Source organism: Meles meles, chromosome 1, assembly GCF_922984935.1.
Source record: "Meles meles chromosome 1, mMelMel3.1 paternal haplotype, whole genome shotgun sequence".
Lineage (NCBI taxonomy): Eukaryota > Metazoa > Chordata > Mammalia > Carnivora > Mustelidae > Meles > Meles meles.
Window position 1 is genome coordinate 82,437,870 of NC_060066.1, and position 71,181 is coordinate 82,509,050.

Here is a 71,181-nt window from a genome sequence, read left to right on the forward strand (position 1 = left end):
ATTCCAGGGAAATCAAGAGATGGTCGAAACGCCTGAGAGATGAGGGTAAACAATGGAAGAGAGAGGACATCTAGTCTGATCGCCATGGATCTCTCTGAGAGGACATCCTCCCACTTGATCCTCCTGTGTCGAAGGGTGGCAAATGCAGGGGGAGACACCTGGCAGTGTGGTCCAAGTCGGCTGAGAGCACTCGACCCAGCCCCACAGAGCCTCCTAGAAGGCAGAGAAAGAGCCCAGATGTTCCCTGGGGCCCCTAGAGAAGGCCCCTAGAGAATGAGATGAGTTGAAAGCCTGGGACCTGGTCGTTGGACTTCTAGACTGGAGGGGAGATGGCCTGTGGAAGGGCCACTGCCCGCAACCCCTGTTGGACCAGACCCCTCCTGTCTGCTTTGGGAGCCTGGGGGTGAATATGAGAATGAATTCATGTAGAAGAGATGGTGTTCTAATGCTTGGTTTCAACTTCTTGAAATCCTTTCAACTTCTTGAAATCGTTGACATTCCTTTTCTCCTTGTCCCCAGGACCACCATGAATGGGAAGGGGCCTTCAAAGAAGCAAGATGAGAACATCTCTTACAAGGCTGTCCAGTGTCAATATCCAACCACTGCAGTCACTTCTACCCCCTTGGCAGCCCCACTGCTTCCATCAGGACACAGATCCGTTCCTGTACAGGTTTTTGAGCAAACGTAAGTTTGGATTTCTCTCAGAGAAATGCCAAGAGTGCAATGACTGGGGTCCTAGGGTGGTTGCAAGTCTAGTTTTCAGAGAAACTGTGTGGAGGGTTGGGTCTCTCTACTGTGCACCCGAAAAGCACATTCTACTGCTTGTTCCCTGGAATTTAAATCCAGGCCTTGAAAAAGAAAAGGAACTGTGAACTGTTTTCAAGAGGGAGCTCTATCATCTTCCATTCCCAACAGCGATGCAGGAGCGATCCAGTCGTTCCACATCCTGCCTTGCATTGGGGAGTGGGGTCTCTCTCTCCCTCTCGGGTGCATTTGGTTTGCATCATGCTGATAGGTGTGCAGTGAGAGCTCATTGGAGTTTGAATTTGAATTGCCCCGATGGTAACTTTTTATGGGATTTCCATCTGTATACTCTTTGGTAAAGTGTTTCGGTCTTTTGCCCATTTTTTTTGTTTTTGTTCTTTTCAGACTGGATGGCTTGCTTCTTTGGGGGTCAACTTTTGAGGTTCTCTCCTTCCGACAGGAGTCCTTTATCAGGTATGTGGTTTGCACCTATTTTCTCCCAGTTTGTAGCTTCCCTTTTGGGTCTTCTTCACAAGGTGTTTCACACATTACAGACTTCCAATTCTGATTGTTGGATCATGTCTAATGAATCAACTCTTCTTGAACGGAACATGATTTGATGTCCAGTCGGAGGATTCTTTCCCTAGCTGTCCATTCTGGACATTTTTTTCCCTAGAAGATTTATCATTTTACATAGAAGGCGGTGATTAATTTTGAGTTAATTTAACAAATTTTTTTTCTTTTTGAGAGAGTGAGCATGCGCATGAGTGGGGCGTGGGGTGGAGGGAGAAGCGAAAAGAGCGTCCTTAAGCAGACTCCCCAGTGAGCTTGGAGCCTGATTTTGTCCCGGGACCCTGAGAGCATGACAAGAGCCGAAATTAAGAGCTGGCTGCCTCAGCGACTGAGTCACCCAGGCGCCACGAGTTCAGTTTTGTACAGAGGATGAGCCTTCGATTGTGGTCCTCGTCCTCCTCGTCCTCCACCTCCACCTCCTCCTCCTCTCTGCCCCTCCCTCTTCTTCTTCTCCTTCTTCTTCTTTGTCTCTGGAAGTCCACTTGCTCTAGCACCATTTCTTCAAAACGCTGTCACTCCTCCATTGAATTGCTTTTCCCCTTTGTGAGAATCCCATTGACATGTTGGTGGTTGGTCTCTTTCTGGGTTTGATCCTGTTCCACTTATCTATCTTTATACTGTTCCATTTGTCTATCCCTTCACCAACACCACACATTTTTGATTAATATAGCTGTAGATCTTGAAACTGGGTGGAAGGATTCCTTTGGTTTTCTTCTTTAGTTTTATTTTCTCATCTTTTTCTAGGTTCTGACGTGGAGAGCTTATTGTTTTGAGACAGAGAGAGAGAGAGAGAGAGAGACAGGGAAGGGGTACAGAGAGATAGAGAGAGAGAGAGAGAGAGAGAGAGATTATTAAACAGCCTCCATGCCCAGCACCAGCACAATGCAGGTTCAGTCTCACAACCTCGAGTTTAATCATGACCCGAGTCAAAATCAAGAGTTGGACTAACTGACTGAGCCTCCCAGATGCTCCTCCTCCTTTCTAACATAGGCAGTGATTGCTCTACATGGTGCTGTCCATTGATTGTGCTGTGTCCCACACATTTTCATATGTTGTATGTTCATTTTCCTTCACTTCAAGGCATTGAGATTTGATCTTTGATCTTTGATCATCTAGAAGGTTACTTTCTCAGTGTTTGGATATTTGTTCGTTTTCTCCTTTGGATACCTAGTTTGCTTTTTAAATATATTTTTTTTAATGTTGAAATTGTACTTCCGAGAAATTGATCGATAGGGTTGTCTTTGTTTCAGGTGTACAATAGAGCGATTCCCCTCCCCTACCCCACCTGCTGTCAGCTCCGGTTGCAGGCACTGATGTGCCTTGGAGACTCAGGTGCACCTCCCCCACCCCTCCTGCCTTCAGCTCCTGTTGCCAGGCACTGGTTTGCGTTGGAGACGGAACCCTCGTAGGGGTTCCAAGCACTTCCTAGTGGCCCAGAAGACACTGGTGATCGGAGACCAAGCCACAAGGCTCTTTGGAGCCAGCTGGGGGCCATCCAAATGCCTCCCCACACAGTTCTGGAGCCGCTGTGGGCTGTCCTGGAGCAGCTGTGGGCTGCTGGGTTGGTGATAGACGAACGTTGGCCACATGTGCCACGAGTCTCTGGGTTTCGCTGGGAGATCCTGGTGTGCACTGCAGTGGTGGTGTTCCTGGGAAAGAGTGCACTCAGCTTCCGAAGAAGAAAGTGGCAGTGTGCCCAGAACGAGGAAGTCTCTGGAAAAGGCATGGAGAAGACCGAACCGGACGCACAAGCCCGTGGAGCTGTCGCATCATCCGAGCCGAAGGCCAGTCCTCTCCCGTTCCAGCTTCTTGCTCTGGCTGCCCTGAATCAAGATGCCGGGTATTGGTCAGTGGGAAACACCACGCAACTGCTGAAGGGAGTTCGGGAAAGGCTGTTGAAGAGCCCTCACCAGCTGCCTCCTGAAAATCCCATCTGTGGAGCAGCCCGGGAAGATGGAGAAGCCCTGGTGAGGAAAACACCAGAAGGCTTCAAGGACAGCCGTGATCTGCAGGCAAGTGCAGACCCGCTGGTTCAGGAGATTGGCCGCTGTGGACAGAGAGTGCAGGACGAGGCAGGGCAGGCAGGCAGGCCAGAGCTTCCTGAAGGAGGAGTGCGGCGGCAGGCCAGCGCTGAGGGCCAGAGCCAACAGCACACCCTCAGCCAGATCCTCCTGAAGGGGATGCATGTGCTAGAGCTGCTTGGAGATCATCTGGAAGGTGGGGGCTCAAGGAGGCAGGTGGAGATGGCTCCTCCTCCCCTGACCACGTGCCCTCAGGCGGGAGCCCCGTGAACCAATTCAAGCCGTCCAGGGCACTGAAGAAGGCACGTCAGAGGAATGAAGAGCTCCCAAGAAACCCAACAAGCCACCAAGCTGAGCAAGGACCTGTTCACCTTCGGAACACCCTCCTGGACGGTGAGATTCCGAAGTTGCGCCTGAAGCTTGAGCCAGAGCCGAAGCTGTGCGAAGAGCACCTCAGACACCTGGAGAGGAAGATGATGGAGGAGAAGGCACGCTGCCTGCAAGTGAAGAACGAGCTTGCCAAGGTGCGCAGGAAGGCGGATGCTGCCCACTGGCACTTGGGCCTCTATAGGAACATGGCCGCCGACCTGCACCGAGAATGGCAGCAAATCGCCTCCTTGCATGAGCGGGAGCGCCTCCTGGTGGAGAAGAGGAGTGAGGAGAGCCAGAAGGCTGTCCTGTGGGCAGAGAGGGAGTTCCAAAGGCTCCAGGCCCAAAACCATTGCCTCAGGCAGAAGCTGGCCAACTCTGGGCCCAAGGTCCAGCCTGTCTCCGGGGGGCCTCCTGCTCCTGCTCCTGCTGTTCCGGGCACAGCCTCCAAATACCCTCAAGGGCCAAAGGCTCCCCTGAAACCCAGGAAGCCCAAGAAGGGAGCAAGGGTGCACTGGCCAGACTCCAAGTTCTCGGGTCCCCTGCAGGTCTGATTCCCTTGCCCAGCAGCCACCAACACTCACAACCAGAGCACAGAAGCTCCTGTGCTGACCCCTTCAGCCATACCCATGGCTCCTTTGACTTGAGATCCACCCCATCCTTTAGCCTGATGCTCCATATTCCCTGGAGCCGTATGAGTGTGAGAGAATATTTTTCAGTGTTCAGCGTAACACAAATAAAAATAAAAATATCCAATGGCTGAGACTACTGCTACTGAGAATGGATTTGATTAAGGGATTCTATGCCAAGCAAGGGACGGTTTGAAGTGTCTTGTATCGATCCCTTAATCGTCCCAATAACCCAGTGTGTCATGTCTGACTGAGGTTCAGACAGGGGAAACAACTTGCCCCAAGATCACACAGCTAGTGAATTTCAGAGCTCCTGTTCCAAACCAGGGTTGTCTAATGATCACCTGCTGTGCCAATAACTTCTACCACAATGCCTACTACTGTTCTTCTTCTTCTTCTTCTTCTTCTTCTTCTTCTTCTTCTTCTTCTTCTTCTTCTTCTTCTTCTTCTTCGGAGAGACAGAAAGGGTGACGGCGCACACATACACACACACACTCACAAAGGAACGCACACACATGCAGGCGGGGGAGGGGCCGAGTTAGAGAGATTCCTCGTCAGGCTTGGGACTCAAGTGCTGAACCAGACGCTGGTCTGGATTTCCCAGATCACGTGATCAGCCCTGAACCGAAATCAGGAGCCAGACACTGAACTGACAGGCACCCTTGGGCAAGGACCTTCTAGGCAAGCTGCTGAAGGATCCCAGAAGGGCTTGGTAAAATGTTCCCCTCGTTCACGTCCTAGGATGTGATGATTCTATGCAAAGATAATAGTGCATATAATATAATCTAACATAATATATAATAATATAAGGATGCAGAGATTATAGTGGTGGCTAGCTGAGGTCAAGTCCCAGCCAAGTAGGGAGGGCAGCCTTTAAGGGTCTCCAACGATTCCCATCTTGGGTACACATCGTTTTGTGTTCCATAGTCTACCTCTTGCTTCGAGTCAGAACTACTGACTCCCTTGTAAAGGACAGAATGTGGCCAAAGTGATAGGATGTCCCTTCGGAGGTGAGTTTACAAAGAGACTGGTCTCCTCTTGGGCTTGCCCGCCCTCCGTCCCTCCCTCCCTCATCTGTTCCCAGGGAAGCCAGCTGCTCCTTGGGAGCTTTATGCTGGAGAGGCCCATGGGGCAAGGAATGACTATTTCTTGCTTCCAGCAATGGAGGGCCTCTGGCTGCTCACAGCCAGCTGAGTGAGCTCAAAAGCAGACTTACCCCCAACAAGCCCGCAGATGACTGAAGATCCAGAGGCCCTCTGGACTGCAGCCTTGTGAGAGATCCTGAGCCACAGGGACCTGGCTAGTTGCACCTGGATGGCTGGCCCACAGAAACCATATCAGGTTATGAATGTTGTTTTAGGCCCATTGGTTCGGGGAAAACCTTCAAGAAAGACAGGAGTGGGAAGCCAAATGTTGGGCTTCTGACCCACCCCTCTCTCCTGGGGTTGAAATTCCAGGGAAATCAAGAGATGGTCGAAACGCCTGAGAGATGAGGGTAAACAATGGAAGAGAGAGGACATCTAGTCTGATCGCCATGGATCTCTCTGAGAGGACATCCTCCCACTTGATCCTCCTGTGTCGAAGGGTGGCAAATGCAGGGGGAGACACCTGGCAGTGTGGTCCAAGTCGGCTGAGAGCACTCGACCCAGCCCCACAGAGCCTCCTAGAAGGCAGAGAAAGAGCCCAGATGTTCCCTGGGGCCCCTAGAGAAGGCCCCTAGAGAATGAGATGAGTTGAAAGCCTGGGACCTGGTCGTTGGACTTCTAGACTGGAGGGGAGATGGCCTGTGGAAGGGCCACTGCCCGCAACCCCTGTTGGACCAGACCCCTCCTGTCTGCTTTGGGAGCCTGGGGGTGAATATGAGAATGAATTCATGTAGAAGAGATGGTGTTCTAATGCTTGGTTTCAACTTCTTGAAATCCTTTCAACTTCTTGAAATCGTTGACATTCCTTTTCTCCTTGTCCCCAGGACCACCATGAATGGGAAGGGGCCTTCAAAGAAGCAAGATGAGAACATCTCTTACAAGGCTGTCCAGTGTCAATATCCAACCACTGCAGTCACTTCTACCCCCTTGGCAGCCCCACTGCTTCCATCAGGACACAGATCCGTTCCTGTACAGGTTTTTGAGCAAACGTAAGTTTGGATTTCTCTCAGAGAAATGCCAAGAGTGCAATGACTGGGGTCCTAGGGTGGTTGCAAGTCTAGTTTTCAGAGAAACTGTGTGGAGGGTTGGGTCTCTCTACTGTGCACCCGAAAAGCACATTCTACTGCTTGTTCCCTGGAATTTAAATCCAGGCCTTGAAAAAGAAAAGGAACTGTGAACTGTTTTCAAGAGGGAGCTCTATCATCTTCCATTCCCAACAGCGATGCAGGAGCGATCCAGTCGTTCCACATCCTGCCTTGCATTGGGGAGTGGGGTCTCTCTCTCCCTCTCGGGTGCATTTGGTTTGCATCATGCTGATAGGTGTGCAGTGAGAGCTCATTGGAGTTTGAATTTGAATTGCCCCGATGGTAACTTTTTATGGGATTTCCATCTGTATACTCTTTGGTAAAGTGTTTCGGTCTTTTGCCCATTTTTTTTGTTTTTGTTCTTTTCAGACTGGATGGCTTGCTTCTTTGGGGGTCAACTTTTGAGGTTCTCTCCTTCCGACAGGAGTCCTTTATCAGGTATGTGGTTTGCACCTATTTTCTCCCAGTTTGTAGCTTCCCTTTTGGGTCTTCTTCACAAGGTGTTTCACACATTACAGACTTCCAATTCTGATTGTTGGATCATGTCTAATGAATCAACTCTTCTTGAACGGAACATGATTTGATGTCCAGTCGGAGGATTCTTTCCCTAGCTGTCCATTCTGGACATTTTTTTCCCTAGAAGATTTATCATTTTACATAGAAGGCGGTGATTAATTTTGAGTTAATTTAACAAATTTTTTTTCTTTTTGAGAGAGTGAGCATGCGCATGAGTGGGGCGTGGGGTGGAGGGAGAAGCGAAAAGAGCGTCCTTAAGCAGACTCCCCAGTGAGCTTGGAGCCTGATTTTGTCCCGGGACCCTGAGAGCATGACAAGAGCCGAAATTAAGAGCTGGCTGCCTCAGCGACTGAGTCACCCAGGCGCCACGAGTTCAGTTTTGTACAGAGGATGAGCCTTCGATTGTGGTCCTCGTCCTCCTCGTCCTCCACCTCCACCTCCTCCTCCTCTCTGCCCCTCCCTCTTCTTCTTCTCCTTCTTCTTCTTTGTCTCTGGAAGTCCACTTGCTCTAGCACCATTTCTTCAAAACGCTGTCACTCCTCCATTGAATTGCTTTTCCCCTTTGTCAGAATCCCATTGACATGTTGGTGGTTGGTCTCTTTCTGGGTTTGATCCTGTTCCACTTATCTATCTTTATACTGTTCCATTTGTCTATCCCTTCACCAACACCACACATTTTTGATTAATATAGCTGTAGATCTTGAAACTGGGTGGAAGGATTCCTTTGGTTTTCTTCTTTAGTTTTATTTTCTCATCTTTTTCTAGGTTCTGACGTGGAGAGCTTATTGTTTTGAGACAGAGAGAGAGAGAGAGAGAGAGACAGGGAAGGGGTACAGAGAGATAGAGAGAGAGAGAGAGAGAGAGAGAGATTATTAAACAGCCTCCATGCCCAGCACCAGCACAATGCAGGTTCAGTCTCACAACCTCGAGTTTAATCATGACCCGAGTCAAAATCAAGAGTTGGACTAACTGACTGAGCCTCCCAGATGCTCCTCCTCCTTTCTAACATAGGCAGTGATTGCTCTACATGGTGCTGTCCATTGATTGTGCTGTGTCCCACACATTTTCATATGTTGTATGTTCATTTTCCTTCACTTCAAGGCATTGAGATTTGATCTTTGATCTTTGATCATCTAGAAGGTTACTTTCTCAGTGTTTGGATATTTGTTCGTTTTCTCCTTTGGATACCTAGTTTGCTTTTTAAATATATTTTTTTTAATGTTGAAATTGTACTTCCGAGAAATTGATCGATAGGGTTGTCTTTGTTTCAGGTGTACAATAGAGCGATTCCCCTCCCCTACCCCACCTGCTGTCAGCTCCGGTTGCAGGCACTGATGTGCCTTGGAGACTCAGGTGCACCTCCCCCACCCCTCCTCCCTTCAGCTCCTGTTGCCAGGCACTGGTTTGCGTTGGAGACGGAACCCTCGTAGGGGTTCCAAGCACTTCCTAGTGGCCCAGAAGACACTGGTGATCGGAGACCAAGCCACAAGGCTCTTTGGAGCCAGCTGGGGGCCATCCAAATGCCTCCCCACACAGTTCTGGAGCCGCTGTGGGCTGTCCTGGAGCAGCTGTGGGCTGCTGGGTTGGTGATAGACGAACGTTGGCCACATGTGCCACGAGTCTCTGGGTTTCGCTGGGAGATCCTGGTGTGCACTGCAGTGGTGGTGTTCCTGGGAAAGAGTGCACTCAGCTTCCGAAGAAGAAAGTGGCAGTGTGCCCAGAACGAGGAAGTCTCTGGAAACGGCATGGAGAAGACCGAACCGGACGCACAAGCCCGTGGAGCTGTCGCATCATCCGAGCCGAAGGCCAGTCCTCTCCCGTTCCAGCTTCTTGCTCTGGCTGCCCTGAATCAAGATGCCGGGTATTGGTCAGTGGGAAACACCACGCAACTGCTGAAGGGAGTTCGGGAAAGGCTGTTGAAGAGCCCTCACCAGCTGCCTCCTGAAAATCCCATCTGTGGAGCAGCCCGGGAAGATGGAGAAGCCCTGGTGAGGAAAACACCAGAAGGCTTCAAGGACAGCCGTGATCTGCAGGCAAGTGCAGACCCGCTGGTTCAGGAGATTGGCCGCTGTGGACAGAGAGTGCAGGACGAGGCAGGGCAGGCAGGCAGGCCAGAGCTTCCTGAAGGAGGAGTGCGGCGGCAGGCCAGCGCTGAGGGCCAGAGCCAACAGCACACCCTCAGCCAGATCCTCCTGAAGGGGATGCATGTGCTAGAGCTGCTTGGAGATCATCTGGAAGGTGGGGGCTCAAGGAGGCAGGTGGAGATGGCTCCTCCTCCCCTGACCACGTGCCCTCAGGCGGGAGCCCCGTGAACCAATTAAAGCCGTCCAGGGCACTGAAGAAGGCACGTCAGAGGAATGAAGAGCTCCCAAGAAACCCAACAAGCCACCAAGCTGAGCAAGGACCTGTTCACCTTCGGAACACCCTCCTGGACGGTGAGATTCCGAAGTTGCGCCTGAAGCTTGAGCCAGAGCCGAAGCTGTGCGAAGAGCACCTCAGACACCTGGAGAGGAAGATGATGGAGGAGAAGGCACGCTGCCTGCAAGTGAAGAACGAGCTTGCCAAGGTGCGCAGGAAGGCGGATGCTGCCCACTGGCACTTGGGCCTCTATAGGAACATGGCCGCCGACCTGCACCGAGAATGGCAGCAAATCGCCTCCTTGCATGAGCGGGAGCGCCTCCTGGTGGAGAAGAGGAGTGAGGAGAGCCAGAAGGCTGTCCTGTGGGCAGAGAGGGAGTTCCAAAGGCTCCAGGCCCAAAACCATTGCCTCAGGCAGAAGCTGGCCAACTCTGGGCCCAAGGTCCAGCCTGTCTCCGGGGGGCCTCCTGCTCCTGCTCCTGCTGTTCCGGGCACAGCCTCCAAATACCCTCAAGGGCCAAAGGCTCCCCTGAAACCCAGGAAGCCCAAGAAGGGAGCAAGGGTGCACTGGCCAGACTCCAAGTTCTCGGGTCCCCTGCAGGTCTGATTCCCTTGCCCAGCAGCCACCAACACTCACAACCAGAGCACAGAAGCTCCTGTGCTGACCCCTTCAGCCATACCCATGGCTCCTTTGACTTGAGATCCACCCCATCCTTTAGCCTGATGCTCCATATTCCCTGGAGCCGTATGAGTGTGAGAGAATATTTTTCAGTGTTCAGCGTAACACAAATAAAAATAAAAATATCCAATGGCTGAGACTACTGCTACTGAGAATGGATTTGATTAAGGGATTCTATGCCAAGCAAGGGACGGTTTGAAGTGTCTTGTATCGATCCCTTAATCGTCCCAATAACCCAGTGTGTCATGTCTGACTGAGGTTCAGACAGGGGAAACAACTTGCCCCAAGATCACACAGCTAGTGAATTTCAGAGCTCCTGTTCCAAACCAGGGTTGTCTAATGATCACCTGCTGTGCCAATAACTTCTACCACAATGCCTACTACTGTTCTTCTTCTTCTTCTTCTTCTTCTTCTTCTTCTTCTTCTTCTTCTTCTTCTTCTTCTTCTTCTTCTTCTTCTTCGGAGAGACAGAAAGGGTGACGGCGCACACATACACACACACACTCACAAAGGAACGCACACACATGCAGGCGGGGGAGGGGCCGAGTTAGAGAGATTCCTCGTCAGGCTTTGGACACAAGTGCTGAACCAGACGCTGGTCTGGATTTCCCAGATCACGTGATCAGCCCTGAACCGAAATCAGGAGCCAGACACTGAACTGACAGGCACCCTTGGGCAAGGAACTTCTAGGCAAGCTGCTGAAGGATCCCAGAAGGGCTTGGTAAAATGTTCCCCTCGTTCACGTCCTAGGATGTGATGATTCTATGCAAAGATAATAGTGCATATAATATAATCTAACATAATATATAATAATATAAGGATGCAGAGATTATAGTGGTGGCTAGCTGAGGTCAAGTCCCGGCCAAGTAGGGAGGGCAGCCTTTAAGGGTCTCCAACGATTCCCATCTTGGGTACACATCGTTTTGTGTTCCATAGTCTACCTCTTGCTTCGAGTCAGAACTACTGACTCCCTTGTAAAGGACAGAATGTGGCCAAAGTGATAGGATGTCCCTTCGGAGGTGAGTTTACAAAGAGACTGGTCTCCTCTTGGGCTTGCCCGCCCTCCGTCCCTCCCTCCCTCATCTGTTCCCAGGGAAGCCAGCTGCTCCTTGGGAGCTTTATGCTGGAGAGGCCCATGGGGCAAGGAATGACTATTTCTTGCTTCCAGCAGTGGAGGGCCTCTGGCTGCTCACAGCCAGCTGAGTGAGCTCAAAAGCAGACTTACCCCCAACAAGCCCGCAGATGACTGAAGATCCAGAGGCCCTCTGGACTGCAGCCTTGTGAGAGATCCTGAGCCACAGGGACCTGGCTAGTTGCACCTGGATGGCTGGCCCACAGAAACCATATCAGGTTATGAATGTTGTTTTAGGCCCATTGGTTCGGGGAAAACCTTCAAGAAAGACAGGAGTGGGAAGCCAAATGTTGGGCTTCTGACCCACCCCCCCTCTCCTGGGGTTGAAATTCCAGGGAAATCAAGAGATGGTAGAAACGCCTGAGAGATGAGGGTAAACAATGGAAGAGAGAGGACATCTAGTCTGATCGCCATGGATCTCTCTGAGAGGACATCCTCCCACTTGATCCTCCTGTGTCGAAGGGTGGCAAATGCAGGGGGAGACACCTGGCAGTGTGGTCCAAGTCGGCTGAGAGCACTCGACCCAGCCCCACAGAGCCTCCTAGAAGGCAGAGAAAGAGCCCAGATGTTCCCTGGGGCCCCTAGAGAAGGCCCCGAGAGAATGAGATGAGTTGAAAGCCTGGGACCTGGTCGTTGGACTTCTAGACTGGAGGGGAGATGGCCTGTGGAAGGGCCACTGCCCGCAACCCCTGTTGGACCAGACCCCTCCTGTCTGCTTTGGGAGCCTGGGGGTGAATATGAGAATGAATTCATGTAGAAGAGATGGTGTTCTAATGCTTGGTTTCAACTTCTTGAAATCCTTTCAACTTCTTGAAATCGTTGACATTCCTTTTCTCCTTGTCCCCAGGACCACCATGAATGGGAAGGGGCCTTCAAAGAAGCAAGATGAGAACATCTCTTACAAGGCTGTCCAGTGTCAATATCCAACCACTGCAGTCACTTGTACCCCCTTGGCAGCCCCACTGCTTCCATCAGGACACAGATCCGTTCCTGTACAGGTTTTTGAGCAAACGTAAGTTTGGATTTCTCTCAGAGAAATGCCAAGAGTGCAATGACTGGGGTCCTAGGGTGGTTGCAAGTCTAGTTTTCAGAGAAACTGTGTGGAGGGTTGGGTCACTCTACTGTGCACCCGAAAAGCATATTCTACTGCTTGTTCCCTGGAATTTAAATCCAGGCCTTGAAAAAGAAAAGGAACTGTGAACTGTTTTCAAGAGGGAGCTCTATCATCTTCCATTCCCAACAGCGATGCAGGAGCGATCCAGTCGTTCCACATCCTGCCTTGCATGGGGAGTGGGGTCTCTCTCTCCCTCTCGGGTGCATTTGGTTTGCATCATGCTGATAGGTGTGCAGTGAGAGCTCATTGGAGTTTGAATTTGAATTGCCCCGATGGTAACTTTTTATGGGATTTCCATCTGTATACTCTTTGGTAAAGTGTTTCGGTCTTTTGCCCATTTTTTTTGTTTTTGTTCTTTTCAGACTGGATGGCTTGCTTCTTTGGGGGTCCACTTTTGAGGTTCTCTCCTTCCGACAGGAGTCCTTTATCAGGTATGTGGTTTGCACCTGTTTTCTCCCAGTTTGTAGCTTCCCTTTTGGGTCTTCTTCACAAGGTGTTTCACACATTACAGACTTCCAATTCTGATTGTTGGATCATGTCTAATGAATCAACTCTTCTTGTACGGAACATGATTTGATGTCCAGTCGGAGGATTCTTTACCTAGCTGTCCATTCTGGACATTTTTTTCCCTAGAAGATTTATCATTTTACATAGAAGGCGGTGATTAATTTTGAGTTAATTTAACAAATTTTTTTTTCTTTTTGAGAGAGTGAGCATGCGCATGAGTGGGGCGTGGGGTGGAGGGAGAAGCGAAAAGAGCGTCCTTAAGCAGACTCCCCAGTGAGCTTGGAGCCTGATTTTGTCCCGGGACCCTGAGAGCATGACAAGAGCCGAAATTAAGAGCTGGCTGCCTCAGCGACTGAGTCACCCAGGCGCCACGAGTTCAGTTTTGTACAGAGGATGAGCCTTCGATTGTGGTCCTCGTCCTCCTCGTCCTCCACCTCCACCTCCTCCTCCTCTCTGCCCCTCCCTCTTCTTCTTCTCCTTCTTCTTCTTTGTCTCTGGAAGTCCACTTGCTCTAGCACCATTTCTTCAAAACGCTGTCACTCCTCCATTGAATTGCTTTTCCCCTTTGTCAGAATCCCATTGACATGTTGGTGGTTGGTCTCTTTCTGGGTTTGATCCTGTTCCACTTATCTATCTTTATACTGTTCCATTTGTCTATCCCTTCACCAACACCACACATTTTTGATTACTATAGCTGTAGATCTTGAAACTGGGTGGAAGGATTCCTTTGGTTTTCTTCTTTAGTTTTATTTTCTCATCTTTTTCTAGGTTCTGACGTGGAGAGCTTATTGTTTTGAGACAGAGAGAGAGAGAGAGAGAGAGAGAGACAGGGAAGGGGTACAGAGAGAGAGAGAGAGAGAGAGAGAGAGAGAGAGAGATTATTAAACAGCCTCCATGCCCAGCACCAGCACAATGCAGGTTCAGTCTCACAACCTCGAGTTTCATCATGACCCGAGTCAAAATCAAGAGTTGGACTAACTGACTGAGCCTCCCAGATGCTCCTCCTCCTTTCTAACATAGGCAGTGATTGCTCTACATGGTGCTGTCCATTGATTGTGCTGTGTCCCACACATTTTCATATGTTGTATGTTCATTTTCCTTCACTTCAAGGCATTGAGATTTGATCTTTGATCTTTGATCATCTAGAAGGTTACTTTCTCAGTGTTTGGATATTTGTTCGTTTTCTCCTTTGGATACCTAGTTTGCTTTTTAAATATATTTTTTTTAATGTTGAAATTGTACTTCCGAGAAATTGATCGATAGGGTTGTCTTTGTTTCAGGTGTACAATAGAGCGATTCCCCTCCCCTACCCCACCTGCTGTCAGCTCCGGTTGCAGGCACTGATGTGCCTTGGAGACTCAGGTGCACCTCTCCCACCCCTCCTCCCTTCAGCTCCTGTTGCCAGGCACTGGTTTGCGTTGGAGACGGAACCCTCGTAGGGGTTCCAAGCACTTCCTAGTGGCCCAGAAGACACTGGTGATCGGAGACCAAGCCACAAGGCTCTTTGGAGCCAGCTGGGGGCCATCCAAATGCCTCCCCACACAGTTCTGGAGCCGCTGTGGGCTGTCCTGGAGCAGCTGTGGGCTGCTGGGTTGGTGATAGACGAACGTTGGCCACATGTGCCACGAGTCTCTGGGTTTCGCTGGGAGATCCTGGTGTGCACTGCAGTGGTGGTGTTCCTGGGAAAGAGTGCACTCAGCTTCCGAAGAAGAAAGTGGCAGTGTGCCCAGAACGAGGAAGTCTCTGGAAAAGGCATGGAGAAGACCGAACCGGACGCACAAGCCCGTGGAGATGTCGCATCATCCGAGCCGAAGGCCAGTCCTCTCCCGTTCCAGCTTCTTGCTCTGGCTGCCCTGAATCAAGATGCCGGGTATTGGTCAGTGGGAAACACCACGCAACTGCTGAAGGGAGTTCGGGAAAGGCTGTTGAAGAGCCCTCACCAGCTGCCTCCTGAAAATCCCATCTGTGGAGCAGCCCGGGAAGATGGAGAAGCCCTGGTGAGGAAAACACCAGAAGGCTTCAAGGACAGCCGTGATCTGCAGGCAAGTGCAGACCCGCTGGTTCAGGAGATTGGCAGCTGTGGACAGAGAGTGCAGGACGAGGCAGGGCAGGCAGGCAGGCCAGAGCTTCCTGAAGGAGGAGTGCGGCGGCAGGCCAGCGCTGAGGGCCAGAGCCAACAGCACACCCTCAGCCAGATCCTCCTGAAGGGGATGCATGTGCTAGAGCTGCTTGGAGATCATCTGGAAGGTGGGGGCTCAAGGAGGCAGGTGGAGACTGGCTCCTCCTCCCCTGACCACGTGCCCTCAGGCGGGAGCCCCGTGAACCAATTAAAGCCGTCCAGGGCACTGAAGAAGGCACGTCAGAGGAATGAAGAGCTCCCAAGAAACCCAACAAGCCACCAAGCTGAGCAAGGACCTGTTCACCTTCGGAACACCCTCCTGGACGGTGAGATTCCGAAGTTGCGCCTGAAGCTTGAGGCAGAGCCGAAGCTGTGCGAAGAGCACCTCAGACACCTGGAGAGGAAGATGATGGAGGAGAAGGCACGCTGCCTGCAAGTGAAGAACGAGCTTGCCAAGGTGCGCAGGAAGGCGGATGCTGCCCACTGGCACTTGGGCCTCTATAGGAACATGGCCGCCGACCTGCACTGAGAATGGCAGCAAATCGCCTCCTTGCATGAGCGGGAGCGCCTCCTGGTGGAGAAGAGGAGTGAGGAGAGCCAGAAGGCTGTCCTGTGGGCAGAGAGGGAGTTCCAAAGGCTCCAGGCCCAAAACCATTGCCTCAGGCAGAAGCTGGCCAACTCTGGGCCCAAGGTCCAGCCTGTCTCCGGGGGGCCTCTGCTCCTGCTCCTGCTGTTCCGGGCACAGCCTCCAAATACCCTCAAGGGCCAAAGGCTCCCCTGAAACCCAGGAAGCCCAAGAAGGGAGCAAGGGTGCACTGGCCAGACTCCAAGTTCTCGGGTCCCCTGCAGGTCTGATTCCCTTGCCCAGCAGCCACCAACACTCACAACCAGAGCACAGAAGCTCCTGTGCTGACCCCTTCAGCCATACCCATGGCTCCTTTGACTTGAGATCCACCCCATCCTTTAGCCTGATGCTCCATATTCCCTGGAGCCGTATGAGTGTGAGAGAATATTTTTCAGTGTTCAGCGTAACACAAATAAAAATAAAAATATCCAATGGCTGAGACTACTGCTACTGAGAATGGATTTGATTAAGGGATTCTATGCCAAGCAAGGGACGGTTTGAAGTGTCTTGTATCGATCCCTTAATCGTCCCAATAACCCAGTGTGTCATGTGTGACTGAGGTTCAGACAGGGGAAACAACTTGCCCCAAGATCACACAGCTAGTGAATTTCAGAGCTCCTGTTCCAAACCAGGGTTGTCTAATGATCACCTGCTGTGCCAATAACTTCTACTACAATGCCTACTACTGTTCTTCTTCTTCTTCTTCTTCTTCTTCTTCTTCTTCTTCTTCTTCTTCTTCTTCTTCTTCTTCTTCGGAGAGACAGAAAGGGTGACGGCGCACACATACACACACACACTCACAAAGGAATGCACACACATGCAGGCAGGGGAGGGGCCGAGTTAGAGAGATTCCTCGTCAGGCTTCGGACACAAGTGCTGAACCAGACGCTGGTCTGGATTTCCCAGATCACGTGATCAGCCCTGAACCGAAATCAGGAGCCAGACACTGAACTGACAGGCACCCTTGGGCAAGGAACTTCTAGGCAAGCTGCTGAAGGATCCCAGAAGGGCTTGGTAAAATGTTCCCCTCGTTCACGTCCTAGGATGTGATGATTCTATGCAAAGATAATAGTGCATATAATATAATCTAACATAATATATAATAATAGAAGGATGCAGAGATTATAGTGGTGGCTAGCTGAGGTCAAGTCCCAGCCAAGTAGGGAGGGCAGCCTTTAAGGGTCTCCAACGATTCCCATCTTGGGTACACATCGTTTTGTGTTCCATAGTCTACCTCTTGCTTCGAGTCAGAACTACTGACTCCCTTGTAAAGGACAGAATGTGGCCAAAGTGATAGGATGTCCCTTCGGAGGTGAGTTTACAAAGAGACTGGTCTCCTCTTGGGCTTGCCCGCCCTCCGTCCCTCCCTCCCTCATCTGTTCCCAGGGAAGCCAGCTGCTCCTTGGGAGCTTTATGCTGGAGAGGCCCATGGGGCAAGGAATGACTATTTCTTGCTTCCAGCAGTGGAGGGCCTCTGGCTGCTCACAGCCAGCTGAGTGAGCTCAAAAGCAGACTTACCCCCAACAAGCCCGCAGATGACTGAAGATCCAGAGGCCCTCTGGACTGCAGCCTTGTGAGAGATCCTGCGCCACAGGGACCTGGCTAGTTGCACCTGGATGGCTGGCCCACAGAAACCATATCAGGTTATGAATGTTGTTTTAGGCCCATTGGTTCGGGGAAAACCTTCAAGAAAGACAGGAGTGGGAAGCCAAATGTTGGGCTTCTGACCCACCCCCCCTCTCCTGGGGTTGAAATTCCAGGGAAATCAAGAGATGGTCGAAACGCCTGAGAGATGAGGGTAAACAATGGAAGAGAGAGGACATCTAGTCTGATCGCCATGGATCTCTCTGAGAGGACATCCTCCCACTTGATCCTCCTGTGTCGAAGGTTGGCAAATGCAGGGGGAGACACCTGGCAGTGTGGTCCAAGTCGGCTGAGAGCACTCGACCCAGCCCCACAGAGACTCCTAGAAGGCAGAGAAAGAGCCCAGATGTTCCCTGGGGCCCCTAGAGAAGGCCCCTAGAGAATGAGATGAGTTGAAAGCCTGGGACCTGGTCGTTGGACTTCTAGACTGGAGGGGAGATGGCCTGTGGAAGGGCCACTGCCCGCAACCCCTGTTGGACCAGACCCCTCCTGTCTGCTTTGGGAGCCTGGGGGTGAATATGAGAATGAATTCATGTAGAAGAGATGGTGTTCTAATGCTTGGTTTCAACTTCTTGAAATCCTTTCAACTTCTTGAAATCGTTGACATTCCTTTTCTCCTTGTCCCCAGGACCACCATGAATGCGAAGGGGCCTTCAAAGAAGCAAGATGAGAACATCTCTTAGAAGGCTGTCCAGTGTCAATATCCAACCACTGCAGTCACTTGTACCCCCTTGGCAGCCCCACTGCTTCCATCAGGACACAGATCCGTTCCTGTACAGGTTTTTGAGCAAACGTAAGTTTGGATTTCTCTCAGAGAAATGCCAAGAGTGCAATGACTGGGGTCCTAGGGTGGTTGCAAGTCTAGTTTTCAGAGAAACTGTGTGGAGGGTTGGGTCACTCTACTGTGCACCCGAAAAGCATATTCTACTGCTTGTTCCCTGGAATTTAAATCCAGGCCTTGAAAAAGAAAAGGAACTGTGAACTGTTTTCAAGAGGGAGCTCTATCATCTTCCATTCCCAACAGCGATGCAGGAGCGATCCAGTCGTTCCACATCCTGCCTTGCATTGGGGAGTGGGGTCTCTCTCTCCCTCTCGGGTGCATTTGGTTTGCATCATGCTGATAGGTGTGCAGTGAGAGCTCATTGGAGTTTGAATTTGAATTGCCCCGATGGTAACTTTTTATGGGATTTCCATCTGTATACTCTTTGGTAAAGGGTTTCGGTCTTTTGCCCATTTTTTTTTGTTTTTGTTCTTTTCAGACTGGATGGCTTGCTTCTTTGGGGGTCAACTTTTGAGGTTCTCTCCTTCCGACAGGAGTCCTTTATCAGGTATGTGGTTTGCACCTGTTTTCTCCCAGTTTGTAGCTTCCCTTTTGGGTCTTCTTCACAAGGTGTTTCACACATTACAGACTTCCAATTCTGATTGTTGGATCATGTCTAATGAATCAACTCTTCTTGAACGGAACATGATTTGATGTCCAGTCGGAGGATTCTTTACCTAGCTGTCCATTCTGGACATTTTTTTCCCTAGAAGATTTATCATTTTACATAGAAGGCGGTGATTAATTTTGAGTTAATTTAACAAATTTTTTTTTCTTTTTGAGAGAGTGAGCATGCGCATGAGTGGGGCGTGGGGTGGAGGGAGAAGCGAAAAGAGCGTCCTTAAGCAGACTCCCCAGTGAGCTTGGAGCCTGATTTTGTCCCGGGACCCTGAGAGCATGACAAGAGCCGAAATTAAGAGCTGGCTGCCTCAGCGACTGAGTCACCCAGGCGCCACGAGTTCAGTTTTGTACAGAGGATGAGCCTTCGATTGTGGTCCTCGTCCTCCTCGTCCTCCACCTCCACCTCCTCCTCCTCTCTGCCCCTCCCTCTTCTTCTTCTCCTTCTTCTTCTTTGTCTCTGGAAGTCCACTTGCTCTAGCACCATTTCTTCAAAACGCTGTCACTCCTCCATTGAATTGCTTTTCCCCTTTGTCAGAATCCCATTGACATGTTGGTGGTTGGTCTCTTTCTGGGTTTGATCCTGTTCCACTTATCTATCTTTATACTGTTCCATTTGTCTATCCCTTCACCAACACCACACATTTTTGATTACTATAGCTGTAGATCTTGAAACTGGGTGGAAGGATTCCTTTGGTTTTCTTCTTTAGTTTTATTTTCTCATCTTTTTCTAGGTTCTGACGTGGAGAGCTTATTGTTTTGAGACAGAGAGAGAGAGAGAGAGAGAGGGAAGGGGTACAGAGAGAGATAGAGAGAGAGAGAGAGAGATTATTAAACAGCCTCCATGCCCAGCACCAGCACAATGCAGGTTCAGTCTCACAACCTCGAGTTTCATCATGACCCGAGTCAAAATCAAGAGTTGGACTAACTGACTGAGCCTCCCAGATGCTCCTCCTCCTTTCTAACATAGGCAGTGATTGCTCTACATGGTGCTGTCCATTGATTGTGCTGTGTCCCACACATTTTCATATGTTGTATGTTCATTTTCCTTCACTTCAAGGCATTGAGATTTGATCTTTGATCTTTGATCATCTAGAAGGTTACTTTCTCAGTGTTTGGATATTTGTTCGTTTTCTCCTTTGGATACCTAGTTTGCTTTTTAAATATATTTTTTTTAATGTTGAAATTGTACTTCCGAGAAATTGATCGATAGGGTTGTCTTTGTTTCAGGTGTACAATAGAGCGATTCCCCTCCCCTACCCCACCTGATGTCAGCTCCGGTTGCAGGCACTGATGTGCCTTGGAGACTCAGGTGCACCTCCCCCACCCCTCCTGCCTTCAGCTCCTGTTGCCAGGCACTGGTTTGCGTTGGAGACGGAACCCTCGTAGGGGTTCCAAGCACTTCCTAGTGGCCCAGAAGACACTGGTGATCGGAGACCAAGCCACAAGGCTCTTTGGAGCCAGCTGGGGGCCATCCAAATGCCTCCCCACACAGTTCTGGAGCCGCTGTGGGCTGTCCTGGAGCAGCTGTGGGCTGCTGGGTTGGTGATAGACGAACGTTGGCCACATGTGCCACGAGTCTCTGGGTTTCGCTGGGAGATCCTGGTGTGCACTGCAGTGGTGGTGTTCCTGGGAAAGAGTGCACTCAGCTTCCGAAGAAGAAAGGGGCAGTGTGCCCAGAACGAGGAAGTCTCTGGAAAAGGCATGGAGAAGACCGAACCGGACGCACAAGCCCGTGGAGCTGTCGCATCATCCGAGCCGAAGGCCAGTCCTCTCCCGTTCCAGCTTCTTGCTCTGGCTGCCCTGAATCAAGATGCCGGGTATTGGTCAGTGGGAAACACCACGCAACTGCTGAAGGGAGTTCGGGAAAGGCTGTTGAAGAGCCCTCACCAGCTGCCTCATGAAAATCCCATCTGTGGAGCAGCCCGGGAAGATGGAGAAGCCCTGGTGAGGAAAACACCAGAAGGCTTCAAGGACAGCCGTGATCTGCAGGCAAGTGCAGACCCGCTGGTTCAGGAGATTGGCAGCTGTGGACAGAGAGTGCAGGACGAGGCAGGGCAGGCAGGCAGGCCAGAGCTTCCTGAAGGAGGAGTGCGGCGGCAGGCCAGCGCTGAGGGCCAGAGCCAACAGCACACCCTCAGCCAGATCCTCCTGAAGGGGATGCATGTGCTAGAGCTGCTTGGAGATCATCTGGAAGGTGGGGGCTCAAGGAGGCAGGTGGAGACTGGCTCCTCCTCCCCTGACCACGTGCCCTCAGGCGGGAGCCCCGTGAACCAATTAAAGCCGTCCAGGGCACTGAAGAAGGCACGTCAGAGGAATGAAGAGCTCCCAAGAAACCCAACAAGCCACCAAGCTGAGCAAGGACCTGTTCACCTTCGGAACACCCTCCTGGACGGTGAGATTCCGAAGTTGCGCCTGAAGCTTGAGCCAGAGCCGAAGCTGTGCGAAGAGCACCTCAGACACCTGGAGAGGAAGATGATGGAGGAGAAGGCACGCTGCCTGCAAGTGAAGAACGAGCTTGCCAAGGTGCGCAGGAAGGCGGATGCTGCCCACTGGCACTTGGGCCTCTATAGGAACATGGCCGCCGACCTGCACCGAGAATGGCAGCAAATCGCCTCCTTGCATGAGCGGGAGCGCCTCCTGGTGGAGAAGAGGAGTGAGGAGAGCCAGAAGGCTGTCCTGTGGGCAGAGAGGGAGTTCCAAAGGCTCCAGGCCCAAAACCATTGCCTCAGGCAGAAGCTGGCCAACTCTGGGCCCAAGGTCCAGCCTGTCTCCGGGGGGCCTCCTGCTCCTGCTCCTGCTGTTCCGGGCACAGCCTCCAAATACCCTCAAGGGCCAAAGGCTCCCCTGAAACCCAGGAAGCCCAAGAAGGGAGCAAGGGTGCACTGGCCAGACTCCAAGTTCTCGGGTCCCCTGCAGGTCTGATTCCCTTGCCCAGCAGCCACCAACACTCACAACCAGAGCACAGAAGCTCCTGTGCTGACCCCTTCAGCCATACCCATGGCTCCTTTGACTTGAGATCCACCCCATCCTTTAGCCTGATGCTCCATATTCCCTGGAGCCGTATGAGTGTGAGAGAATATTTTTCAGTGTTCAGCGTAACACAAATAAAAATAAAAATATCCAATGGCTGAGACTACTGCTACTGAGAATGGATTTGATTAAGGGATTCTATGCCAAGCAAGGGACGGTTTGAAGTGTCTTGTATCGATCCCTTAATCGTCCCAATAACCCAGTGTGTCATGTCTGACTGAGGTTCAGACAGGGGAAACAACTTGCCCCAAGATCACACAGCTAGTGAATTTCAGAGCTCCTGTTCCAAACCAGGGTTGTCTAATGATCACCTGCTGTGCCAATAACTTCTACTACAATGCCTACTACTGTTCTTCTTCTTCTTCTTCTTCTTCTTCTTCTTCTTCTTCTTCTTCTTCTTCTTCTTCTTCGGAGAGACAGAAAGGGTGACGGCGCACACATACACACACACACTCACAAAGGAACGCACACACATGCAGGCGGGGGAGGGGCCGAGTTAGAGAGATTCCTCGTCAGGCTTCGGACACAAGTGCTGAACCAGACGCTGGTCTGGATTTCCCAGATCACGTGATCAGCCCTGAACCGAAATCAGGAGCCAGACACTGAACTGACAGGCACCCTTGGGCAAGGAACTTCTAGGCAAGCTGCTGAAGGATCCCAGAAGGGCTTGGTAAAATGTTCCCCTCGTTCACGTCCTAGGATGTGATGATTCTATGCAAAGATAATAGTGCATATAATATAATCTAACATAATATATAATAATAGAAGGATGCAGAGATTATAGTGGTGGCTAGCTGAGGTCAAGTCCCAGCCAAGTAGGGAGGGCAGCCTTTAAGGGTCTCCAACGATTCCCATCTTGGGTACACATCGTTTTGTGTTCCATAGTCTACCTCTTGCTTCGAGTCAGAACTACTGACTCCCTTGTAAAGGACAGAATGTGGCCAAAGTGATAGGATGTCCCTTCGGAGGTGAGTTTACAAAGAGACTGGTCTCCTCTTGGGCTTGCCCGCCCTCCGTCCCTCCCTCCCTCATCTGTTCCCAGGGAAGCCAGCTGCTCCTTGGGAGCTTTATGCTGGAGAGGCCCATGGGGCAAGGAATGACTATTTCTTGCTTCCAGCAATGGAGGGCCTCTGGCTGCTCACAGCCAGCTGAGTGAGCTCAAAAGCAGACTTACCCCCAACAAGCCCGCAGATGACTGAAGATCCAGAGGCCCTCTGGACTGCAGCCTTGTGAGAGATCCTGAGCCACAGGGACCTGGCTAGTTGCACCTGGATGGCTGGCCCACAGAAACCATATCAGGTTATGAATGTTGTTTTAGGCCCATTGGTTCGGGGAAAACCTTCAAGAAAGACAGGAGTGGGAAGCCAAATGTTGGGCTTCTGACCCACCCCCCCTCTCCTGGGGTTGAAATTCCAGGGAAATCAAGAGATGGTAGAAACGCCTGAGAGATGAGGGTAAACAATGGAAGAGAGAGGACATCTAGTCTGATCACCATGGATCTCTCTGAGAGGACATCCTCCCACTTGATCCTCCTGTGTCGAAGGGTGGCAAATGCAGGGGGAGACACCTGGCAGTGTGGTCCAAGTCGGCTGAGAGCACTCGACCCAGCCCCACAGAGCCTCCTAGAAGGCAGAGAAAGAGCCCAGATGTTCCCTGGGGCCCCTAGAGAAGGCCCCTAGAGAATGAGATGAGTTGAAAGCCTGGGACCTGGTCGTTGGACTTCTAGACTGGAGGGGAGATGGCCTGTGGAAGGGCCACTGCCCGCAACCCCTGTTGGACCAGACCCCTCCTGTGTGCTTTGGGAGACTGGGGGTGAATATGAGAATGAATTCATGTAGAAGAGATGGTGTTCTAATGCTTGGTTTCAACTTCTTGAAATCGTTGACATTCCTTTTCTCCTTGTCCCCAGGACCACCATGAATGGGAAGGGGCCTTCAAAGAAGCAAGATGAGAACATCTCTTACAAGGCTGTCCAGTGTCAATATCCAACCACTGCAGTCACTTGTACCCCCTTGGCAGCCCCACTGCTTCCATCAGGACACAGATCCGTTCCTGTACAGGTTTTTGAGCAAACGTAAGTTTGGATTTCTCTCAGAGAAATGCCAAGAGTGCAATGACTGGGGTCCTAGGGTGGTTGCAAGTCTAGTTTTCAGAGAAACTGTGTGGAGGGTTGGGTCACTCTACTGTGCACCCGAAAAGCATATTCTACTGCTTGTTCCCTGGAATTTAAATCCAGGCCTTGAAAAAGAAAAGGAACTGTGAACTGTTTTCAAGAGGGAGCTCTATCATCTTCCATTCCCAACAGCGATGCAGGAGCGATCCAGTCGTTCCACATCCTGCCTTGCATTGGGGAGTGGGGTCTCTCTCTCCCTCACGGGTGCATTTGGTTTGCATCATGCTGATAGGTGTGCAGTGAGAGCTCATTGGAGTTTGAATTTGAATTGCCCCAATGGTAACTTTTTATGGGATTTCCATCTGTATACTCTTTGGTAAAGTGTTTCGGTCTTTTGCCCATTTTTTTTTGTTTTTGTTCTTTTCAGACTGGATGGCTTGCTTCTTTGGGGGTCCACTTTTGAGGTTCTCTCCTTCCGACAGGAGTCCTTTATCAGGTATGTGGTTTGCACCTATTTTCTCCCAGTTTGTAGCTTCCCTTTTGGGTCTTCTTCACAAGGTGTTTCACACATTACAGACTTCCAATTCTGATTGTTGGATCATGTCTACTGAATCAACTCTTCTTGAACGGAACATGATTTGATGTCCAGTCGGAGGATTCTTTCCCTAGCTGTCCATTCTGGACATTTTTTTCCCTAGAAGATTTATCATTTTACATAGAAGGCGGTGATTAATTTTGAGTTAATTTAACAAATTTTTTTTTCTTTTTGAGAGAGTGAGCATGCGCATGAGTGGGGCGTGGGGTGGAGGGAGAAGCGAAAAGAGCTTCCTTAAGCAGACTCCCCAGTGAGCTTGGAGCCTGATTTTGTCCCGGGACCCTGAGAGCATGACAAGAGCCGAAATGAAGAGCTGGCTGCCTCAGCGACTGAGTCACCCAGGCGCCACGAGTTCAGTTTTGTACAGAGGATGAGCCTTCGATTGTGGTCCTCGTCCTCCTCGTCCTCCACCTCCACCTCCTCCTCCTCTCTGCCCCTCCCTCTTCTTCTTCTCCTTCTTCTTCTTTGTCTCTGGAAGTCCACTTTCTCTAGCACCATTTCTTCAAAACGCTGTCACTCCTCCATTGAATTGCTTTTCCCCTTTGTCAGAATCCCATTGACATGTTGGTGGTTGGTCTCTTTCTGGGTTTGATCCTGTTCCACTTATCTATCTTTATACTGTTCCATTTGTCTATCCCTTCACCAACACCACACATTTTGGATTACTATAGCTGTAGATCTTGAAACTGGGTGGAAGGATTCCTTTGGTTTTCTTCTTTAGTTTTATTTTCTCATCTTTTTCTAGGTTCTGACGTGGAGAGCTTATTGTTTTGAGACAGAGAGAGAGAGAGAGAGAGAGACAGGGAAGGGGTACAGAGAGAGATAGAGAGAGAGAGAGAGAGATTATTAAACAGCCTCCATGCCCAGCACCAGCACAATGCAGGTTCAGTCTCACAACCTCGAGTTTCATCATGACCCGAGTCAAAATCAAGAGTTGGACTAACTGACTGAGCCTCCCAGATGCTCCTCCTCCTTTCTAACATAGGCAGTGATTGCTCTACATGGTGCTGTCCATTGATTGTGCTGTGTCCCACACATTTTCATATGTTGTATGTTCATTTTCCTTCACTTCAAGGCATTGAGATTTGATCTTTGATCTTTGATCATCTCGAAGGTTACTTTCTCAGTGTTTGGATATTTGTTCGTTTTCTCCTTTGGATACCTAGTTTGCTTTTTAAATATATTTTTTTTAATGTTGAAATTGTACTTCCGAGAAATTGATCGATAGGGTTGTCTTTGTTTCAGGTGTACAATAGAGCGATTCCCCTCCCCTACCCAACCTGCTGTCAGCTCCGGTTGCAGGCACTGATGTGCCTTGGAGACTCAGGTGCACCTCCCCCACCCCTCCTCCCTTCAGCTCCTGTTGCCAGGCACTGGTTTGCGTTGGAGACGGAACCCTCGTAGGGGTTCCAAGCACTTCCTAGTGGCCCAGAAGACACTGGTGATCGGAGACCAAGCCACAAGGCTCTTTGGAGCCAGCTGGGGGCCATCCAAATGCCTCCCCACACAGTTCTGGAGCCGCTGTGGGCTGTCCTGGAGCAGCTGTGGGCTGCTGGGTTGGTGATAGACGAACGTTGGCCACATGTGCCACGAGTCTCTGGGTTTCGCTGGGAGATCCTGGTGTGCACTGCAGTGGTGGTGTTCCTGGGAAAGAGTGCACTCAGCTTCCGAAGAAGAAAGTGGCAGTGTGCCCAGAACGAGGAAGTCTCTGGAAAAGGCATGGAGAAGACCGAACCGGACGCACAAGCCCGTGGAGCTGTCGCATCATCCGAGCCGAAGGCCAGTCCTCTCCCGTTCCAGCTTCTTGCTCTGGCTGCCCTGAATCAAGATGCCGGGTATTGGTCAGTGGGAAACACCACGCAACTGCTGAAGGGAGTTCGGGAAAGGCTGTTGAAGAGCCCTCACCAGCTGCCTCATGAAAATCCCATCTGTGGAGCAGCCCGGGAAGATGGAGAAGCCCTGGTGAGGAAAACACCAGAAGGCTTCAAGGACAGCCGTGATCTGCAGGCAAGTGCAGACCCGCTGGTTCAGGAGATTGGCAGCTGTGGACAGAGAGTGCAGGACGAGGCAGGGCAGGCAGGCAGGCCAGAGCTTCCTGAAGGAGGAGTGCGGCGGCAGGCCAGCGCTGAGGGCCAGAGCCAACAGCACACCCTCAGCCAGATCCTCCTGAAGGGGATGCATGTGCTAGAGCTGCTTGGAGATCATCTGGAAGGTGGGGGATCAAGGAGGCAGGTGGAGACTGGCTCCTCCTCCCCTGACCACGTGCCCTCAGGCGGGAGCCCCGTGAACCAATTAAAGCCGTCCAGGGCACTGAAGAAGGCACGTCAGAGGAATGAAGAGCTCCCAAGAAACCCAACAAGCCACCAAGCTGAGCAAGGACCTGTTCACCTTCGGAACACCCTCCTGGACGGTGAGATTCCGAAGTTGCGCCTGAAGCTTGAGGCAGAGCCGAAGCTGTGCGAAGAGCACCTCAGACACCTGGAGAGGAAGATGATGGAGGAGAAGGCACGCTGCCTGCAAGTGAAGAACGAGCTTGCCAAGGTGCGCAGGAAGGCGGATGCTGCCCACTGGCACTTGGGCCTCTATAGGAACATGGCCGCCGACCTGCACCGAGAATGGCAGCAAATCGCCTCCTTGCATGAGCGGGAGCGCCTCCTGGTGGAGAAGAGGAGTGAGGAGAGCCAGAAGGCTGTCCTGTGGGCAGAGAGGGAGTTCCAAAGGCTCCAGGCCCAAAACCATTGCCTCAGGCAGAAGCTGGCCAACTCTGGGCCCAAGGTCCAGCCTGTCTCCGGGGGGCCTCCTGCTCCTGCTCCTGCTGTTCCGGGCACAGCCTCCAAATACCCTCAAGGGCCAAAGGCTCCCCTGAAACCCAGGAAGCCCAAGAAGGGAGCAAGGGTGCACTGGCCAGACTCCAAGTTCTCGGGTCCCCTGCAGGTCTGATTCCCTTGCCCAGCAGCCACCAACACTCACAACCAGAGCACAGAAGCTCCTGTGCTGACCCCTTCAGCCATACCCATGGCTCCTTTGACTTGAGATCCACCCCATCCTTTAGCCTGATGCTCCATATTCCCTGGAGCCGTATGAGTGTGAGAGAATATTTTTCAGTGTTCAGCGTAACACAAATAAAAATAAAAATATCCAATGGCTGAGACTACTGCTACTGAGAATGGATTTGATTAAGGGATTCTATGCCAAGCAAGGGACGGTTTGAAGTGTCTTGTATCGATCCCTTAATCGTCCCAATAACCCAGTGTGTCATGTCTGACTGAGGTTCAGACAGGGGAAACAACTTGCCCCAAGATCACACAGCTAGTGAATTTCAGAGCTCCTGTTCCAAACCAGGGTTGTCTAATGATCACCTGCTGTGCCAATAACTTCTACTACAATGCCTACTACTGTTCTTCTTCTTCTTCTTCTTCTTCTTCTTCTTCTTCTTCTTCTTCTTCTTCTTCTTCTTCGGAGAGACAGAAAGGTTGACGGCGCACACATACACACACACACACACAAAGGAACGCACACACATGCAGGCGGGGGAGGGGCCGAGTTAGAGAGATTCCTCGTCAGGCTTCGGACACAAGTGCTGAACCAGACGCTGGTCTGGATTTCCCAGATCACGTGATCAGCCCTGAACCGAAATCAGGAGCCAGACACTGAACTGACAGGCACCCTTGGGCAAGGAACTTCTAGGCAAGCTGCTGAAGGATCCCAGAAGGGCTTGGTAAAATGTTCCCCTCGTTCACGTCCTAGGATGTGATGATTCTATGCAAAGATAATAGTGCATATAATATAATCTAACATAATATATAATAATATAAGGATGCAGAGATTATAGTGGTGGCTAGCTGAGGTCAAGTCCCAGCCAAGTAGGGAGGGCAGCCTTTAAGGGTCTCCAACGATTCCCATCTTGGGTACACATCGTTTTGTGTTCCATAGTCTACCTCTTGCTTCGAGTCAGAACTACTGACTCCCTTGTAAAGGACAGAATGTGGCCAAAGTGATAGGATGTCCCTTCGGAGGTGAGTTTACAAAGAGACTGGTCTCCTCTTGGGCTTGCCCGCCCTCCGTCCCTCCCTCCCTCATCTGTTCCCAGGGAAGCCAGCTGCTCCTTGGGAGCTTTATGCTGGAGAGGCCCATGGGGCAAGGAATGACTATTTCTTGCTTCCAGCAATGGAGGGCCTCTGGCTGCTCACAGCCAGCTGAGTGAGCTCAAAAGCAGACTTACCCCCAACAAGCCCGCAGATGACTGAAGATCCAGAGGCCCTCTGGACTGCAGCCTTGTGAGAGATCCTGAGCCACAGGGACCTGGCTAGTTGCACCTGGATGGCTGGCCCACAGAAACCATATCAGGTTATGAATGTTGTTTTAGGCCCATTGGTTCGGGGAAAACCTTCAAGAAAGACAGGAGTGGGAAGCCAAATGTTGGGCTTCTGACCCACCCCCCCTCTCCTGGGGTTGAAATTCCAGGGAAATCAAGAGATGGTAGAAACGCCTGAGAGATGAGGGTAAACAATGGAAGAGAGAGGACATCTAGTCTGATCGCCATGGATCTCTCTGAGAGGACATCCTCCCACTTGATCCTCCTGTGTCGAAGGGTGGCAAATGCAGGGGGAGACACCTGGCAGTGTGGTCCAAGTCGGCTGAGAGCACTCGACCCAGCCCCACAGAGCCTCCTAGAAGGCAGAGAAAGAGCCCAGATGTTCCCTGGGGCCCCTAGAGAAGGCCCCTAGAGAATGAGATGAGTTGAAAGCCTGGGACCTGGTCGTTGGACTTCTAGACTGGAGGGGAGATGGCCTGTGGAAGGGCCACTGCCCGCAACCCCTGTTGGACCAGACCCCTCCTGTCTGCTTTGGGAGCCTGGGGGTGAATATGAGAATGAATTCATGTAGAAGAGATGGTGTTCTAATGCTTGGTTTCAACTTCTTGAAATCCTTTCAACTTCTTGAAATCGTTGACATTCCTTTTCTCCTTGTCCCCAGGACCACCATGAATGGGAAGGGGCCTTCAAAGAAGCAAGATGAGAACATCTCTTACAAGGCTGTCCAGTGTCAATATCCAACCACTGCAGTCACTTGTACCCCCTTGGCAGCCCCACTGCTTCCATCAGGACACAGATCCGTTCCTGTACAGGTTTTTGAGCAAACGTAAGTTTGGATTTCTCTCAGAGAAATGCCAAGAGTGCAATGACTGGGGTCCTAGGGTGGTTGCAAGTCTAGTTTTCAGAGAAACTGTGTGGAGGGTTGGGTCACTCTACTGTGCACCCGAAAAGCATATTCTACTGCTTGTTCCCTGGAATTTAAATCCAGGCCTTGAAAAAGAAAAGGAACTGTGAACTGTTTTCAAGAGGGAGCTCTATCATCTTCCATTCCCAACAGCGATGCAGGAGCGATCCAGTCGTTCCACATCCTGCCTTGCATTGGGGAGTGGGGTCTCTCTCTCCCTCACGGGTGCATTTGGTTTGCATCATGCTGATAGGTGTGCAGTGAGAGCTCATTGGAGTTTGAATTTGAATTGCCCCGATGGTAACTTTTTATGGGATTTCCATCTGTATACTCTTTGGTAAAGTGTTTCGGTCTTTTGCCCATTTTTTTTTTTCTTTTTGTTCTTTTCAGACTGGATGGCTTGCTTCTTTGGGGGTCCACTTTTGAGGTTCTCTCCTTCCGACAGGAGTCCTTTATCAGGTATGTGGTTTGCACCTATTTTCTCCCAGTTTGTAGCTTCCTTTTTGGGTCTTCTTCACAAGGTGTTTCACACATTACAGACTTCCAATTCTGATTGTTGGATCATGTCTACTGAATCAACTCTTCTTGAACGGAACATGATTTGATGTCCAGTCGGAGGATTCTTTCCCTAGCTGTCCATTCGGGACATTTTTTTCCCTAGAAGATTTATCATTTTACATAGAAGGCGGTGATTAATTTTGAGTTAATTTAACAAATTTTTTTTTCTTTTTGAGAGAGTGAGCATGCGCATGAGTGGGGCGTGGGGTGGAGGGAGAAGCGAAAAGAGCTTCCTTAAGCAGTCTCCCCAGTGAGCTTGGAGCCTGATTTTGTCCCGGGACCCTGAGAGCATGACAAGAGCCGAAATTAAGAGCTGGCTGCCTCAGCGACTGAGTCACCCAGGCGCCACGAGTTCAGTTTTGTACAGAGGATGAGCCTTCGATTGTGGTCCTCGTCCTCCTCGTCCTCCACCTCCACCTCCTCCTCCTCTCTGCCCCTCCCTCTTCTTCTTCTCCTTCTTCTTCTTTGTCTCTTGAAGTCCACTTTCTCTAGCACCATTTCTTCAAAACGCTGTCACTCCTCCATTGAATTGCTTTTCCCCTTTGCCAGAATCCCATTGACATGTTGGTGGTTGGTCTCTTTCTGGGTTTGATCCTGTTCCACTTATCTATCTTTATACTGTTCCATTTGTCTATCCCTTCACCAACACCACACATTTTGGATTACTATAGCTGTAGATCTTGAAACTGGGTGGAAGGATTCCTTTGGTTTTCTTCTTTAGTTTTATTTTCTCATCTTTTTCTAGGTTCTGACGTGGAGAGCTTATTGTTTTGAGAGAGAGAGAGAGAGAGAGAGAGAGAGGGAAGGGGTACAGAGAGAGATAGAGAGAGAGAGAGAGAGATTATTAAACAGCCTCCATGCCCAGCACCAGCACAATGCAGGTTCAGTCTCACAACCTCGAGTTTAATCATGACCCGAGTCAAAATCAAGAGTTGGACTAACTGACTGAGCCTCCCAGATGCTCCTCCTCCTTTCTAACATAGGCAGTGATTGCTCTACATGGTGCTGTCCATTGATTGTGCTGTGTCCCACACATTTTCATATGTTGTATGTTCATTTTCCTTCACTTCAAGGCATTGAGATTTGATCTTTGATCTTTGATCATCTAGAAGGTTACTTTCTCAGTGTTTGGATATTTGTTCGTTTTCTCCTTTGGATACCTAGTTTGCTTTTTAAATATATTTTTTTTAATGTTGAAATTGTACTTCCGAGAAATTGATCGATAGGGTTGTCTTTGTTTCAGGTGTACAATAGAGCGATTCCCCTCCCCTACCCCACCTGCTGTCAGCTCCGGTTGCAGGCACTGATGTGCCTTGGAGACTCAGGTGCACCTCCCCCACCCCTCCTGCCTTCAGCTCCTGTTGCCAGGCACTGGTTTGCGTTGGAGACGGAACCCTCGTAGGGGTTCCAAGCACTTCCTAGTGGCCCAGAAGACACTGGTGATCGGAGACCAAGCCACAAGGCTCTTTGGAGCCAGCTGGGGGCCATCCAAATGCCTTCCCACACAGTTCTGGAGCCGCTGTGGGCTGTCCTGGAGCAGCTGTGGGCTGCTGGGTTGGTGATAGACGAACGTTGGCCACATGTGCCACGAGTCTCTGGGTTTCGCTGGGAGATCCTGGTGTGCACTGCAGTGGTGGTGTTCCTGGGAAAGAGTGCACTCAGCTTCCGAAGAAGAAAGTGGCAGTGTGCCCAGAACGAGGAAGTCTCTGGAAAAGGCATGGAGAAGACCGAACCGGACGCACAAGCCCGTGGAGCTGTCGCATCATCCGAGCCGAAGGCCAGTCCTCTCCCGTTCCAGCTTCTTGCTCTGGCTGCCCTGAATCAAGATGCCGGGTATTGGTCAGTGGGAAACACCACGCAACTGCTGAAGGGAGTTCGGGAAAGGCTGTTGAAGAGCCCTCACCAGCTGCCTCATGAAAATCCCATCTGTGGAGCAGCCCGGGAAGATGGAGAAGCCCTGGTGAGGAAAACACCAGAAGGCTTCAAGGACAGCCGTGATCTGCAGGCAAGTGCAGACCCGCTGGTTCAGGAGATTGGCAGCTGTGGACAGAGAGTGCAGGACGAGGCAGGGCAGGCAGGCAGGCCAGAGCTTCCTGAAGGAGGAGTGCGGCGGCAGGCCAGCGCTGAGGGCCAGAGCCAACAGCACACCCTCAGCCAGATCCTCCTGAAGGGGATGCATGTGCTAGAGCTGCTTGGAGATCATCTGGAAGGTGGGGGCTCAAGGAGGCAGGTGGAGACTGGCTCCTCCTCCCCTGACCACGTGCCCTCAGGCGGGAGCCCCGTGAACCAATTAAAGCCGTCCAGGGCACTGAAGAAGGCACGTCAGAGGAATGAAGAGCTCCCAAGAAACCCAACAAGCCACCAAGCTGAGCAAGGACCTGTTCACCTTCGGAACACCCTCCTGGACGGTGAGATTCCCAAGTTGCGCCTGAAGCTTGAGGCAGAGCCGAAGCTGTGCGAAGAGCACCTCAGACACCTGGAGAGGAAGATGATGGAGGAGAAGGCACGCTGCCTGCAAGTGAAGAACGAGCTTGCCAAGGTGCGCAGGAAGGCGGATGCTGCCCACTGGCACTTGGGCCTCTATAGGAACATGGCTGCCGACCTGCACCGAGAATGGCAGCAAATCGCCTCCTTGCATGAGCGGGAGCGCCTCCTGGTGGAGAAGAGGAGTGAGGAGAGCCAGAAGGCTGTCCTGTGGGCAGAGAGGGAGTTCCAAAGGCTCCAGGCCCAAAACCATTGCCTCAGGCAGAAGCTGGCCAACTCTGGGCCCAAGGTCCAGCCTGTCTCCGGGGGGCCTCCTGCTCCTGCTCCTGCTGTTCCGGGCACAGCCTCCAAATACCCTCAAGGGCCAAAGGCTCCCCTGAAACCCAGGAAGCCCAAGAAGGGAGCAAGGGTGCACTGGCCAGACTCCAAGTTCTCGGGTCCCCTGCAGGTCTGATTCCCTTGCCCAGCAGCCACCAACACTCACAACCAGAGCACAGAAGCTCCTGTGCTGACCCCTTCAGCCATACCCATGGCTCCTTTGACTTGAGATCCACCCCATCCTTTAGCCTGATGCTCCATATTCCCTGGAGCCGTATGAGTGTGAGAGAATATTTTTCAGTGTTCAGCGTAACACAAATAAAAATAAAAATATCCAATGGCTGAGACTACTGCTACTGAGAATGGATTTGATTAAGGGATTCTATGCCAAGCAAGGGACGGTTTGAAGTGTCTTGTATCGATCCCTTAATCGTCCCAATAACCCAGTGTGTCATGTCTGACTGAGGTTCAGACAGGGGAAACAACTTGCCCCAAGATCACACAGCTAGTGAATTTCAGAGCTCCTGTTCCAAACCAGGGTTGTCTAATGATCACCTGCTGTGCCAATAACTTCTACTACAATGCCTACTACTGTTCTTCTTCTTCTCCTTCTTCTTCTTCTTCTTCTTCTTCTTCTTCTTCTTCTTCTTCTTCTTCTTCTTCTTCTTCTTCTTCTTCTTCTTCGGAGAGACAGAAAGGGTGACGGCGCACACATACACACACACACTCACAAAGGAACGCACACACATGCAGGCGGGGGAGGGGCCGAGTTAGAGAGATTCCTCGTCAGGCTTCGGACACAAGTGCTGAACCAGACGCTGGTCTGGATTTCCCAGATCACGTGATCAGCCCTGAACCGAAATCAGGAGCCAGACACTGAACTGACAGGCACCCTTGGGCAAGGAACTTCTAGGCAAGCTGCTGAAGGATCCCAGAAGGGCTTGGTAAAATGTTCCCCTCGTTCACGTCCTAGGATGTGATGATTCTATGCAAAGATAATAGTGCATATAATATAATCTAACATAATATATAATAATAGAAGGATGCAGAGATTATAGTGGTGGCTAGCTGAGGTCAAGTCCCAGCCAAGTAGGGAGGGCAGCCTTTAAGGGTCTCCAACGATTCCCATCTTGGGTACACATCGTTTTGTGTTCCATAGTCTACCTCTTGCTTCGAGTCAGAACTACTGACTCCCTTGTAAAGGACAGAATGTGGCCAAAGTGATAGGATGTCCCTTCGGAGGTGAGTTTACAAAGAGACTGGTCTCCTCTTGGGCTTGCCCGCCCTCCGTCCCTCCCTCCCTCATCTGTTCCCAGGGAAGCCAGCTGCTCCTTGGGAGCTTTATGCTGGAGAGGCCCATGGGGCAAGGAATGACTATTTCTTGCTTCCAGCAATGGAGGGCCTCTGGCTGCTCACAGCCAGCTGAGTGAGCTCAAAAGCAGACTTACCCCCAACAAGCCCGCAGATGACTGAAGATCCAGAGGCCCTCTGGACTGCAGCCTTGTGAGAGATCCTGAGCCACAGGGACCTGGCTAGTTGCACCTGGATGGCTGGCCCACAGAAACCATATCAGGTTATGAATGTTGTTTTAGGCCCATTGGTTCGGGGAAAACCTTCAAGAAAGACAGGAGTGGGAAGCCAAATGTTGGGCTTCTGACCCACCCCCCCTCTCCTGGGGTTGAAATTCCAGGGAAATCAAGAGATGGTAGAAACGCCTGAGAGATGAGGGTAAACAATGGAAGAGAGAGGACATCTAGTCTGATCGCCATGGATCTCTCTGAGAGGACATCCTCCCACTTGATCCTCCTGTGTCGAAGGGTGGCAAATGCAGGGGGAGACACCTGGCAGTGTGGTCCAAGTCGGCTGAGAGCACTCGACCCAGCCCCACAGAGCCTCCTAGAAGGCAGAGAAAGAGCCCAGATGTTCCCTGGGGCCCCTAGAGAAGGCCCCTAGAGAATGAGATGAGTTGAAAGCCTGGGACCTGGTCGTTGGACTTCTAGACTGGAGGGGAGATGGCCTGTGGAAGGGCCACTGCCCGCAACCCCTGTTGGACCAGACCCCTCCTGTGTGCTTTGGGAGACTGGGGGTGAATATGAGAATGAATTCATGTAGAAGAGATGGTGTTCTAATGCTTGGTTTCAACTTCTTGAAATCGTTGACATTCCTTTTCTCCTTGTCCCCAGGACCACCATGAATGGGAAGGGGCCTTCAAAGAAGCAAGATGAGAACATCTCTTACAAGGCTGTCCAGTGTCAATATCCAACCACTGCAGTCACTTGTACCCCCTTGGCAGCCCCACTGCTTCCATCAGGACACAGATCCGTTCCTGTACAGGTTTTTGAGCAAACGTAAGTTTGGATTTCTCTCAGAGAAATGCCAAGAGTGCAATGACTGGGGTCCTAGGGTGGTTGCAAGTCTAGTTTTCAGAGAAACTGTGTGGAGGGTTGGGTCACTCTACTGTGCACCCGAAAAGCATATTCTACTGCTTGTTCCCTGGAATTTAAATCCAGGCCTTGAAAAAGAAAAGGAACTGTGAACTGTTTTCAAGAGGGAGCTCTATCATCTTCCATTCCCAACAGCGATGCAGGAGCGATCCAGTCGTTCCACATCCTGCCTTGCATTGGGGAGTGGGGTCTCTCTCTCCCTCACGGGTGCATTTGGTTTGCATCATGCTGATAGGTGTGCAGTGAGAGCTCATTGGAGTTTGAATTTGAATTGCCCCAATGGTAACTTTTTATGGGATTTCCATCTGTATACTCTTTGGTAAAGTGTTTCGGTCTTTTGCCCATTTTTTTTTGTTTTTGTTCTTTTCAGACTGGATGGCTTGCTTCTTTGGGGGTCCACTTTTGAGGTTCTCTCCTTCCGACAGGAGTCCTTTATCAGGTATGTGGTTTGCACCTATTTTCTCCCAGTTTGTAGCTTCCCTTTTGGGTCTTCTTCACAAGGTGTTTCACACATTACAGACTTCCAATTCTGATTGTTGGATCATGTCTACTGAATCAACTCTTCTTGAACGGAACATGATTTGATGTCCAGTCGGAGGATTCTTTCCCTAGCTGTCCATTCTGGACATTTTTTTCCCTAGAAGATTTATCATTTTACATAGAAGGCGGTGATTAATTTTGAGTTAATTTAACAAATTTTTTTTTCTTTTTGAGAGAGTGAGCATGCGCATGAGTGGGGCGTGGGGTGGAGGGAGAAGCGAAAAGAGCTTCCTTAAGCAGACTCCCCAGTGAGCTTGGAGCCTGATTTTGTCCCGGGACCCTGAGAGCATGACAAGAGCCGAAATGAAGAGCTGGCTGCCTCAGCGACTGAGTCACCCAGGCGCCACGAGTTCAGTTTTGTACAGAGGATGAGCCTTCGATTGTGGTCCTCGTCCTCCTCGTCCTCCACCTCCACCTCCTCCTCCTCTCTGCCCCTCCCTCTTCTTCTTCTCCTTCTTCTTCTTTGTCTCTGGAAGTCCACTTTCTCTAGCACCATTTCTTCAAAACGCTGTCACTCCTCCATTGAATTGCTTTTCCCCTTTGTCAGAATCCCATTGACATGTTGGTGGTTGGTCTCTTTCTGGGTTTGATCCTGTTCCACTTATCTATCTTTATACTGTTCCATTTGTCTATCCCTTCACCAACACCACACATTTTGGATTACTATAGCTGTAGATCTTGAAACTGGGTGGAAGGATTCCTTTGGTTTTCTTCTTTAGTTTTATTTTCTCATCTTTTTCTAGGTTCTGACGTGGAGAGCTTATTGTTTTGAGACAGAGAGAGAGAGAGAGAGAGAGACAGGGAAGGGGTACAGAGAGAGATAGAGATAGAGAGAGAGAGATTATTAAACAGCCTCCATGCCCAGCACCAGCACAATGCAGGTTCAGTCTCACAACCTCGAGTTTCATCATGACCCGAGTCAAAATCAAGAGTTGGACTAACTGACTGAGCCTCCCAGATGCTCCTCCTCCTTTCTAACATAGGCAGTGATTGCTCTACATGGTGCTGTCCATTGATTGTGCTGTGTCCCACACATTTTCATATGTTGTATGTTCATTTTCCTTCACTTCAAGGCATTGAGATTTGATCTTTGATCTTTGATCATCTCGAAGGTTACTTTCTCAGTGTTTGGATATTTGTTCGTTTTCTCCTTTGGATACCTAGTTTGCTTTTTAAATATATTTTTTTTAATGTTGAAATTGTACTTCCGAGAAATTGATCGATAGGGTTGTCTTTGTTTCAGGTGTACAATAGAGCGATTCCCCTCCCCTACCCAACCTGCTGTCAGCTCCGGTTGCAGGCACTGATGTGCCTTGGAGACTCAGGTGCACCTCCCCCACCCCTCCTCCCTTCAGCTCCTGTTGCCAGGCACTGGTTTGCGTTGGAGACGGAACCCTCGTAGGGGTTCCAAGCACTTCCTAGTGGCCCAGAAGACACTGGTGATCGGAGACCAAGCCACAAGGCTCTTTGGAGCCAGCTGGGGGCCATCCAAATGCCTCCCCACACAGTTCTGGAGCCGCTGTGGGCTGTCCTGGAGCAGCTGTGGGCTGCTGGGTTGGTGATAGACGAACGTTGGCCACATGTGCCACGAGTCTCTGGGTTTCGCTGGGAGATCCTGGTGTGCACTGCAGTGGTGGTGTTCCTGGGAAAGAGTGCACTCAGCTTCCGAAGAAGAAAGTGGCAGTGTGCCCAGAACGAGGAAGTCTCTGGAAAAGGCATGGAGAAGACCGAACCGGACGCACAAGCCCGTGGAGCTGTCGCATCATCCGAGCCGAAGGCCAGTCCTCTCCCGTTCCAGCTTCTTGCTCTGGCTGCCCTGAATCAAGATGCCGGGTATTGGTCAGTGGGAAACACCACGCAACTGCTGAAGGGAGTTCGGGAAAGGCTGTTGAAGAGCCCTCACCAGCTGCCTCATGAAAATCCCATCTGTGGAGCAGCCCGGGAAGATGGAGAAGCCCTGGTGAGGAAAACACCAGAAGGCTTCAAGGACAGCCGTGATCTGCAGGCAAGTGCAGACCCGCTGGTTCAGGAGATTGGCAGCTGTGGACAGAGAGTGCAGGACGAGGCAGGGCAGGCAGGCAGGCCAGAGCTTCCTGAAGGAGGAGTGCGGCGGCAGGCCAGCGCTGAGGGCCAGAGCCAACAGCACACCCTCAGCCAGATCCTCCTGAAGGGGATGCATGTGCTAGAGCTGCTTGGAGATCATCTGGAAGGTGGGGGCTCAAGGAGGCAGGTGGAGACTGGCTCCTCCTCCCCTGACCACGTGCCCTCAGGCGGGAGCCCCGTGAACCAATTAAAGCCGTCCAGGGCACTGAAGAAGGCACGTCAGAGGAATGAAGAGCTCCCAAGAAACCCAACAAGCCACCAAGCTGAGCAAGGACCTGTTCACCTTCGGAACACCCTCCTGGACGGTGAGATTCCGAAGTTGCGCCTGAAGCTTGAGGCAGAGCCGAAGCTGTGCGAAGAGCACCTCAGACACCTGGAGAGGAAGATGATGGAGGAGAAGGCACGCTGCCTGCAAGTGAAGAACGAGCTTGCCAAGGTGTGCAGGAAGGCGGATGCTGCCCACTGGCACTTGGGCCTCTATAGGAACATGGCCGCCGACCTGCACCGAGAATGGCAGCAAATCGCCTCCTTGCATGAGCGGGAGCGCCTCCTGGTGGAGAAGAGGAGTGAGGAGAGCCAGAAGGCTGTCCTGTGGGCAGAGAGGGAGTTCCAAAGGCTCCAGGCCCAAAACCATTGCCTCAGGCAGAAGCTGGCCAACTCTGGGCCCAAGGTCCAGCCTGTCTCCGGGGGGCCTCCTGCTCCTGCTCCTGCTGTTCCGGGCACAGCCTCCAAATACCCTCAAGGGCCAAAGGCTCCCCTGAAACCCAGGAAGCCCAAGAAGGGAGCAAGGGTGCACTGGCCAGACTCCAAGTTCTCGGGTCCCCTGCAGGTCTGATTCCCTTGCCCAGCAGCCACCAACACTCACAACCAGAGCACAGAAGCTCCTGTGCTGACCCCTTCAGCCATACCCATGGCTCCTTTGACTTGAGATCCACCCCATCCTTTAGCCTGATGCTCCATATTCCCTGGAGCCGTATGAGTGTGAGAGAATATTTTTCAGTGTTCAGCGTAACACAAATAAAAATAAAAATATCCAATGGCTGAGACTACTGCTACTGAGAATGGATTTGATTAAGGGATTCTATGCCAAGCAAGGGACGGTTTGAAGTGTCTTGTATCGATCCCTTAATCGTCCCAATAACCCAGTGTGTCATGTCTGACTGAGGTTCAGACAGGGGAAACAACTTGCCCCAAGATCACACAGCTAGTGAATTTCAGAGCTCCTGTTCCAAACCAGGGTTGTCTAATGATCACCTGCTGTGCCAATAACTTCTACTACAATGCCTACTACTGTTCTTCTTCTTCTTCTTCTTCTTCTTCTTCTTCTTCTTCTTCTTCTTCTTCTTCTTCTTCTTCTTCGGAGAGACAGAAAGGGTGACGGCGCACACATACACACACACACTCACAAAGGAACGCACACACATGCAGGCGGGGGAGGGGCCGAGTTAGAGAGATTCCTCGTCAGGCTTCGGACACAAGTGCTGAACCAGACGCTGGTCTGGATTTCCCAGATCACGTGATCAGCCCTGAACCGAAATCAGGAGCCAGACACTGAACTGACAGGCACCCTTGGGCAAGGAACTTCTAGGCAAGCTGCTGAAGGATCCCAGAAGGGCTTGGTAAAATGTTCCCCTCGTTCACGTCCTAGGATGTGATGATTCTATGCAAAGATAATAGTGCATATAATATAATCTAACATAATATATAATAATATAAGGATGCAGAGATTATAGTGGTGGCTAGCTGAGGTCAAGTCCCAGCCAAGTAGGGAGGGCAGCCTTTAAGGGTCTCCAACGATTCCCATCTTGGGTACACATCGTTTTGTGTTCCATAGTCTACCTCTTGCTTCGAGTCAGAACTACTGACTCCCTTGTAAAGGACAGAATGTGGCCAAAGTGATAGGATGTCCCTTCGGAGGTGAGTTTACAAAGAGACTGGTCTCCTCTTGGGCTTGCCCGCCCTCCGTCCCTCCCTCCCTCATCTGTTCCCAGGGAAGCCAGCTGCTCCTTGGGAGCTTTATGCTGGAGAGGCCCATGGGGCAAGGAATGACTATTTCTTGCTTCCAGCAATGGAGGGCCTCTGGCTGCTCACAGCCAGCTGAGTGAGCTCAAAAGCAGACTTACCCCCAACAAGCCCGCAGATGACTGAAGATCCAGAGGCCCTCTGGACTGCAGCCTTGTGAGAGATCCTGAGCCACAGGGACCTGGCTAGTTGCACCTGGATGGCTGGCCCACAGAAACCATATCAGGTTATGAATGTTGTTTTAGGCCCATTGGTTCGGGGAAAACCTTCAAGAAAGACAGGAGTGGGAAGCCAAATGTTGGGCTTCTGACCCACCCCCCCTCTCCTGGGGTTGAAATTCCAGGGAAATCAAGAGATGGTAGAAACGCCTGAGAGATGAGGGTAAACAATGGAAGAGAGAGGACATCTAGTCTGATCACCATGGATCTCTCTGAGAGGACATCCTCCCACTTGATCCTCCTGTGTCGAAGGGTGGCAAATGCAGGGGGAGACACCTGGCAGTGTGGTCCAAGTCGGCTGAGAGCACTCGACCCAGCCCCACAGAGCCTCCTAGAAGGCAGAGAAAGAGCCCAGATGTTCCCTGGGGCCCCTAGAGAAGGCCCCTAGAGAATGAGATGAGTTGAAAGCCTGGGACCTGGTCGTTGGACTTCTAGACTGGAGGGGAGATGGCCTGTGGAAGGGCCACTGCCCGCAACCCCTGTTGGACCAGACCCCTCCTGTGTGCTTTGGGAGACTGGGGGTGAATATGAGAATGAATTCATGTAGAAGAGATGGTGTTCTAATGCTTGGTTTCAACTTCTTGAAATCGTTGACATTCCTTTTCTCCTTGTCCCCAGGACCACCATGAATGGGAAGGGGCCTTCAAAGAAGCAAGATGAGAACATCTCTTACAAGGCTGTCCAGTGTCAATATCCAACCACTGCAGTCACTTGTACCCCCTTGGCAGCCCCACTGCTTCCATCAGGACACAGATCCGTTCCTGTACAGGTTTTTGAGCAAACGTAAGTTTGGATTTCTCTCAGAGAAATGCCAAGAGTGCAATGACTGGGGTCCTAGGGTGGTTGCAAGTCTAGTTTTCAGAGAAACTGTGTGGAGGGTTGGGTCACTCTACTGTGCACCCGAAAAGCATATTCTACTGCTTGTTCCCTGGAATTTAAATCCAGGCCTTGAAAAAGAAAAGGAACTGTGAACTGTTTTCAAGAGGGAGCTCTATCATCTTCCATTCCCAACAGCGATGCAGGAGCGATCCAGTCGTTCCACATCCTGCCTTGCATTGGGGAGTGGGGTCTCTCTCTCCCTCACGGGTGCATTTGGTTTGCATCATGCTGATAGGTGTGCAGTGAGAGCTCATTGGAGTTTGAATTTGAATTGCCCCAATGGTAACTTTTTATGGGATTTCCATCTGTATACTCTTTGGTAAAGTGTTTCGGTCTTTTGCCCATTTTTTTTTGTTTTTGTTCTTTTCAGACTGGATGGCTTGCTTCTTTGGGGGTCCACTTTTGAGGTTCTCTCCTTCCGACAGGAGTCCTTTATCAGGTATGTGGTTTGCACCTATTTTCTCCCAGTTTGTAGCTTCCCTTTTGGGTCTTCTTCACAAGGTGTTTCACACATTACAGACTTCCAATTCTGATTGTTGGATCATGTCTACTGAATCAACTCTTCTTGAACGGAACATGATTTGATGTCCAGTCGGAGGATTCTTTCCCTAGCTGTCCATTCTGGACATTTTTTTCCCTAGAAGATTTATCATTTTACATAGAAGGCGGTGATTAATTTTGAGTTAATTTAACAAATTTTTTTTTCTTTTTGAGAGAGTGAGCATGCGCATGAGTGGGGCGTGGGGTGGAGGGAGAAGCGAAAAGAGCTTCCTTAAGCAGACTCCCCAGTGAGCTTGGAGCCTGATTTTGTCCCGGGACCCTGAGAGCATGACAAGAGCCGAAATTAAGAGCTGGCTGCCTCAGCGACTGAGTCACCCAGGCGCCACGAGTTCAGTTTTGTACAGAGGATGAGCCTTCGATTGTGGTCCTCGTCCTCCTCGTCCTCCACCTCCACCTCCTCCTCCTCTCTGCCCCTCCCTCTTCTTCTTCTCCTTCTTCTTCTTTGTCTCTGGAAGTCCACTTTCTCTAGCACCATTTCTTCAAAACGCTGTCACTCCTCCATTGAATTGCTTTTCCCCTTTGTCAGAATCCCATTGACATGTTGGTGGTTGGTCTCTTTCTGGGTTTGATCCTGTTCCACTTATCTATCTTTATACTGTTCCATTTGTCTATCCCTTCACCAACACCACACATTTTGGATTACTATAGCTGTAGATCTTGAAACTGGGTGGAAGGATTCCTTTGGTTTTCTTCTTTAGTTTTATTTTCTCATCTTTTTCTAGGTTCTGACGTGGAGAGCTTATTGTTTTGAGACAGAGAGAGAGAGAGAGAGAGAGACAGGGAAGGGGTACAGAGAGAGATAGAGAGAGAGAGAGAGAGATTATTAAACAGCCTCCATGCCCAGCACCAGCACAATGCAGGTTCAGTCTCACAACCTCGAGTTTCATCATGACCCGAGTCAAAATCAAGAGTTGGACTAACTGACTGAGCCTCCCAGATGCTCCTCCTCCTTTCTAACATAGGCAGTGATTGCTCTACATGGTGCTGTCCATTGATTGTGCTGTGTCCCACACATTTTCATATGTTGTATGTTCATTTTCCTTCACTTCAAGGCATTGAGATTTGATCTTTGATCTTTGATCATCTCGAAGGTTACTTTCTCAGTGTTTGGATATTTGTTCGTTTTCTCCTTTGGATACCTAGTTTGCTTTTTAAATATATTTTTTTTAATGTTGAAATTGTACTTCCGAGAAATTGATCGATAGGGTTGTCTTTGTTTCAGGTGTACAATAGAGCGATTCCCCTCCCCTACCCAACCTGCTGTCAGCTCCGGTTGCAGGCACTGATGTGCCTTGGAGACTCAGGTGCACCTCCCCCACCCCTCCTCCCTTCAGCTCCTGTTGCCAGGCACTGGTTTGCGTTGGAGACGGAACCCTCGTAGGGGTTCCAAGCACTTCCTAGTGGCCCAGAAGACACTGGTGATCGGAGACCAAGCCACAAGGCTCTTTGGAGCCAGCTGGGGGCCATCCAAATGCCTCCCCACACAGTTCTGGAGCCGCTGTGGGCTGTCCTGGAGCAGCTGTGGGCTGCTGGGTTGGTGATAGACGAACGTTGGCCACATGTGCCACGAGTCTCTGGGTTTCGCTGGGAGATCCTGGTGTGCACTGCAGTGGTGGTGTTCCTGGGAAAGAGTGCACTCAGCTTCCGAAGAAGAAAGTGGCAGTGTGCCCAGAACGAGGAAGTCTCTGGAAAAGGCATGGAGAAGACCGAACCGGACGCACAAGCCCGTGGAGCTGTCGCATCATCCGAGCCGAAGGCCAGTCCTCTCCCGTTCCAGCTTCTTGCTCTGGCTGCCCTGAATCAAGATGCCGGGTATTGGTCAGTGGGAAACACCACGCAACTGCTGAAGGGAGTTCGGGAAAGGCTGTTGAAGAGCCCTCACCAGCTGCCTCATGAAAATCCCATCTGTGGAGCAGCCCGGGAAGATGGAGAAGCCCTGGTGAGGAAAACACCAGAAGGCTTCAAGGACAGCCGTGATCTGCAGGCAAGTGCAGACCCGCTGGTTCAGGAGATTGGCAGCTGTGGACAGAGAGTGCAGGACGAGGCAGGGCAGGCAGGCAGGCCAGAGCTTCCTGAAGGAGGAGTGCGGCGGCAGGCCAGCGCTGAGGGCCAGAGCCAACAGCACACCCTCAGCCAGATCCTCCTGAAGGGGATGCATGTGCTAGAGCTGCTTGGAGATCATCTGGAAGGTGGGGGCTCAAGGAGGCAGGTGGAGACTGGCTCCTCCTCCCCTGACCACGTGCCCTCAGGCGGGAGCCCCGTGAACCAATTAAAGCCGTCCAGGGCACTGAAGAAGGCACGTCAGAGGAATGAAGAGCTCCCAAGAAACCCAACAAGCCACCAAGCTGAGCAAGGACCTGTTCACCTTCGGAACACCCTCCTGGACGGTGAGATTCCGAAGTTGCGCCTGAAGCTTGAGGCAGAGCCGAAGCTGTGCGAAGAGCACCTCAGACACCTGGAGAGGAAGATGATGGAGGAGAAGGCACGCTGCCTGCAAGTGAAGAACGAGCTTGCCAAGGTGCGCAGGAAGGCGGATGCTGCCCACTGGCACTTGGGCCTCTATAGGAACATGGCCGCCGACCTGCACCGAGAATGGCAGCAAATCGCCTCCTTGCATGAGCGGGAGCGCCTCCTGGTGGAGAAGAGGAGTGAGGAGAGCCAGAAGGCTGTCCTGTGGGCAGAGAGGGAGTTCCAAAGGCTCCAGGCCCAAAACCATTGCCTCAGGCAGAAGCTGGCCAACTCTGGGCCCAAGGTCCAGCCTGTCTCCGGGGGGCCTCCTGCTCCTGCTCCTGCTGTTCCGGGCACAGCCTCCAAATACCCTCAAGGGCCAAAGGCTCCCCTGAAACCCAGGAAGCCCAAGAAGGGAGCAAGGGTGCACTGGCCAGACTCCAAGTTCTCGGGTCCCCTGCAGGTCTGATTCCCTTGCCCAGCAGCCACCAACACTCACAACCAGAGCACAGAAGCTCCTGTGCTGACCCCTTCAGCCATACCCATGGCTCCTTTGACTTGAGATCCACCCCATCCTTTAGCCTGATGCTCCATATTCCCTGGAGCCGTATGAGTGTGAGAGAATATTTTTCAGTGTTCAGCGTAACACAAATAAAAATAAAAATATCCAATGGCTGAGACTACTGCTACTGAGAATGGATTTGATTAAGGGATTCTATGCCAAGCAAGGGACGGTTTGAAGTGTCTTGTATCGATCCCTTAATCGTCCCAATAACCCAGTGTGTCATGTCTGACTGAGGTTCAGACAGGGGAAACAACTTGCCCCAAGATCACACAGCTAGTGAATTTCAGAGCTCCTGTTCCAAACCAGGGTTGTCTAATGATCACCTGCTGTGCCAATAACTTCTACTACAATGCCTACTACTGTTCTTCTTCTTCTTCTTCTTCTTCTTCTTCTTCTTCTTCTTCTTCTTCTTCTTCTTCGGAGAGACAGAAAGGGTGACGGCGCACACATACACACACACACTCACAAAGGAACGCACACACATGCAGGCGGGGGAGGGGCCGAGTTAGAGAGATTCCTCGTCAGGCTTGGGACTCAAGTGCTGAACCAGACGCTGGTCTGGATTTCCCAGATCACGTGATCAGCCCTGAACCGAAATCAGGAGCCAGACACTGAACTGACAGGCACCCTTGGGCAAGGAACTTCTAGGCAAGCTGCTGAAGGATCCCAGAAGGGCTTGGTAAAATGTTCCCCTCGTTCACGTCCTAGGATGTGATGATTCTATGCAAAGATAATAGTGCATATAATATAATCTAACATAATATATAATAATATAAGGATGCAGAGATTATAGTGGTGGCTAGCTGAGGTCAATTCCCAGCCAAGTAGGGAGGGCAGCCTTTAAGGGTCTCCAACGATTCCCATCTTGGGTACACATCGTTTTGTGTTCCATAGTCTACCTCTTGCTTCGAGTCAGAACTACTGACTCCCTTGTAAAGGACAGAATGTGGCCAAAGTGATAGGATGCCCCTTCGGAGGTGAGTTTACAAAGAGACTGGTCTCCTCTTGGGCTTGCCCGCCCTCCGTCCCTCCCTCCCTCATCTGTTCCCAGGGAAGCCAGCTGCTCCTTGGGAGCTTTATGCTGGAGAGGCCCATGGGGCAAGGAATGACTATTTCTTGCTTCCAGCAGTGGAGGGCCTCTGGCTGCTCACAGCCAGCTGAGTGAGCTCAAAAGCAGACTTACCCCCAACAAGCCCGCAGATGACTGAAGATCCAGAGGCCCTCTGGACTGCAGCCTTGTGAGAGATCCTGAGCCACAGGGACCTGGCTAGTTGCACCTGGATGGCTGGCCCACAGAAACCATATCAGGTTATGAATGTTGTTTTAGGCCCATTGGTTCGGGGAAAACCTTCAAGAAAGACAGGAGTGGGAAGCCAAATGTTGGGCTTCTGACCCACCCCCCCTCTCCTGGGGTTGAAATTCCAGGGAAATCAAGAGATGGTAGAAACGCCTGAGCGATGAGGGTAAACAATGGAAGAGAGAGGACATCTAGTCTGATCGCCATGGATCTCTCTGAGAGGACATCCTCCCACTTGATCCTCCTGTGTCGAAGGGTGGCAAATGCAGGGGGAGACACCTGGCAATGTGGTCCAAGTCGGCTGAGAGCACTCGACCCAGCCCCACAGAGCCTCCTAGAAGGCAGAGAAAGAGCCCAGAAGTTCCCTGGGGCCCCTAGAGAAGGCCCCGAGAGAATGAGATGAGTTGAAAGCCTGGGACCTGGTCGTTGGACTTCTAGACTGGAGGGGAGATGGCCTGTGGAAGGGCCACTGCCCGCAACCCCTGTTGGACCAGACCCCTCCTGTCTGCTTTGGGAGCCTGGGGGTGAATATGAGAATGAATTCATGTAGAAGAGATGGTGTTCTAATGCTTGGTTTCAACTTCTTGAAATCCTTTCAACTTCTTGAAATCGTTGACATTCCTTTTCTCCTTGTCCCCAGGACCACCATGAATGGGAAGGGGCCTTCAAAGAAGCAAGATGAGAACATCTCTTACAAGGCTGTCCAGTGTCAATATCCAACCACTGCAGTCACTTCTACCCCCTTGGCAGCCCCACTGCTTCCATCAGGACACAGATCCGTTCCTGTACAGGTTTTTGAGCAAACGTAAGTTTGGATTTCTCGCAGAGAAATGCCAAGAGTGCAATGACTGGGGTCCTAGGGTGGTTGCAAGTCTAGTTTTCAGAGAAACTGTGTGGAGGGTTGGGTCACTCTACTGTGCACCCGAAAAGCATATTCTACTGCTTGTTCCCTGGAATTTAAATCCAGGCCTTGAAAAAGAAAAGGAACTGTGAACTGTTTTCAAGAGGGAGCTCTATCATCTTCCATTCCCAACAGCGATGCAGGAGCGATCCAGTCGTTCCACATCCTGCCTTGCATTGGGGAGTGGGGTCTCTCTCTCCCTCTCGGGTGCATTTGGTTTGCATCATGCTGATAGGTGTGCAGTGAGAGCTCATTGGAGTTTGAATTTGAATTGCCCCGATGGTAACTTTTTATGGGATTTCCATCTGTATACTCTTTGGTAAAGTGTTTCGGTCTTTTGCCCATTTTTTTTTGTTTTTGTTCTTTTCAGACTGGATGGCTTGCTTCTTTGGGGGTCAACTTTTGAGGTTCTCTCCTTCCGACAGGAGTCCTTTATCAGGTATGTGGTTTGCACCTATTTTCTCCCAGTTTGTAGCTCCCCTTTTGGGTCTTCTTCACAAAGTGTTTCACACATTACAGACTTCCAATTCTGATTGTTGGATCATGTCTAATGAATCAACTCTTCTTGAACGGAACATGATTTGATGTCCAGTCGGAGGATTCTTTACCTAGCTGTCCATTCTGGACATTTTTTTCCCTAGAAGATTTATCATTTTACATAGAAGGCGGTGATTAATTTTGAGTTAATTCAACAAATTTTTTTTTCTTTTTGAGAGAGTGAGCATGCGCATGAGTGGGGCGTATGGTGGAGGGAGAAGAGAAAAGAGTGTCCTTAAGCAGACTCCCCAGTGAGCTTGGAGCCTGATTTTGTCCCGGGACCCTGAGAGCATGACAAGAGCCGAAATTAAGAGCTGGCTGCCTCAGCGACTGAGTCACCCAGGCGCCACGAGTTCAGTTTTGTACAGAGGATGAGCCTTCGATTGTGGTCCTCGTCCTCCTCGTCCTCCACCTCCACCTCCTCCTCCTCTCTGCCCCTCCCTCTTCTTCTTCTCCTTCTTCTTCTTTGTCTCTGGAAGTCCACTTGCTCTAGCACCATTTCTTCAAAACGCTGTCACTCCTCCATTGAATTGCTTTTCCCCTTTGTCAGAATCCCATTGACATGTTGGTGGTTGGTCTCTTTCTGGGTTTGATCCTGTTCCACTTATCTATCTTTATACTGTTCCATTTGTCTATCCCTTCACCAACACCACACATTTTGGATTACTATAGCTGTAGATCTTGAAACTGGGTGGAAGGATTCCTTTGGTTTTCTTCTTTAGTTTTATTTTCTCATCTTTTTCTAGGTTCTGACGTGGAGAGCTTATTGTTTTGAGACAGAGAGAGAGAGAGAGAGAGAGAGAGAGACAGGGAAGGGGTACAGAGAGAGAGAGAGAGAGAGAGAGAGAGATTATTAAACAGCCTCCATGCCCAGCACCAGCACAATGCAGGTTCAGTCTCACAACCTCGAGTTTAATCATGACCCGAGTCAAAATCAAGAGTTGGACTGACTGAGCCTCCCAGATGCTCCTCCTCCTTTCTAACATAGGCAGTGATTGCTCTACATGGTGCTGTCCATTGATTGTGCTGTGTCCCACACATTTTCTTTTTTTTTTTTTTTAAAGATTTTATTTATTTATTTGACAGAGAGAGATCACAAGTAGACAGAGAGGCAGGCAGAGAGAGAGAGAGGGAAGCAGGCCCCCTGCTGAGCAGAGAGCCTGATGTGGGACTCGATCCCAGGACCCTGAGATCATGACCTGAGCCGAAGGCAGCGGCTTAACCCACTGAGCCACCCAGGCGCCCCCACATTTTCATATGTTGTATGTTCATTTTCCTTCACTTCAAGGCATTGAGATTTGATCTTTGATCTTTGATCATCTCGAAGGTTACTTTCTCAGTGTTTGGATATTTGTTCGTTTTCTCCTTTGGATACCTAGTTTGCTTTTTAAATATATTTTTTTTAATGTTGAAATTGTACTTCCGAGAAATTGATCCATAGGGTTGTCTTTGTTTCAGGTGTACAATAGAGCGATTCCCCTCCCCTACCCCACCTGCTGTCAGCTCCGGTTGCAGGCACTGATGTGCCTTGGAGACTCAGGTGCACCTCCCCCACCCCTCCTCCCTTCAGCTCCTGTTGCCAGGCACTGGTTTGCGTTGGAGACGGAACCCTCGTAGGGGTTCCAAGCACTTCCTAGTGGCCCAGAAGACACTGGTGATCGGAGACCAAGCCACAAGGCTCTTTGGAGCCAGCTGGGGGCCATCCAAATGCCTCCCCACACAGTTGTGGAGCCGCTGTGGGCTGTCCTGGATCAGCTGTGGGCTGCTGGGTTGGTGATAGACGAACATTGGCCACATGTGCCACGAGTCTCTGGGTTTCGCTGGGAGATCCTGGTGTGCACTGCAGTGGTGGTGTTCCTGGGAAAGAGTGCACTCAGCTTCCGAAGAAGAAAGTGGCAGTGTGCCCAGAACGAGGAAGTCTCTGGAAAAGGCATGGAGAAGACGGAACCGGACGCACAAGCCCGTGGAGCTGTCGCATCATCCGAGCCGAAGGCCAGTCCTCTCCCGTTCCAGCTTCTTGCTCTGGCTGCCCTGAATCAAGATGCCGGGTATTGGTCAGTGGGAAACACCACGCAACTGCTGAAGGGAGTTCGGGAAAGGCTGTTGAAGAGCCCTCACCAGCTGCCTCATGAAAATCCCATCTGTGGAGCAGCCCGGGAAGATGGAGAAGCCCTGGTGAGGAAAACACCAGAAGGCTTCAAGGACAGCCGTGATCTGCAGGCAAGTGCAGACCCGCTGGTTCAGGAGATTGGCAGCTGTGGACAGAGAGTGCAGGACGAGGCAGGGCAGGCAGGCAGGCCAGAGCTTCCTGAAGGAGGAGTGCGGCGGCAGGCCAGCGCTGAGGGCCAGAGCCAACAGCACACCCTCAGCCAGATCCTCCTGAAGGGGATGCATGTGCTAGAGCTGCTTGGAGATCATCTGGAAGGTGGGGGCTCAAGGAGGCAGGTGGAGACTGGCTCCTCCTCCCCTGACCACGTGCCCTCAGGCGGGAGCCCCGTGAACCAATTAAAGCCGTCCAGGGCACTGAAGAAGGCACGTCAGAGGAATGAAGAGCTCCCAAGAAACCCAACAAGCCACCAAGCTGAGCAAGGACCTGTTCACCTTCGGAACACCCTCCTGGACGGTGAGATTCCGAAGTTGCGCCTGAAGCTTGAGGCAGAGCCGAAGCTGTGCGAAGAGCACCTCAGACACCTGGAGAGGAAGATGATGGAGGAGAAGGCACGCTGCCTGCAAGTGAAGAACGAGCTTGCCAAGGTGCGCAGGAAGGCGGATGCTGCCCACTGGCACTTGGGCCTCTATAGGAACATGGCCGCCGACCTGCACCGAGAATGGCAGCAAATCGCCTCCTTGCATGAGCGGGAGCGCCTCCTGGTGGAGAAGAGGAGTGAGGAGAGCCAGAAGGCTGTCCTGTGGGCAGAGAGGGAGTTCCAAAGGCTCCAGGCCCAAAACCATTGCCTCAGGCAGAAGCTGGCCAACTCTGGGCCCAAGGTCCAGCCTGTCTCCGGGGGGCCTCCTGCTCCTGCTCCTGCTGTTCCGGGCACAGCCTCCAAATACCCTCAAGGGCCAAAGGCTCCCCTGAAACCCAGGAAGCCCAAGAAGGGAGCAAGGGTGCACTGGCCAGACTCCAAGTTCTCGGGTCCCCTGCAGGTCTGATTCCCTTGCCCAGCAGCCACCAACACTCACAACCAGAGCACAGAAGCTCCTGTGCTGACCCCTTCAGCCATACCCATGGCTCCTTTGACTTGAGATCCACCCCATCCTTTAGCCTGATGCTCCATATTCCCTGGAGCCGTATGAGTGTGAGAGAATATTTTTCAGTGTTCAGCGTAACACAAATAAAAATAAAAATATCCAATGGCTGAGACTACTGCTACTGAGAATGGATTTGATTAAGGGATTCTATGCCAAGCAAGGGACGGTTTGAAGTGTCTTTTATCGATCCCTTAATCGTCCCAATAACCCAGTGTGTCATGTCTGACTGAGGTTCAGACAGGGGAAACAACTTGCCCCAAGATCACACAGCTAGTGAATTTCAGAGCTCCTGTTCCAAACCAGGGTTGTCTAATGATCACCTGCTGTGCCAATAACTTCTACTACAATGCCTACTACTGTTCTTCTTCTTCTTCTTCTTCTTCTTCTTCTTCTTCTTCTTCTTCTTCTTCTTCTTCTTCTTCTTTGGAGAGACAGAAAGGGTGACGACGCACACATACACACACACACACACACAAAGGAACGCACACACATGCAGGCGGGGGAGGGGCCGAGTTAGAGAGATTCCTCGACAGGCTTGGGACTCAAGTGCTGAACCAGACGCTGGTCTGGATTTCCCAGATCACGTGATCAGCCCTGAACCGAAATCAGGAGCCAGACACTGAACTGACAGGCACCCTTGGGCAAGGAACTTCTAGGCAAGCTGCTGAAGGATCCCAGAAGGGCTTGGTAAAATGTTCCCCTCGTTCACGTCCTAGGATGTGATGATTATATGCAAAGATAATAGTGCATATAATATAATCTAACATAATATATAATAATATAAGGATGCCGAGATTATAGTGGTGGCTAGCTGAGGTCAAGTCCCAGCCAAGTAGGGAGGGCAGCCTTTAAGGGTCTCCAACGATACCCATCTTGGGTACACATCGTTTTGGGTTCCATATTCTACCTCTTGCTTCGAGTCAGAACTACTGACTCCCTTGTAAAGGACAGAATGTGGCCAAAGTGATAGGATGTCCCTTCGGAGGTGAGTTTACAAAGAGACTGGTCTCCTCTTGGGCTTGCCCGCCCTCCGTCCCTCCCTCCCTCATCTGTTCCCAGGGAAGCCAGCTGCTCCTTGGGAGCTTTATGCTGGAGAGGCCCATGGGGCAAGGAATGACTATTTCTTGCTTCCAGCAGTGGAGGGCCTCTGGCTGCTCACAGCCAGCTGAGTGAGCTCAAAAGCAGACTTACCCCCAACAAGCCCGCAGATGACTGAAGATCCAGAGGCCCTCTGGACTGCAGCCTTGTGAGAGATCCTGAGCCACAGGGACCTGGCTAGTTGCACCTGGATGGCTGGCCCACCGAAACCATATCAGGTTATGAATGTTGTTTTAGGCCCATTGGTTCAGGGAAAACCTTCAAGAAAGACAGGAGTGGGAAGCCAAATGTTGGGCTTCTGACCCACCCCCCCTCTCCTGGGGTTGAAATTCCAGGGAAATCAAGAGATGGTAGAAACGCCTGAGAGATGAGGGTAAACAATGGAAGAGAGAGGACATCTAGTCTGATCGCCATGGATCTCTCTGAGAGGACATCCTCCCACTTGATCCTCCTGTGTCGAAGGGTGGCAAATGCAGGGGGAGACACCTGGCAGTGTGGTCCAAGTCGGCTGAGAGCACTCGACCCAGCCCCACAGAGCCTCCTAGAAGGCAGAGAAAGAGCCCAGAAGTTCCCTGGGGCCCCTAGTGAAGGCCCAGAGAGAATGAGATGAGTTGAAAGCCTGGGACCTGGTCGTTGGACTTCTAGACTGGAGGGGAGATGGCCTGTGGAAGGGCCACTGCCCGCAACCCCTGTTGGACCAGACCCCTCCTGTCTGCTTTGGGAGACTGGGGGTGAATATGAGAATGAATTCATGTAGAAGAGATGGTGTTCTAATGCTTGGTTTCAACTTCTTGAAATCCTTTCAACTTCTTGAAATCGTTGACATTCCTTTTCTCCTTGTCCCCAGGACCACCATGAATGGGAAGGGGCCTTCAAAGAAGCAAGATGAGAACATCTCTTACAAGGCTGTCCAGTGTCAATATCCAACCACTGCAGTCACTTCTACCCCCTTGGCAGCCCCACTGCTTCCATCAGGACACAGATCCGTTCCTGTACAGGTTTTTGAGCAAACGTAAGTTTGGATTTCTCGCAGAGAAATGCCAAGAGTGCAATGACTGGGGTCCTAGGGTGGTTGCAAGTCTAGTTTTCAGAGAAACTGTGTGGAGGGTTGGGTCACTCTACTGTGCATCCGAAAAGCATATTCTACTGCTTGTTCCCTGGAATTTAAATCCAGGCCTTGAAAAAGAAAAGGAACTGTGAACTGTTTTCAAGAGGGAGCTCTATCATCTTCCATTCCCAACAGCGATGCAGGAGCGATCCAGTCGTTCCACATCCTGCCTTGCATTGGGGAGTGGGGTCTCTCTCTCCCTCTCGGGTGCATTTGGTTTGCATCATGCTGATAGGTGTGCAGTGAGAGCTCATTGGAGTTTGAATTTGAATTGCCCCGATGGTAACTTTTTATGGGATTTCCATCTGTATACTCTTTGGTAAAGGGTTTCGGTCTATTGCCCATTATTTTGTTTTTATTCTTTTCAGACTGGATGGCTTGCTTCTTTGGGGGTCCACTTTTGAGGTTCTCTCCTTCCGACAGGAGTCCTTTATCAGGTATGTGGTTTGCACCTATTTTCTCCCAGTTTGTAGCTTCCCTTTTGGGTCTTCTTCACAAGGTGTTTCACACATTACAGACTTCCAATTCTGATTGTTGGATCATGTCTAATGAATCAACTCTTCTTGAACGGAACATGATTTGATGTCCAGTCGGAGGATTCTTTCCCTAGCTGTCCATTCTGGACATTTTTTTCCCTAGAAGATTTATCATTTTACATAGAAGGCGGTGATTAATTTTGAGTTAATTTAACAAAATTTTTTTTCTTTTTGAGAGAGTGAGCATGCGCATGAGTGGGGCGTGGGGTGGAGGGAGAAGCGAAAAGAGCGTCCTTAAGCAGACTCCCCAGTGAGCTTGGAGCCTGATTTTGTCGCGGGACCCTGAGAGCATGACAAGAGCCGAAATTAAGAGCTGGCTGCCTCAGCGACTGAGTCACCCAGGCGCCACGAGTTCAGTTTTGTACAGAGGATGAGCCTTCGATTGTGGTCCTCGTCCTCCTCGTCCTCCACCTCCACCTCCTCCTCCTCTCTGCCCCTCCCTCTTCTTCTTCTCCTTCTTCTTCTTTGTCTCTGGAAGTCCACTTGCTCTAGCACCATTTCTTCAAAACGCTGTCACTCCTCCATTGAATTGCTTTTCCCCTTTGTCAGAATCCCATTGACATGTTGGTGGTTGGTCTCTTTCTGGGTTTGATCCTGTTCCACTTATCTATCTTTATACTGTTCCATTTGTCTATCCCTTCACCAACACCACACATTTTTGATTACTATAGCTGTAGATCTTGAAACTGGGTGGAAGGATTCCTTTGGTTTTCTTCTTTAGTTTTATTTTCTCATCTTTTTCTAGGTTCTGACGTGGAGAGCTTATTGTTTTGAGACAGAGAGAGAGAGAGAGAGAGAGACAGGGAAGGGGTACAGAGAGAGAGAGAGAGAGAGATTATTAAACAGCCTCCATGCCCAGCACCAGCACAATGCAGGTTCAGTCTCACAACCTCGAGTTTCATCATGACCCGAGTCAAAATCAAGAGTTGGACTAACTGACTGAGCCTCCCAGATGCTCCTCCTCCTTTCTAACATAGGCAGTGATTGCTCTACATGGTGCTGTCCATTGATTGTGCTGTGTCCCACACATTTTCATATGTTGTATGTTCATTTTCCTTCACTTCAAGGCATTGAGATTTGATCTTTGATCTTTGATCATCTAGAAGGTTACTTTCTCAGTGTTTGGATATTTGTTCGTTTTCTCCTTTGGATACCTAGTTTGCTTTTTAAATATATTTTTTTTAATGTTGAAATTGTACTTCCGAGAAATTGATCGATAGGGTTGTCTTTGTTTCAGGTGTACAATAGAGCGATTCCCCTCCCCTACCCCACCTGCTGTCAGCTCCGGTTGCAGGCACTGATGTGCCTTGGAGATTCAGGTGCACCTCCCCCACCCCTCCTCCCTTCAGCTCCTGTTGCCAGGCACTGGTTTGCGTTGGAGACGGAACCCTCGTAGGGGTTCCAAGCACTTCCTCGTGGCCCAGAAGACACTGGTGATCGGAGACCAAGCCACAAGGCTCTTTGGAGCCAGCTGGGGGCCATCCAAATGCCTCCCCACACAGTTCTGGAGCCGCTGTGGGCTGTCCTGGAGCAGCTGTGGGCTGCTGGGTTGGTGATAGGCGAACGTTGGCCACATGTGCCACGAGTCTCTGGGTTTCGCTGGGAGATCCTGGTGTGCACTGCAGTGGTGGTGTTCCTGGGAAAGAGTGCACTCAGCTTCCGAAGAAGAAAGTGGCAGTGTGCCCAGAACGAGGAACTCTCTGGAAAAGGCATGGAGAAGACCGAACCGGACGCACAAGCCCGTGGAGCTGTCGCATCATCCGAGCCGAAGGCCAGTCCTCTCCCGTTCCAGCTTCTTGCTCTGGCTGCCCTGAATCAAGATGCCGGGTATTGGTCAGTGGGAAACACCACGCAACTGCTGAAGGGAGTTCGGGAAAGGCTGTTGAAGAGCCCTCACCAGCTGCCTCATGAAAATCCCATCTGTGGAGCAGCCCGGGAAGATGGAGAAGCCCTGGTGAGGAAAACACCAGAAGGCTTCAAGGACAGCCGTGATCTGCAGGCAAGTGCAGACCCGCTGGTTCAGGAGATTGGCAGCTGTGGACAGAGAGTGCAGGACGAGGCAGGGCAGGCAGGCAGGCCAGAGCTTCCTGAAGGAGGAGTGCGGCGGCAGGCCAGCGCTGAGGGCCAGAGCCAACAGCACACCCTCAGCCAGATCCTCCTGAAGGGGATGCATGTGCTAGAGCTGCTTGGAGATCATCTGGAAGGTGGGGGCTCAAGGAGGCAGGTGGAGACTGGCTCCTCCTCCCCTGACCACGTGCCCTCAGGCGGGAGCCCCGTGAACCAATTAAAGCCGTCCAGGGCACTGAAGAAGGCACGTCAGAGGAATGAAGAGCTCCCAAGAAACCCAACAAGCCACCAAGCTGAGCAAGGACCTGTTCACCTTCGGAACACCCTCCTGGACGGTGAGATTCCGAAGTTGCGCCTGAAGCTTGAGGCAGAGCCGAAGCTGTGCGAAGAGCACCTCAGACACCTGGAGAGGAAGATGATGGAGGAGAAGGCACGCTGCCTGCAAGTGAAGAACGAGCTTGCCAAGGTGCGCAGGAAGGCGGATGCTGCCCACTGGCACTTGGGCCTCTATAGGAACATGGCCGCCGACCTGCACCGAGAATGGCAGCAAATCGCCTCCTTGCATGAGCGGGAGCGCCTCCTGGTGGAGAAGAGGAGTGAGGAGAGCCAGAAGGCTGTCCTGTGGGCAGAGAGGGAGTTCCAAAGGCTCCAGGCCCAAAACCATTGCCTCAGGCAGAAGCTGGCCAACTCTGGGCCCAAGGTCCAGCCTGTCTCCGGGGGGCCTCCTGCTCCTGCTCCTGCTGTTCCGGGCACAGCCTCCAAATACCCTCAAGGGCCAAAGGCTCCCCTGAAACCCAGGAAGCCCAAGAAGGGAGCAAGGGTGCACTGGCCAGACTCCAAGTTCTCGGGTCCCCTGCAGGTCTGATTCCCTTGCCCAGCAGCCACCAACACTCACAACCAGAGCACAGAAGCTCCTGTGCTGACCCCTTCAGCCATACCCATGGCTCCTTTGACTTGAGATCCACCCCATCCTTTAGCCTGATGCTCCATATTCCCTGGAGCCGTATGAGTGTGAGAGAATATTTTTCAGTGTTCAGCGTAACACAAATAAAAATAAAAATATCCAATGGCTGAGACTACTGCTACTGAGAATGGATTTGATTAAGGGATTCTATGCCAAGCAAGGGACGGTTTGAAGTGTCTTGTATCGATCCCTTAATCGTCCCAATAACCCAGTGTGTCATGTCTGACTGAGGTTCAGACAGGGGAAACAACTTGCCCCAAGATCACACAGCTAGTGAATTTCAGAGCTCCTGTTCCAAACCAGGGTTGTCTAATGATCACCTGCTGTGCCAATAACTTCTACTACAATGCCTACTACTGTTCTTCTTCTTCTTCTTCTTCTTCTTCTTCTTCTTCTTCTTCTTCTTCTTCTTCTTCTTCTTCTTCTTATTCTTTGGAGAGACAGAAAGGGTGACGGCGCACACATACACACACACACACATACAAAGGAACGCACACACATGCAGGCGGGGGAGGGGCCGAGTTAGAGAGATTCCTCGACAGGCTTGGGACTCAAGTGCTGAACCAGACGCTGGTCTGGATTTCCCAGATCACGTGATCAGCCCTGAACCGAAATCAGGAGCCAGACACTGAACTGACAGGCACCCTTGGGCAAGGAACTTCTAGGCAAGCTGCTGAAGGATCCCAGAAGGGCTTGGTAAAATGTTCCCCTCGTTCACGTCCTAGGATGTGATGATTATATGCAAAGATAATAGTGCATATAATATAATCTAACATAATATATAATAATATAAGGATGCCGAGATTATAGTGGTGGCTAGCTGAGGTCAAGTCCCAGCCAAGTAGGGAGGGCAGCCTTTAAGGGTCTCCAACGATACCCATCTTGGGTACACATCGTTTTGGGTTCCATATTCTACCTCTTGCTTCGAGTCAGAACTACTGACTCCCTTGTAAAGGACAGAATGTGGCCAAAGTGATAGGATGTCCCTTCGGAGGTGAGTTTACAAAGAGACTGGTCTCCTCTTGGGCTTGCCCGCCCTCCGTCCCTCCCTCCCTCATCTGTTCCCAGGGAAGCCAGCTGCTCCTTGGGAGCTTTATGCTGGAGAGGCCCATGGGGCAAGGAATGACTATTTCTTGCTTCCAGCAGTGGAGGGCCTCTGGCTGCTCACAGCCAGCTGAGTGAGCTCAAAAGCAGACTTACCCCCAACAAGCCCGCAGATGACTGAAGATCCAGAGGCCCTCTGGACTGCAGCTTTGTGAGAGATCCTGAGCCACAGGGACCTGGCTAGTTGCACCTGGATGGCTGGCCCACCGAAACCATATCAGGTTATGAATGTTGTTTTAGGCCCATTGGTTCAGGGAAAACCTTCAAGAAAGACAGGAGTGGGAAGCCAAATGTTGGGCTTCTGACCCACCCCCCCTCTCCTGGGGTTGAAATTCCAGGGAAATCAAGAGATGGTAGAAACGCCTGAGAGATGAGGGTAAACAATGGAAGAGAGAGGACATCTAGTCTGATCGCCATGGATCTCTCTGAGAGGACATCCTCCCACTTGATCCTCCTGTGTCGAAGGGTGGCAAATGCAGGGGGAGACACCTGGCAGTGTGGTCCAAGTCGGCTGAGAGCACTCGACCCAGCCCCACAGAGCCTCCTAGAAGGCAGAGAAAGAGCCCAGAAGTTCCCTGGGGCCCCTAGTGAAGGCCCAGAGAGAATGAGATGAGTTGAAAGCCTGGGACCTGGTCGTTGGACTTCTAGACTGGAGGGGAGATGGCCTGTGGAAGGGCCACTGCCCGCAACCCCTGTTGGACCAGACCCCTCCTGTCTGCTTTGGGAGACTGGGGGTGAATATGAGAATGAATTCATGTAGAAGAGATGGTGTTCTAATGCTTGGTTTCAACTTCTTGAAATCCTTTCAACTTCTTGAAATCGTTGACATTCCTTTTCTCCTTGTCCCCAGGACCACCATGAATGGGAAGGGGCCTTCAAAGAAGCAAGATGAGAACATCTCTTACAAGGCTGTCCAGTGTCAATATCCAACCACTGCAGTCACTTCTACCCCCTTGGCAGCCCCACTGCTTCCATCAGGACACAGATCCGTTCCTGTACAGGTTTTTGAGCAAACGTAAGTTTGGATTTCTCGCAGAGAAATGCCAAGAGTGCAATGACTGGGGTCCTAGGGTGGTTGCAAGTCTAGTTTTCAGAGAAACTGTGTGGAGGGTTGGGTCACTCTACTGTGCATCCGAAAAGCATATTCTACTGCTTGTTCCCTGGAATTTAAATCCAGGCCTTGAAAAAGAAAAGGAACTGTGAACTGTTTTCAAGAGGGAGCTCTATCATCTTCCATTCCCAACAGCGATGCAGGAGCGATCCAGTCGTTCCACATCCTGCCTTGCATTGGGGAGTGGGGTCTCTCTCTCCCTCTCGGGTGCATTTGGTTTGCATCATGCTGATAGGTGTGCAGTGAGAGCTCATTGGAGTTTGAATTTGAATTGCCCCGATGGTAACTTTTTATGGGATTTCCATCTGTATACTCTTTGGTAAAGGGTTTCGGTCTATTGCCCATTATTTTGTTTTTATTCTTTTCAGACTGGATGGCTTGCTTCTTTGGGGGTCCACTTTTGAGGTTCTCTCCTTCCGACAGGAGTCCTTTATCAGGTATGTGGTTTGCACCTATTTTCTCCCAGTTTGTAGCTTCCCTTTTGGGTCTTCTTCACAAGGTGTTTCACACATTACAGACTTCCAATTCTGATTGTTGGATCATGTCTAATGAATCAACTCTTCTTGAACGGAACAGGATTTGATGTCCAGTCGGAGGATTCTTTCCCTAGCTGTCCATTCTGGACATTTTTTTCCCTAGAAGATTTATCATTTTACATAGAAGGCGGTGATTAATTTTGAGTTAATTTAACAAAATTTTTTTTCTTTTTGAGAGAGTGAGCATGCGCATGAGTGGGGCGTGGGGTGGAGGGAGAAGCGAAAAGAGCGTCCTTAAGCAGACTCCCCAGTGAGCTTGGAGCCTGATTTTGTCGCGGGACCCTGAGAGCATGACAAGAGCCGAAATTAAGAGCTGGCTGCCTCAGCGACTGAGTCACCCAGGCGCCACGAGTTCAGTTTTGTACAGAGGATGAGCCTTCGATTGTGGTCCTCGTCCTCCTCGTCCTCCACCTCCACCTCCTCCTCCTCTCTGCCCCTCCCTCTTCTTCTTCTCCTTCTTCTTCTTTGTCTCTGGAAGTCCACTTGCTCTAGCACCATTTCTTCAAAACGCTGTCACTCCTCCATTGAATTGCTTTTCCCCTTTGTCAGAATCCCATTGACATGTTGGTGGTTGGTCTCTTTCTGGGTTTGATCCTGTTCCACTTATCTATCTTTATACTGTTCCATTTGTCTATCCCTTCACCAACACCACACATTTTTGATTACTATAGCTGTAGATCTTGAAACTGGGTGGAAGGATTCCTTTGGTTTTCTTCTTTAGTTTTATTTTCTCATCTTTTTCTAGGTTCTGACGTGGAGAGCTTATTGTTTTGAGACAGAGAGAGAGAGAGAGAGAGAGACAGGGAAGGGGTACAGAGAGAGAGAGAGAGAGAGATTATTAAACAGCCTCCATGCCCAGCACCAGCACAATGCAGGTTCAGTCTCACAACCTCGAGTTTCATCATGACCCGAGTCAAAATCAAGAGTTGGACTAACTGACTGAGCCTCCCAGATGCTCCTCCTCCTTTCTAACATAGGCAGTGATTGCTCTACATGGTGCTGTCCATTGATTGTGCTGTGTCCCACACATTTTCATATGTTGTATGTTCATTTTCCTTCACTTCAAGGCATTGAGATTTGATCTTTGATCTTTGATCATCTAGAAGGTTACTTTCTCAGTGTTTGGATATTTGTTCGTTTTCTCCTTTGGATACCTAGTTTGCTTTTTAAATATATTTTTTTTAATGTTGAAATTGTACTTCCGAGAAATTGATCGATAGGGTTGTCTTTGTTTCAGGTGTACAATAGAGCGATTCCCCTCCCCTACCCCACCTGCTGTCAGCTCCGGTTGCAGGCACTGATGTGCCTTGGAGATTCAGGTGCACCTCCCCCACCCCTCCTCCCTTCAGCTCCTGTTGCCAGGCACTGGTTTGCGTTGGAGACGGAACCCTCGTAGGGGTTCCAAGCACTTCCTCGTGGCCCAGAAGACACTGGTGATCGGAGACCAAGCCACAAGGCTCTTTGGAGCCAGCTGGGGGCCATCCAAATGCCTCCCCACACAGTTCTGGAGCCGCTGTGGGCTGTCCTGGAGCAGCTGTGGGCTGCTGGGTTGGTGATAGGCGAACGTTGGCCACATGTGCCACGAGTCTCTGGGTTTCGCTGGGAGATCCTGGTGTGCACTGCAGTGGTGGTGTTCCTGGGAAAGAGTGCACTCAGCTTCCGAAGAAGAAAGTGGCAGTGTGCCCAGAACGAGGAACTCTCTGGAAAAGGCATGGAGAAGACCGAACCGGACGCACAAGCCCGTGGAGCTGTCGCATCATCCGAGCCGAAGGCCAGTCCTCTCCCGTTCCAGCTTCTTGCTCTGGCTGCCCTGAATCAAGATGCCGGGTATTGGTCAGTGGGAAACACCACGCAACTGCTGAAGGGAGTTCGGGAAAGGCTGTTGAAGAGCCCTCACCAGCTGCCTCATGAAAATCCCATCTGTGGAGCAGCCCGGGAAGATGGAGAAGCCCTGGTGAGGAAAACACCAGAAGGCTTCAAGGACAGCCGTGATCTGCAGGCAAGTGCAGACCCGCTGGTTCAGGAGATTGGCAGCTGTGGACAGAGAGTGCAGGACGAGGCAGGGCAGGCAGGCAGGCCAGAGCTTCCTGAAGGAGGAGTGCGGCGGCAGGCCAGCGCTGAGGGCCAGAGCCAACAGCACACCCTCAGCCAGATCCTCCTGAAGGGGATGCATGTGCTAGAGCTGCTTGGAGATCATCTGGAAGGTGGGGGCTCAAGGAGGCAGGTGGAGACTGGCTCCTCCTCCCCTGACCACGTGCCCTCAGGCGGGAGCCCCGTGAACCAATTAAAGCCGTCCAGGGCACTGAAGAAGGCACGTCAGAGGAATGAAGAGCTCCCAAGAAACCCAACAAGCCACCAAGCTGAGCAAGGACCTGTTCACCTTCGGAACACCCTCCTGGACGGTGAGATTCCGAAGTTGCGCCTGAAGCTTGAGGCAGAGCCGAAGCTGTGCGAAGAGCACCTCAGACACCTGGAGAGGAAGATGATGGAGGAGAAGGCACGCTGCCTGCAAGTGAAGAACGAGCTTGCCAAGGTGCGCAGGAAGGCGGATGCTGCCCACTGGCACTTGGGCCTCTATAGGAACATGGCCGCCGACCTGCACCGAGAATGGCAGAAAATCTCCTCCTTGCATGAGTGGGAGCGCCTCCTGGTGGAGAAGTGGAGTGAGGAGAGCCAGAAGGCTGTCCTGTGGGCAGAGAGGGAGTTCCAAAGGCTCCAGGCCCAAAACCATTGCCTCAGGCAGAAGCTGGCCAACTCTGGGCCCAAGGTCCAGCCTGTCTCCGGGGGGCCTCCTGCTCCTGCTCCTGCTGTTCCGGGCACAGCCTCCAAATACCCTCAAGGGCCAAAGGCTCCCCTGAAACCCAGGAAGCCCAAGAAGGGAGCAAGGGTGCACTGGCCAGACTCCAAGTTCTCGGGTCCCCTGCAGGTCTGATTCCCTTGCCCAGCAGCCACCAACACTCACAACCAGAGCACAGAAGCTCCTGTGCTGACCCCTTCAGCCATACCCATGGCTCCTTTGACTTGAGATCCACCCCATCCTTTAGCCTGATGCTCCATATTCCCTGGAGCCGTATGAGTGTGAGAGAATATTTTTCAGTGTTCAGCGTAACACAAATAAAAATAAAAATATCCAATGGCTGAGACTACTGCTACTGAGAATGGATTTGATTAAGGGATTCTATGCCAAGCAAGGGACGGTTTGAAGTGTCTTGTATCGATCCCTTAATCGTCCCAATAACCCAGTGTGTCATGTCTGACTGAGGTTCAGACAGGGGAAACAACTTGCCCCAAGATCACACAGCTAGTGAATTTCAGAGCTCCTGTTCCAAACCAGGGTTGTCTAATGATCACCTGCTGTGCCAATAACTTCTACTACAATGCCTACTACTGTTCTTCTTCTTCTTCTTCTTCTTCTTCTTCTTCTTCTTCTTCTTCTTCTTCTTCTTCTTCTTATTCTTTGGAGAGACAGAAAGGGTGACGGCGCACACATACACACACACACACATACAAAGGAACGCACACACATGCAGGCGGGGGAGGGGCCGAGTTAGAGAGATTCCTCGACAGGCTTGGGACTCAAGTGCTGAACCAGACGCTGGTCTGGATTTCCCAGATCACGTGATCAGCCCTGAACCGAAATCAGGAGCCAGACACTGAACTGACAGGCACCCTTGGGCAAGGAACTTCTAGGCAAGCTGCTGAAGGATCCCAGAAGGGCTTGGTAAAATGTTCCCCTCGTTCACGTCCTAGGATGTGATGATTCTATGCAAAGATAATAGTGCATATAATATAATCTAACATAATATATAATAATATAAGGATGCCGAGATTATAGTGGTGGCTAGCTGAGGTCAAGTCCCAGCCAAGTAGGGAGGGCAGCCTTTAAGGGTCTCCAACGATTCCCATCTTGGGTACACATCGTTTTGTGTTCCATAGTCTACCTCTTGCTTCGAGTCAGAACTACTGACTCCCTTGTAAAGGACAGAATGTGGCCAAAGTGAAAGGATGTCCCTTCGGAGGTGAGTTTACAAAGAGACTGGTCTCCTCTTGGGCTTGCCCGCCCTCCGTCCCTCCCTCCCTCATCTGTTCCCAGGGAAGCCAGCTGCTCCTTGGGAGCTTTATGCTGGAGAGGCCCATGGGGCAAGGAATGACTATTTCTTGCTTCCAGCAGTGGAGGGCCTCTGGCTGCTCACAGCCAGCTGAGTGAGCTCAAAAGCAGACTTACCCCCAACAAGCCCGCAGATGACTGAAGATCCAGAGGCCCTCTGGACTGCAGCCTTGTGAGAGATCCTGAGCCACAGGGACCTGGCTAGTTGCACCTGGATGGCTGGCCCACAGAAACCATATCAGGTTATGAATGTTGTTTTAGGCCCATTGGTTCAGGGAAAACCTTCAAGAAAGACAGGAGTGGGAAGGCAAATGTTGGGCTTCTGACCCACCCCCCCTCTCCTGGGGTTGAAATTCCAGGGAAATCAAGAGATGGTAGAAACGCCTGAGAGATGAGGGTAAACAATGGAAGAGAGAGGACATCTATGCTGATCGCCATGGATCTCTCTGAGAGGACATCCTCCCACTTGATCCTCCTGTGTCGAAGGGTGGCAAATGCAGGGGGAGACACCTGGCAGTGTGGTCCAAGTCGGCTGAGAGCACTCGACCCAGCCCCACAGAGCCTCCTAGAAGGCAGAGAAAGAGCCCAGAAGTTCCCTGGGGCCCCTAGAGAAGGCCCCGAGAGAATGAGATGAGTTGAAAGCCTGGGACCTGGTCGTTGGACTTCTAGACTGGAGGGGAGATGGCCTGTGGAAGGGCCACTGCCCGCAAGCCCTGTTGGACCAGACCCCTCCTGTCTGCTTTGGGAGACTGGGGGTGAATATGAGAATGAATTCATGTAGAAGAGATGGTGTTCTAATGCTTGGTTTCAACTTCTTGAAATCCTTTCAACTTCTTGAAATCGTTGACATTCCTTTTCTCCTTGTCCCCAGGACCACCATGAATGGGAAGGGGCCTTCAAAGAAGCAAGATGAGAACATCTCTTACAAGGCTGTCCAGTGTCAATATCCAACCACTGCAGTCACTTCTACCCCCTTGGCAGCCCCACTGCTTCCATCAGGACACAGATCCGTTCCTGTACAGGTTTTTGAGCAAACGTAAGTTTGGATTTCTCGCAGAGAAATGCCAAGAGTGCAATGACTGGGGTCCTAGGGTGGTTGCAAGTCTAGTTTTCAGAGAAACTGTGTGGAGGGTTGGGTCACTCTACTGTGCACCCGAAAAGCATATTCTACTGCTTGTTCCCTGGAATTTAAATCCAGGCCTTGAAAAAGAAAAGGAACTGTGAACTGTTTTCAAGAGGGAGCTCTATCATCTTCCATTCCCAACAGCGATGCAGGAGCGATCCAGTCGTTCCACATCCTGCCTTGCATTGGGGAGTGGGGTCTCTCTCTCCCTCTCGGGTGCATTTGGTTTGCATCATGCTGATAGGTGTGCAGTGAGAGCTCATTGGAGTTTGAATTTGAATTGCCCCGATAGTAACTTTTTATGGGATTTCCATCTGTATACTCTTTGGTAAAGGGTTTCGGTCTATTGCCCATTTTTTTTGTTTTTGTTCTTTTCAGACTGGATGGCTTGCTTCTTTGGGGGTCCACTTTTGAGGTTCTCTCCTTCCGACAGGAGTCCTTTATCAGGTATGTGGTTTGCACCTATTTTCTCCCAGTTTGTAGCTTCCCTTTTGGGTCTTCTTCACAAGGTGTTTCACACATTACAGACTTCCAATTCTGATTGTTGGATCATGTCTAATGAATCAACTCTTCTTGAACGGAACATGATTTGATGTCCAGTCGGAGGATTCTTTACCTAGCTGTCCATTCTGGACATTTTTTTCCCTAGAAGATTTATCATTTTACCTAGAAGGCGGTGATTAATTTTGAGTTAATTTAACAAATTTTTTTCTCTTTTTGAGAGAGTGAGCATGCGCATGAGTGGGGCGTGGGGTGGAGGGAGAAGCGAAAAGAGCGTCCTTAAGCAGACTCCCCAGTGAGCTTGGAGCCTGATTTTGTCCCGGGACCCTGAGAGCATGACAAGAGCCGAAATTAAGAGCTGGCTGCCTCAGCGACTGAGTCACCCAGGCGCCACGAGTTCAGTTTTGTACAGAGGATGAGCCTTCGATTGTGGTCCTCGTCCTCCTCGTCCTCCACCTCCACCTCCTCCTCCTCTCTGCCCCTCCCTCTTCTTCTTCTCCTTCTTCTTCTTTGTCTCTGGAAGTCCACTTGCTCTAGCACCATTTCTTCAAAACGCTGTCACTCCTCCATTGAATTGCTTTTCCCCTTTGTCAGAATCCCATTGACATGTTGGTGGTTGGTCTCTTTCTGGGTTTGATCCTGTTCCACTTATCTATCTTTATACTGTTCCATTTGTCTATCCCTTCACCAACACCACACATTTTTGATTACTATAGCTGTAGATCTTGAAACTGGGTGGAAGGATTCCTTTGGTTTTCTTCTTTAGTTTTATTTTCTCATCTTTTTCTAGGTTCTGACGTGGAGAGCTTATTGTTTTGAGACAGAGAGAGAGAGAGAGAGAGAGAGACGGGGAAGGGGTACAGAGAGAGAGAGAGAGAGAGAGAGAGATTATTAAACAGCCTCCATGCCCAGCACCAGCACAATGCAGGTTCAGTCTCACAACCTCGAGTTTCATCATGACCCGAGTCAAAATCAAGAGTTGGACTAACTGACTGAGCCTCCCAGATGCTCCTCCTCCTTTCTAACATAGGCAGTGATTGCTCTACATGGTGCTGTCCATTGATTGTGCTGTGTCCCACACATTTTCATATGTTGTATGTTCATTTTCCTTCACTTCAAGGCATTGAGATTTGATCTTTGATCTTTGATCATCTAGAAGGTTACTTTCTCAGTGTTTGGATATTTGTTCGTTTTCTCCTTTGGATACCTAGTTTGCTTTTTAAATATATATTTTTTAATGTTGAAATTGTACTTCCGAGAAATTGATCGATAGGGTTGTCTTTGTTTCAGGTGTACAATAGAGCGATTCCCCTCCCCTACCCCACCTGCTGTCAGCTCCGGTTGCAGGCACTGATGTGCCTTGGAGATTCAGGTGCACCTCCCCCACCCCTCCTCCCTTCAACTCCTGTTGCCAGGCACTGGTTTGCGTTGGAGACGGAACCCTCGTAGGGGTTCCAAGCACTTCCTCGTGGCCCAGAAGACACTGGTGATCGGAGACCAAGCCACAAGGCTCTTTGGAGCCAGCTGGGGGCCATCCAAATGCCTCCCCACACAGTTCTGGAGCCGCTGTGGGCTGTCCTGGAGCAGCTGTGGGCTGCTGGGTTGGTGATAGGCGAACGTTGGCCACATGTGCCACGAGTCTCTGGGTTTCGCTGGGAGATCCTGGTGTGCACTGCAGTGGTGGTGTTCCTGGGAAAGAGTGCACTCAGCTTCCGAAGAAGAAAGTGGCAGTGTGCCCAGAACGAGGAAGTCTCTGGAAAAGGCATGGAGAAGACCGAACCGGACGCACAAGCCCGTGGAGCTGTCGCATCATCCGAGCCGAAGGCCAGTCCTCTCCCGTTCCAGCTTCTTGCTCTGGCTGCCCTGAATCAAGATGCCGGGTATTGGTCAGTGGGAAACACCACGCAACTGCTGAAGGGAGTTCGGGAAAGGCTGTTGAAGAGCCCTCACCAGCTGCCTCCTGAAAATCCCATCTGTGGAGCAGCCCGGGAAGATGGAGAAGCCCTGGTGAGGAAAACACCAGAAGGCTTCAAGGACAGCCGTGATCTGCAGGCAAGTGCAGACCCGCTGGTTCAGGAGATTGGCAGCTGTGGACAGAGAGTGCAGGACGAGGCAGGGCAGGCAGGCAGGCCAGAGCTTCCTGAAGGAGGAGTGCGGCGGCAGGCCAGCGCTGAGGGCCAGAGCCAACAGCACACCCTCAGCCAGATCCTCCTGAAGGGGATGCATGTGCTAGAGCTGCTTGGAGATCATCTGGAAGGTGGGGGCTCAAGGAGGCAGGTGGAGACTGGCTCCTCCTCCCCTGACCACGTGCCCTCAGGCGGGAGCCCCGTGAACCAATTAAAGCCGTCCAGGGCACTGAAGAAGGCACGTCAGAGGAATGAAGAGCTCCCAAGAAACCCAACAAGCCACCAAGCTGAGCAAGGACCTGTTCACCTTCGGAACACCCTCCTGGACGGTGAGATTCCGAAGTTGCGCCTGAAGCTTGAGGCAGAGCCGAAGCTGTGCGAAGAGCACCTCAGACACCTGGAGAGGAAGATGATGGAGGAGAAGGCACGCTGCCTGCAAGTGAAGAACGAGCTTGCCAAGGTGCGCAGGAAGGCGGATGCTGCCCACTGGCACTTGGGCCTCTATAGGAACATGGCCGCCGACCTGCACCGAGAATGGCAGCAAATCGCCTCCTTGCATGAGCGGGAGCGCCTCCTGGTGGAGAAGAGGAGTGAGGAGAGCCAGAAGGCTGTCCTGTGGGCAGAGAGGGAGTTCCAAAGGCTCCAGGCCCAAAACCATTGCCTCAGGCAGAAGCTGGCCAACTCTGGGCCCAAGGTCCAGCCTGTCTCCGGGGGGCCTCCTGCTCCTGCTCCTGCTGTTCCGGGCACAGCCTCCAAATACCCTCAAGGGCCAAAGGCTCCCCTGAAACCCAGGAAGCCCAAGAAGGGAGCAAGGGTGCACTGGCCAGACTCCAAGTTCTCGGGTCCCCTGCAGGTCTGATTCCCTTGCCCAGCAGCCACCAACACTCACAACCAGAGCACAGAAGCTCCTGTGCTGACCCCTTCAGCCATACCCATGGCTCCTTTGACTTGAGATCCACCCCATCCTTTAGCCTGATGCTCCATATTCCCTGGAGCCGTATGAGTGTGAGAGAATATTTTTCAGTGTTCAGCGTAACACAAATAAAAATAAAAATATCCAATGGCTGAGACTACTGCTACTGAGAATGGATTTGATTAAGGGATTCTATGCCAAGCAAGGGACGGTTTGAAGTGTCTTGTATCGATCCCTTAATCGTCCCAATAACCCAGTGTGTCATGTCTGACTGAGGTTCAGACAGGGGAAACAACTTGCCCCAAGATCACACAGCTAGTGAATTTCAGAGCTCCTGTTCCAAACCAGGGTTGTCTAATGATCACCTGCTGTGCCAATAACTTCTACTACAATGCCTACTACTGTTCTTCTTCTTCTTCTTCTTCTTCTTCTTCTTCTTCTTCTTCTTCTTCTTCTTCTTCTTATTCTTTGGAGAGACAGAAAGGGTGACGGCACACACATACACACACACACACACACACACAGGAACGCACACACATGCAGGCGGGGGAGGGGCCGAGTTAGAGTGATTCCTCGACAGGCTTGGGACTCAAGTGCTGAACCAGACGCTGGTCTGGATTTCCCAGATCACGTGATCAGCCCTGAACCGAAATCAGGAGCCAGACACTGAACTGACAGGCACCCTTGGGCAAGGAACTTCTAGGCAAGCTGCTGAAGGATCCCAGAAGGGCTTGGTAAAATGTTCCCCTCGTTCACGTCCTAGGATGTGATGATTATATGCAAAGATAATAGTGCATATAATATAATCTAACATAATATATAATAATATAAGGATGCCGAGATTATAGTGGTGGCTAGCTGAGGTCAAGTCCCAGCCAAGTAGGGAGGGCAGCCTTTAAGGGTCTCCAACGATTCCCATCTTGGGTACACATCGTTTTGGGTTCCATAGTCTACCTCTTGCTTCGAGTCAGAACTACTGACTCCCTTGTAAAGGACAGAATGTGGCCAAAGTGATAGGATGTCCCTTCGGAGGTGAGTTTACAAAGAGACTGGTCTCCTCTTGGGCTTGCCCGCCCTCCGTCCCTCCCTCCCTCATCTGTTCCCAGGGAAGCCAGCTGCTCCTTGGGAGCTTTATGCTGGAGAGGCCCATGGGGCAAGGAATGACTATTTCTTGCTTCCAGCAGTGGAGGGCCTCTGGCTGCTCACAGCCAGCTGAGTGAGCTCAAAAGCAGACTTACCCCCAACAAGCCCGCAGATGACTGAAGATCCAGAGGCCCTCTGGACTGCAGCCTTGTGAGAGATCCTGAGCCACAGGGACCTGGCTAGTTGCACCTGGATGGCTGGCCCACAGAAACCATATCAGGTTATGAATGTTGTTTTAGGCCCATTGGTTCAGGGAAAACCTTCAAGAAAGACAGGAGTGGGAAGGCAAATGTTGGGCTTCTGACCCACCCCCCCTCTCCTGGGGTTGAAATTCCAGGGAAATCAAGAGATGGTAGAAACGCCTGAGAGATGAGGGTAAACAATGGAAGAGAGAGGACATCTATGCTGATCGCCATGGATCTCTCTGAGAGGACATCCTCCCACTTGATCCTCCTGTGTCGAAGGGTGGCAAATGAAGGGGAGACACCTGGCAGTGTGGTCCAAGTTGGCTGAGAGCACTCGACCCAGCCCCACAGAGCCTCCTAGAAGGCAGAGAAAGAGCCCAGAAGTTCCCTGGGGCCCCTAGAGAAGGCCCCGAGAGAATGAGATGAGTTGAAAGCCTGGGACCTGGTCGTTGGACTTCTAGACTGGAGGGGAGATGGCCTGTGGAAGGGCCACTGCCCGCAAGCCCTGTTGGACCAGACCCCTCCTGTCTGCTTTGGGAGACTGGGGGTGAATATGAGAATGAATTCATGTAGAAGAGATGGTGTTCTAATGCTTGGTTTCAACTTCTTGAAATCCTTTCAACTTCTTGAAATCGTTGACATTCCTTTTCTCCTTGTCCCCAGGACCACCATGAATGGGAAGGGGCCTTCAAAGAAGCAAGATGAGAACATCTCTTACAAGGCTGTCCAGTGTCAATATCCAACCACTGCAGTCACTTCTACCCCCTTGGCAGCCCCACTGCTTCCATCAGGACACAGATCCGTTCCTGTACAGGTTTTTGAGCAAACGTAAGTTTGGATTTCTCGCAGAGAAATGCCAAGAGTGCAATGACTGGGGTCCTAGGGTGGTTGCAAGTCTAGTTTTCAGAGAAACTGTGTGGAGGGTTGGGTCACTCTACTGTGCACCCGAAAAGCATATTCTACTGCTTGTTCCCTGGAATTTAAATCCAGGCCTTGAAAAAGAAAAGGAACTGTGAACTGTTTTCAAGAGGGAGCTCTATCATCTTCCATTCCCAACAGCGATGCAGGAGCGATCCAGTCGTTCCACATCCTGCCTTGCATTGGGGAGTGGGGTCTCTCTCTCCCTCTCGGGTGCATTTGGTTTGCATCATGCTGATAGGTGTGCAGTGAGAGCTCATTGGAGTTTGAATTTGAATTGCCCCGATAGTAACTTTTTATGGGATTTCCATCTGTATACTCTTTGGTAAAGGGTTTCGGTCTATTGCCCATTTTTTTTGTTTTTGTTCTTTTCAGACTGGATGGCTTGCTTCTTTGGGGGTCCACTTTTGAGGTTCTCTCCTTCCGACAGGAGTCCTTTATCAGGTATGTGGTTTGCACCTATTTTCTCCCAGTTTGTAGCTTCCCTTTTGGGTCTTCTTCACAAGGTGTTTCACACATTACAGACTTCCAATTCTGATTGTTGGATCATGTCTAATGAATCAACTCTTCTTGAACGGAACATGATTTGATGTCCAGTCGGAGGATTCTTTACCTAGCTGTCCATTCTGGACATTTTTTTCCCTAGAAGATTTATCATTTTACCTAGAAGGCGGTGATTAATTTTGAGTTAATTTAACAAATTTTTTTCTCTTTTTGAGAGAGTGAGCATGCGCATGAGTGGGGCGTGGGGTGGAGGGAGAAGCGAAAAGAGCGTCCTTAAGCAGACTCCCCAGTGAGCTTGGAGCCTGATTTTGTCCCGGGACCCTGAGAGCATGACAAGAGCCGAAATTAAGA